Here is a 72,089-nt window from a genome sequence, read left to right on the forward strand (position 1 = left end):
GACAGTGCCCACTCCCTCAGCACTGACGCTCCGACAGAGCGGCTCTCCTTCAGCACTGACCCTCCGACGGTGCGGCGCTCCCTCAGCACTCACCCTCCAACAGTGCCCCACTCCCTCAGCACTGACCCTCCGATAGTGCGGCACTCCCTCAGCGCTGACCTTCCGACAGTGCAACACTCCCTCAGCACTGATCCTCCGACAGTGCGACTCTCACTCAGCACTGACCCTCCAACAGTGCAACACTCCCTCAACATTGACCCTCTGACAGTGCCCACTCCCTCAGCACTGACCCTCTGACAGTGCCCACTCCCTCAGCACTGACGCTCCGACAGAGCGGCTCTCCTTCAGCACTGACCGTCCGATGGTGCGGCGCTCCCTCAGCACTCACCCTCCAACAGTGCCCCACTCCCTCAGCACTGACCCTCCGATAGTGCGGCACTCCCTCAGCGCTGACCTTCCGACAGTGCAACACTCCCTCAGCACTGATCCTCCGACAGTGTGACTCTCCGTCAGCACTGACCCTCCGACAGTGCAACACTCCCTCAACATTGACCCTCTGACAGTGCAACACTCCCTCAGCACTGATCCTCCGACAGTGCGACTCTCACTCAGCACTGACCCTCCGACAGTGCAACACTCCCTCAACATTGACCCTCCGACAGTGCAACACTCCCTCAGCACTGATCCTCCGACAGTGCGACTCTCACTCAGCACTGACCCTCCGACAGTGCAACACTCCCTCAACATTGACCCTCCGACAGTGCAACACTCCCTCAGCACTGATCCTCCGACAGTGCGACTCTCACTCAGCACTGACCCTCCGACAGTGCAACACTCCCTCAACATTGACCCTCCGACAGTGCAACACTCCCTCAGCACTGACCCTCCGACAGTGCAACACTCCCTCAACATTGACCCTCCGACAGTGCAACACTCCCTCAACATTGACCCTCCGACAGTGCAACACTCCCTCAGCACTGATCCTCCGACAGTGCGACTCTCACTCAACATTGACCCTCCGACAGTGCAACACTCCCTCAGCACTGATCCTCCGACAGTGCGACTCTCACTCAACATTGACCCTCCGACAGTGCAACACTCCCTCAGCACTGATCCTCCGACAGTGCGACTCTCACTCAGCACTGACCCTCCGACAGTGCAACACTCCCTCAACATTGACCCTCCGACAGTGCAACACTCCCTCAGCACTGATCCTCCGACAGTGCGACTCTCACTCAGCACTGACCCTCCGACAGTGCAACACTCACTCAACATTGACCCTCCGACAGTGCAACACTCCCTCAGCACTGACCCTCCAACAGTGCGACTCTCACTCAGCACTGACCCTCCGACAGTGCAACACTCCCTCAACATTGACCCTCCGACAGTGCAACACTCCCTCAGCACTGATCCTCCGACAGTGCGGCAGTGTGGCACTCCCTCAGCACTGACCCTCCGACAGTGCGGCAGTGTGGCACTCCCTCAGCACTGACCCTCCGACAGTGCGACTTTCCCTCAGCACTGACCCTCCGACAGTGTGGCACTCCCTCAGCACTGACCCTCCGACAGTGCCTACTCCCTCAGCACTGACCCTCCGACAGTGCGGCACTCCCTCAGCACTGACCCTCCGACAGTGCAACGCTCCCTCAGCACTGACCCTCTGCCAGTGCAGTACTCCCTCAGCACCTACCCTCTGACAGTGAGGCGCTCCCTCAGCACTGACCTTCCGACAGTGCGGCACTCCCTCAGCACTGACCCTCCAACAGTGCAACGCTCCCTCAGCAATGACCCTCTGCCAGTGCAGTACTCCCTCAGCACCTACCCTCTGACAGTGAGGCGCTCCCTCAGCACTGACCTTCCGACAGTGCGGCACTCCCCCAGCACTGACCATCTGACATTGCAGAGTTCCTTCAGCACTGACCCTCTAACAGTGCGGCACTCCCTCAGCACTGAGCCTCCTACAGTGCTGCACTCCCTCAGCACTGGCCCTCCGACAGTGCGGCGCTCCCTCAGCACTGACCCTCTGACAGTGCGGCATTCCCTCAGCACTGACCCTCTGACATTGCCCACTCCCTCAGCACTGACCCTCTGACAGTGACCACTCCCTCAGCACTGACCGACAGTGTAGCACTCACTCAGCACTGACCCTCTGACAGTGCCCACTCCCTCAGCACTGACCCTCTGACAGTGCCCACTCCCTCAGCACTGACGCTCCGACAGAGCGGCTCTCCTTCAGCACTGACCCTCCGACGGTGCGGCGCTCCCTCAGCACTCACCCTGCGACAGTGCCCCACTCCCTCAGCACTGACCCTCCGATAGTGCGGCACTCCCTCAGCACTGATCCTCCGACAGTGCGACTCTCACTCAGCACTGACCCTCCGACAGTGCAACACTCCCTCAACATTGACCCTCCGACAGTGCAACACTCCCTCAGCACTGACCCTCCGACAGTGCGACTCTCCCTCAGCACAGACCCTCTAACAGTGCGGCGCTCCCTCAGCACTGACCCTCCGACAGTGCGCAACTCCCTCAGCACTGGCCCTCTGCCAGTGCAGTACTCCCTCAGCACCTACCCTCTGACAGCTCCCTCAGCCCTGACCTTCCGACAGTGCGGCGCCTCCTCAACACTGTCCCTCTGACAGCACAGCACTCCCTCAGCACTGACCCTCCAATAGTGCGGCACTCCTTCAGCACTGACCCTCCGACAGTACACCACTCCCTAAGTAGTGATCCTCTGACAGTGCGGCTCTCCCTCAGCACTGACCCTCTGGCAGTTCAACAGTCTCTCAGCACTGACCCTCCGACAGTGCGGCACTCCCTCAGCACTGACCCTCTGGCAGTTCAACAGTCCCTCAGCACTGACCCTCCGACAGTGCGGTACTGCCTCAGCACTGACCCCGCCCCCCCGCCCCCCGACAGTTAAATACTCCCTCAGCACTGACCCTCCGACAATATAGAGCTCCCTCAGCACTGACCCTCCGACAGTGCGGCACTCCCGCAGCACTGACCCTCCGACAGTGTGGCACTCCCTCAGCACTGACCCTCCGACAGTGCAACACTCCCTCAGCACTGACCCTCCGACAGTGCAACACTCCCTCAGCACTGATCCTCTGACAGTGCGGCTCTCCCTCAGCACTGACCCTCCCACAGTGCCCCACCTCCTCAGTACTGATCCACCGACAGTGCGGCACTCCCGCAGCACTGACCCTCCGACAGTGCGGCACTCCGTCAGCACTGACCCTCCGACAGAGCAACACTCCCTCAGCACTGACCCTCCGACAGTGTGACTCTCCCTCAGCACTGACCCTCCGACAGTGCCCACTCCCTCAGCACTGACCCTCCGACAGTGCGGCTCTCCCTCAGCACTGACCCTCCAACAGTGCAACGCTCCCTCAGCACTGACCCTCTGCCAGTGCAGTACTCCCTCAGCACCTACCCTCTGACAGTGAGGCGCTCCCTCAGCACTGACCTTCCGACAGTGCGGCACTCCCTCAGCACTGACCATCTGACATTGCAGAGTTCCTTCAGCACTGACCCTCTAACAGTGCGGCACTCCCTCAGCACTGAGCCTCCTACAGTGCTGCACTCCCTCAGCACTGGCCCTCCGACAGTGCGGCGCTCCCTCAGCACTGACCCTCCGACAGTGCAGCACTCACTCAGCACTGACCCTCTGACAGTGCCCACTCCCTCAGCACTGACCCTCTGACAGTGCCCACTCCCTCAGCACTGACGCTCCGACAGAGCGGCTCTCCTTCAGCACTGACCGTCCGACGGTGCGGCGCTCCCTCAGCACTCACCCTCCAACAGTGCCCCACTCCCTCAGCACTGACCCTCCGATAGTGCGGCACTCCCTCAGCGCTGACCTTCCGACAGTGCAACACTCCCTCAGCACTGATCCTCCGACAGTGCGACACTCACTCAGCACTGACCCTCCGACAGTGCAACACTCCCTCAACATTGACCCTCCGACAGTGCAACACTCCCTCAGTACTGATCCTCCGACAGTGCGACACTCCCTCAACATTGACCCTCCGACAGTGTGACTCTCCGTCAGCACTGACCCTCCGACAGTGCAACACTCCCTCAACATTGACCCTCCGACAGTGCAACACTCCCTCAACATTGACCCTCCGACAGTGCAACACTCCCTCAGCACTGATCCTCCGACAGTGTGACTCTCCGTCAGCACTGACCCTCCAACAGTGCAACACTCCCTCAACATTGACCCTCCGACAGTGCAACACTCCCTCAGCACTGATCCTCCGACAGTGCGACTCTCACTCAGCACTGACCCTCCGACAGTGCAACACTCCCTCAACATTGACCCTCCGACGGTGCGGCGCTCCCTCAGCACTCACCCTCCAACAGTGCCCCACTCCCTCAGCACTGACCCTCCGATAGTGCGGCACTCCCTCAGCGCTGACCTTCCGACAGTGCAACACTCCCTCAGCACTGATCCTCCGACAGTGCGACTCTCAGTCAGCACTGACCCTCCAACAGTGCAACACTCCCTCAACATTGACCCTCTGACAGTGCCCACTCCCTCAGCACTGACCCTCTGACAGTGCCCACTCCCTCAGCACTGACGCTCCGACAGAGCGGCTCTCCTTCAGCACTGACCGTCCGACGGTGCGGCGCTCCCTCAGCACTCACCCTCCAACAGTGCCCCACTCCCTCAGCACTGATCCTCCGACAGTGTGACTCTCCGTCAGCACTGACCCTCCGACAGTGCGCAACTCCCTCAGCACTGACCCTCCGACAGTGTGGCACTCCCTCAGCACTGGCCCTCTGCCAGTGCAGTACTCCCTCAGCACCTACCCTCTGACAGCTCCCTCAGCCCTGACCTTCCGACAGTGCGGCGCCTCCTCAACACTGTCCCTCTGACAGCACAGCATTCCCTCAGCACTGACCCTCCAATAGTGCGGCACTCCTTCAGCACTGACCCTCCGACAGTACACCACTCCCTAAGTAGTGATCCTCTGACAGTGCGGCTCTCCCTCAGCACTGACCCTCCCACAGTGCCCCACCTCCTCAGTACTGATCCACCGACAGTGCGGCACTCCCGCTGCACTGACCCTCCGACAGTGTGGCACTCCCTCAGCACTGACCCTCCGACAGTGCAACACTCCCTCAGCACTGATCCTCCGACAGTGCGACTCTCCCTCAGCACTGACCCTCCGACAGTGCCCACTCCCTCAGCACTGACCCTCCGACAGTGCGGCACTCCCTCAGCACTGACCCTCCAACAGTGCAACGCTCCCTCAGCACTGACCCTCTGCCAGTGCAGTACTCCCTCAGCACCTACCCTCTGACAGTGAGGCGCTCCCTCAGCCCTGACCTTCCGACAGTGCGGCACTCCCCCAGCACTGACCCTCTGACATTGCAGAGTTCCTTCAGCACTGACCCTCTGACAGTGCCGCACTCCCTCAGCACTGACCCTCCGACAGTGCGGCACACCCTCAGCACTGACCCTCCGACAGTGTGGCGCTGCCTCAGCACTGACCCTCCGGCAGTGCGGCGCTCCCTCAGCACTGACCCTCCGACAATGCGGCACTCCCTCAGCACTGACCCTCGGACAGTGCGGCACTCCCTCAGCACTGACCCTCCGACAGTGCGGCACTCCCTCAGCACTGACCCTCCAACAGTGCAACACTCCCTCAGCACTGACCCTCCAACAGTGCAACACGCCCTCAGCACTGACCCTCCGACAATGCGGCACTCCCTCAGCACTGACCCTCCGACAGTGCGGCGCTCCCTCAGCACTGACCCTCCGACAGTGTGGCGCTGCCTCAGCACTGAGCCTCTGCCAGTGCAGTACTCCCTCAGCACTGACCCTCCGACAGTGCAGTGCTCCCTCAGCACTGACCCTCCGACAATGCGGCACTCCCTCAGCAGTGACCCTCCGACAGTGCGGCACTCCCTCAGCAGTGACCCTCCGACAGTGCGGCTCTCCCTCAGCACTGACCCTCCGACAGTGCGGCGCTCCCTCAGCACTGACCTCCAACAGTGCAACACTCCCTCAGCACTGACCCTCCGACAGTGCAGTGCTCCCTCAGCACTGACCCTCCGACAATGCGGCACTCCCTCAGCACTGACCCTCCGACAGTGCGGCACTCCCTCAGCCCTGACCCTCCGACAGTGTGGCGCTGCCTCAGCACTGACCCTCCGACAGTGCGGCACTCCCTCAGCACTGACCCTCAGACAGTGCGGCACTCCCTCAGCACTGACCCTCAGACAGTGCGGCACTCCCTCAGCACTGAGCCTCTGCCAGTGCAGTACTCCCTCAGCACTGACCCTCCGACAGTGCGGCACTCCCTCAGCACTGACCCTCCGACAGTGCGGCGTTGCCTCAGCACTGACCCTCCGACAGTGTGGCGCTGCCTCAGCACTGACCCTCCGACAATGCGGCACTCCCTCAGCACTGACCCTCCGACAGTGCGGTATTCCCTCAGCACTGACCCTCTGACATTGCCCACTCCCTCAGCACTGACCCTCTGACAGTGACCACTCCCTCAGCACTGACCGACAGTGTAGCACTCACTCAGCACTGACCCTCTGACAGTGCCCACTCCCTCAGCACTGACCCTCTGACAGAGCGGCTCTCCATCAGCACTGACCCTCCGACGGTGCAGCGCTCCCTCAGCACTGACCCTCCGACGGTGCGGCGCTCCCTCAGCACTCACCCTCCGACAGTGCCCCACTCCCTCAGCACTCACCCTCCGACATTGCAGAGCTCCTTCAGCACTGACCCTCCGACAGTGCGCCACTCCCTCAGCACTGACCCTCCGACAGTGCCCACTCCCTCAGCACTGACCCTCCGACAGTGCGGCACTCCCTCAGCACTGACCCTCCGACAGTGCCCACTCCCTCAGCACTGACCCTCCGACAGTGCGGCACTCCCTCAGCTCTGACCCTCCGACAGTGCGGCGCTCCCTCAGCACTGACCCTCCGACAGTGCAACACTCCCTCTGACAGTGCGGCACTCCCTCAGCACTGACCCTCTGACAGTGCGGCACTCCCTCAGCACTGACCCCCCGACAGTGCAACACTCCCTCTGACAGTGCGGCACTCCCTCAGCACTGACCCTCTGACAGTGCGGCACTCCCTCAGCACTGACCCTCCGACAGTGCAACACTCCCTCAGCACTGACCCTTCGACAGTGCAACACTCCCTCAGCACTGACCCTCTGACAGTGCGGCGCTCCCTCAGCACTGACCCTCTGACAGTGCAACACTCCCTCAGCACTGACCCTCCGACAGTGCAACACTCCCTCAGCACTGACCCTCTGACAGTGCGGTGCTCCCTCAGCACTGACCCTCTGACAGTGCGGTACTCCTTGAATGTTCTGTTGCAGTGTTAGGCCTGCGGTTTATTCTCCAGTCCTTGTGTTAAGATTGGAAGCTGACAGCCTCAGTCTCTGGTCCTCAAGAGGGTCCACACTGAGAACAGCTGAACGTACCACCAGCAACATCTCGTCTGTCACAGAGCCTGAGCTGGCAGTGGGTTAAACGGCACAAAACTATCCCCTCACCCAAACAATGTGTGCACCCTTTCACCTCACAACTACAATGTACATTTGATATAGTGCCTGCCATATTGTAAAACATCTCATGGTTGAAACAGAATGGCAATTACCAGAAAACAATGTTGATACTGAGCCTTAGAAGAGAATAGGACAGATAACAAAACAACTGGTCAGAGATGGTCACCTTGAAATAGGGAGAGAAGTGAAAAATCCATGATGTTTCGGGGAGAAATCCAGAGTTTGAGTCAGCTGGAGATGTGGCTGGGAATCGTGAAGTGATGGGAATGGGGAATCCATCAGACCCTGGTATTGGGGAATTGTGGAGCTGGCTGAGAATACTGACTGGGAGCTCTCATAGTGATGGTGGGTATGAGTGGGGTGAGGGGAGGCTGCTGAGGGAAGGGTGGACATTTTGAAGTCAACACATTGCTTGATCAGGGACCAATGGTGAAGTTTGGGGATGTGAAGACTTGTGTTCAAATCCTTCCACAGCAGACGGTGCAGTTCAAATTCAATAAGAAAAAAAACCCAGCAATTAAGAGTCTAATGGTGACCACAAAAGCATTGTTGATCTGTAGGAAAAGAAACCCATCTGGTTCACTAAAGTCCTTTGTGGAAAGAAACTGCCATCCTTACGCAGTCTGTCCTGCCTGACAGACCCTCAGCGATGTACATTAATGTGTGTGTTGTCACCCCAGCACTGATCCCTATGGCACCTCATTAGTTACAGATTACCATCTTTGAAAATGCTGCCCTTATCTCAGCTCTCGGTTTTCCATTTGTTAGCCAATCTTACATCCATGCTATTAAACTACCTCCAATTTGTTTTACTTTATTCTCTCAGGGGATTGGATATTGTTGGAAAAGTGAACCTTTCTGGTTCATCTTCAACTGCCCTTGAACTGAGTGACCTGCCCGGGCATCTCAGAGGGTAGTTACGAGCCCACCACATTGCTGTGAGTCTGGAGTCACATGTAAGTCAGACCAGGTAAGGGGGGGCAGATTCCCTCCAATCTAAGTCAGGATCTTTGTGAATAAATGGTCTCCATGGTTTTGTTTGAAGCACTTTCTACAAATGGACATGGAGTGATTGGCCAAGCGGGGGATAATTACAGCTGTTACAGTGCAATCCCCAATCCCCATAACCGATAGGGTGGGGAGGGGGAGGGGGAGGGAACAAACCTCACAAAAACAAATGTTACCACAACAATAAACGTGAACTTCATCGAAAAAAGGTCAACAGCAGCAAATTGATCATTTAAATGACTAATGAACGGAATTGACCATTAAAAAGTCCAAAGCAGCTAAACTTAAAAATGAAGCCAATTTGTCCTGTTTTGTCTAAGAAACAGAGCTCAAGAGAGAGAGGAAAAAGGATCAGCCCCAATTCAACCTCAACAGAACAGGGAATGGCGGCTGGGCCTGAACTGAGGAGTTAGGTTTAGCTAACCCTGGTCTTGTGTTACCGCCTGGTACAGCACACTCCAAACTGGCCTGAGCAGAATTCACATGAAAATAGTACTCAGAGTGAGTCAACTTTCAGCCTGGAGTTCCCCTCTCTTACAGCCTGCTTTCCCACTCCTGCAATCGTATCCCTTTCCCTCTTTCTCTCTCTCTTATTCCTTCCTTTCCCTCTCATCCCAACAGGTCCCCGTCTAAACCATTTCCCTCACCTCTCCTACTCCACTCACCGTCAATGTCTTACTTTGTCCTCTTTAATGTTAAGGAAATAATCCATGGAACTTTACTCACGGCTCCAGCCCTCAGATTCCAGGCCTCAAGCTCTTAAGTGCTCCAGGCCTCAGGATCCTCACGGCTCCAGGCCACAGGATCTTCACGGCTCCAGGCCGCAAGGTCCTCATGACTCCAGGCCTCAGGCTCCTCACATCTCCAGGCCATAGGCTCCTCACACCTCCAGGCCTCAGGCTCCACACACCTCCAGGCCTCAGGCTCGTCACAGCTCCAGGCCTCAGGCTCGTCACAGCTCCAGGCCTCAGGCTCGTCACAGCTCCAGGCCTCAAGCTCCTCATGACTCCAGGCCTCAGGCTTCGCACGGCTCCAGCCCTCAGACTCCTCATGGTTCCAGTCAAAATCCACACGGCTCTAGGCCTCAGGCTCCTCACGGCTCTAGGCCTCAGGCTCCTCACGGCTCCAGGCCTCAAGCTCCTCATGGCTCTAGGCCTCAGACTCCTCACGGCAACAGGCCTCAGGCTCCTCACAGCAACAGGCCTCAGGCTCCTCACGGCTCCAGGCCTCAGGCTCCTCACGGCAACAGGCCTCAGGCTCCTCACGGCTCCAGGCCTCAGGCTCCTTGTGGCTCCTCCAATCACATACTTTTCTGCATTTGTTGCTGATAGGCTGACCAACAAGAGAGAGAAAGTATCTTTGATTGGAGGAGCAGCTCATTATTTTCCTGGACTATGATATTTCTTGTGCACGTTTCTGTAATTATCAGTTAAAATTAATTGTGGGACCGCTGTGAATGAGCTGTAAAGTCATGTATCCATAGAGCAGACCCTGTGAAATGCTGTGTGTATATTGCCTGTGGACAGGCAATAAATGATAAAGATATTCACCATCACACATAGGAATAAAAATACCTTTATCTCTTTTACCAAGTGAAGCCTACTCCATTTAAATTTAGATTTAAAGTGATGAGCAAAAGAAGCAAGGGCGATGTGAGTGAATTCGTTTTCAGTCGGTGAATAATTAGGGTGCCCGGAAATGTGGTGGAGACAGGTTCAACTGAGGGATTCAAGAGGGGCACTAGATGGTAACTTGGACAGAAATAGTGAGTAAGGAGATGGGGAAAAGGCAGGAGATTGGTGGTAGGGGATAGAACTAGCACAGGCATGATGGGCTGAATGGCCTCCTTCTGCACTGTAACAAATCTCTGTTACTGTCATTTCTATTTCTCACGCTGCTCTCTGTTCTGTTGAAACCAATTCTCATTCAATGTGGAACACTTATCAGCTGCTCCATCAGCATTAATCTCTTTTTCTTGTCTAGCACGTGAATCTTTCACCAATGAGATTTTGTTTAAAAATCCAGGGAAACTGCATTTCCTGAATTGCCCTGTACCCCATGCTAAGCTAAATCTGAAACCAATTCAAATAGCTTTTTTGAGACCTGTCCTATTACTTTGAAATCCATGCTGACTGCTCCCTATGACTCCTGTGCTTTCGATATGCCCTTTATCAGATGCTGCATGATGTCTTCAAGCATTTTCCCCACTGAGCATTAGGTTAACTGACCTGTAATTGCCAGATTTCTGCTTTATTCTTTACCAGGAAATGAAAATGCACTTGCTCAAGTCAATTCTTCGAAGTATAACTCCAATACGATTGGAAAATTTCGACCTAAGATTCTTGTAAGTCTCTACCACACATCCAGCTGACTCAGTAATCTAGTGAATGTTAATCTTTCTACTCTTACATAGCGTATCCTTAGTTGTTTAAAGAGCTAAGTGGGAGGTCTCAGGGTAATGCTGTTGCCTTTGAGTGAACTCATTCCAGGCTCGAAACCCACTTTAGGAAGGCACTTTCACTATTCAGTAGATTTGCACCTTACAAATACTTCTGATATTTCGGCAGTGAGAGCCAAAGAGTCTCCTAGTCAGTCAGAACCATGTGGAAGCTATAGTGTAATAGTCTCCCAGTTAAAAGACTGGTTCCAGCAATGAACTGTACCAAACTTTCACCTCAGTCAAAGGGTCCACAGGCTGCAGAAAATATAAGGTGTGAGAATCTTTTTCCAGATATGCAGATGCAGGAGTTAGCTCTATTCCTTAGCCTGTTCCAACTCTTCCCCAAAATCCTTTGCTCACTTTAGTCCCAAATACTGTAGGCTTCTTGAAATTAAACAACGTTTTGGCCTTCATTGCTTTCTGTGATAGTGAATTCCCCAAGCTCCTCACTCTCTGGTTTAATAGCAAGGCCACTGGACTATTAATCCACAGGCAAACACTGAGAATTCTGGAGAAACTCAGCAGGTCTAGCAGCATCTGTGGAGGCAGAAACAGATTTAACATTTCAAGTCTGGTATAAATTCATCAGAACTCCGTTATACAACATTCGGAAAATGGGCCATACAGGTATTTTATATTCTGTACAGAATAATCTTCGGTATTAGAGATGTTGCGAATGGTGCTGAGCATTGTGCAATCATCAGTGAACATCCTCACTTCTGACTTTATGATGAAGCAGCTGACGATGGTTGGGCCTAGGACACTACCCTGAGGAACTCCTGCAGAGATGTCCTGGAGCTGAGATGACTGACCTCCAACAACCACATACATCTTCCTCTGTACCAGGTATGACTCCAACCAGCAAAGAGTTTGCCCTGATGCCCTCTGATTCCAGTTTTACTCAGGCTCCTTGATGTGACACAGTGACTGTTGTTCAGAATGGGCTGTAAATCACTGATTCTTTACCCATTTCCATGATTCCTCCCATTAGTGATAGACATGTGCAACATTGCCTGTTCTAACTACGTTTAGAAAGCACTTAACTCTACACTTGAAATTCCATAAGTACAGGGCTACAGACAAATTGGGAATCAGCTAGATAGCCCTTGTTCTCCAGCTGCTGACACGATGGTCCACGAATCTTTCTACATTCCTGTGTGCTGTTAATTATTTAGATCCAGTTTCACAGAATCATTGAATTGTTACAGAACAGGAGGAGGCTGTTCAACCCGTCCTGTCTGAATGAGCATTCCACTCCGTGACACTCTCCTGCCTTGTCCCCATAAGCCTGCACCTTCAGCATTTTCAGATAATAACCCAGTTCCCTCTTGAAAGTCATGCTCTGAGGCAGTGAATTCCAGGTTGCAAACACTCACTGCGAGAAAACAATTCTCTTCTCATTTATCAGGACATCCTGTTCAGGCAAAACATTCTAGATTATAACAAAACCATTTGACATGGCTATATCTTGCTGTGATATTTGTATCATCGATAGTCACAGGTGAGGTGCCGGAAGACTAGAGGTTGGCAAACGTGGCGCCACTGTTTAGGAAGGGCAGTAAAGACAAGCCAGGGAATTATAGACCAGTGAGCCTGACATCGGTGGTGGGCAAGTTGTTGGAGGGAATCCTGAGGGACAGGATGTATATGTATTTGGAAAGGCAAGGACTGATTAGGGATTGTCAACATGGCTTTGTGCATGGGAAATCATGTCTCACAAACTTGATTGAGTTTTTTGAGGAAGTAACAAAGAAGATTGATGAGGGCAGAGCAGGAGATGTGATCTGTATGGACTTCAGTAAGGCGTTCGACAAGGTTCCCCATGGGAGACTGATTAGCAAGGTTAGATCTCATGGAATACAGGGAGAACTAGCTATTTGGATACAGAATTGGCTCAAAGGTAGAAGACAGAGGGTGGTGGTGGTGGGTCAACAAGTGGCAAACAAAGGTTAATGCAGAGGAATGTGATGTGATGTCCTTTGATGAATAGATTGGGACAGTAATACTGCAGGTTACTCATCTCGTCATTATCAGGCTGCCGTTTGGGATCTTCCTGTGCTCAAGTTGCCTGCTGGGTTCCCTACATTACAACAACGACCACTTTTCAAAACTACCTCATTGGATGTGAATCATCTCGGGTTGTTGTAAAAGGGGATAATTAAATACAGGTCTCTCTCATTCCGTGATCCCAGGGTTTTCCCATAGTAAAGAAGGCGGAGTTTGGAATGCTGTCCTTTATAGGTCAGAGGATCGAGTACAGGGGTTGGCAGGTCATGTTGCAGCTGTACAGGACATTGGTTAGGCCACTGTTGGAATATTGCGTGCAATTCTGGTCTCCTTCCTATCGGAAAGATGTTGTGAAACTTGAAAGGGTTCAGAAAAGGTTTACAAGGATGTTGCCAGGGTTGGAGGATCTGAGCTACAGGGAGAGGCTGAACAGGCTGGGGCTGTTTTCCCTGGAGTGTCGGAGGCTGAAGGGTGACCTTATAGAGGTTTACAAATTCATATAAAGTCTCTTCCCTGGGGTGGGCGAGTCCAGAACTAGAGGGCATAGGTTTAGGGTGAGAGGGGAAAGATTTAAAACAGACCTAAGGGGCAACTTTTTCACACAGAGGGTGGTACGTGTGTGGAATGAGCTGCCAGAGAATGTGGTGGAGGCTGGTACAAATGCAACATTTAAGAGGCATTTGGATGGGTATATGAATAGGAAGGGTTTGGAGGGATATGGGCCGGGTGCTGGCAGGTGGGACTAGATTAGGTTGGGATATCTAGTCGGCATGGACGGGTTGGACCGAAGGGTCTGTTTCCGTGCTGTACATCCCTATGACTCGATGACTCATGCAATCATTCCAACCTGTTTTCTTTTATTCATTCATGGAATGTAGGTCTCACTGGCAATTCTTCCCCATCTCTAAACACCCAAAACTGAGTGACTTACCAGGGCCATTTCACAGGGTAATTAAGAGCCACCCACATTGCTGTGGGTCTGGAGTCACATGGAGGTCAGACCAGGTAAGGATGGCAGGTTTCCCCTCCATAAAGGGTATTATTGAACTGGATGGTTTTTACAACAAGTGACAATCATCACAATTAGACTAGCTTTTCATTCTTGTTTTAAAGATTGTTTTAAAGATTGTTTTAAAGATTGTTTTAAAGATTGAATTCAAATTTCACCATTTGCCATGAGAGGGTTGTAACCCAGTTCCCAGAACATTAGCCTAGGGTTTTGGATTAGTAGCCCAGCGACATGACCACTGGGCTACTAATAATCCAGAGGGCAGGCAGCAGGAAAGAACCAGATTAGCTTTGAATATTTCATCTTAATAAAAACCCTTTATCCAATCTTTGGATCTTGCTTATACAACTTTTTGAACTTGAAATGCTGGACAAACATGCCTGGATAGTTCTCTTACTGTGATCCGTGTTAAATTGGAGTCAGCCTGGAGCCGTGATTTCCAACACAGACGGTGCACAGGTTACCAACTGCTGTTCAATGACCCTTTCCATCGGATGGTCCCTCTGCTAACCCACTGAGTAACCTGGTTTAGAAGGTATACACTAACCATTCTGCTGTTAACCAAGACTGGATGTAGACAGTGAGCAGTTCGCTTGGTTGGCTAGTCTACATTTTGAGGTAACACCACTAACACAGGTCCAATTCCCAAATTCTGGCTCAGGTTAGCTGACAGTTAAATGTTATTAAAATGTAGAAAGACTGCAGAAAGCTACAGAACCAAAAGATTTGGGAATCCCAGAACATGAACCGAGAAAAAGCAGCATCCAGGTTAACTGGATAATCGGAAAAGCAGATAAAATGTTGATCTTTAGTTTAAAGGGAATGGAGTATAAAAGTGGGGAAGCTTTACTAAACTGTACAAGGTACTAGCTAGATCACAGTTTGGAATACTGTCAACAGGTTTTGGGGCCCCGGATCCAAGCACAGATAAACTGGCATTCGAGACAGTCCAGAGCGGGTTCACTCGGCTGATCGCGGGGATGGAGGAGAGGGTGAGTAGGTTGGGCCTGTACTCACTGGGGTTTAGAAGAATGAGAGGGGACCTCATTGAAACAAAAGATTGTTGTGGTTCTGTTCGCCGAGCTGGAAGTTTTTGTTGCAAACGTTTCGTCCCCTGGCTAGGCGACATCATCAGTGCTTGGGAGCCTCCTGCGAAGCGCTTCTTTGATGTTTCCTCCAGTGTTTATAGTGGTCTGTCCCTGCCGCTTCCGGTTGTCAGTTTCAGCTGTCCGCTGTAGTGGTTGGTATATTGGGTCCAGGTCGATGTGTTTGTTAATGGAGTTTGTGGATGAATGCCATGCCTCTAGGAATTCCCTGGCTGTTCTCTGTCTGGCTTGCCCTATGATAGTAGTGTTGTCCCAGTCGAATTCATGTTGCTTGTTGTCTGCGTGTGTGGCTACTAAGGATAGCTGGTCGTGTCGTTTCGTGGCTAGTTGATGTTCATGTATGCGGATTGTTAGCTGTCTTCCTGTTTGTCCTATATAGTGTTTAGTGCAGTCCTTGCATGGGATTTTGTACACTACATTAGTTTTGCTCATGTTGGGTATCGGGTCCTTCGTTCTGGTGAGTTGTTGTCCGAGCGTGGCTGTTGGTTTGTGTGCTGTTATGAGTCCTAGTGGTCGCAGTAGTCTGGCTGTCAGTTCTGAGATGCTCCTGATGTATGGTAGTGTGGCTAGTCCTTTTGGTTGTGGCATGTCCTCGTTCCATGGTCTTTCCCTTAGGCATCTGTTGATGAAGTTGAGTGGGTATCCGTTTTTGGCGAATACCTTGTATAGGTGTTCCTCTTCTTCTTTTTGCAGTCCTGGTGTACTGCAGTGTGTTGTGGCCCTTTTGAATAGTGTCCTGATGCAGCTTCGTTTGTGTGTGTTGGGGTGGTTACTTTCATAGTTTAGGACTTGGTCTGTGTGTGTGGCTTTCCTGTATACTCTTGTAGTGAATTCTCCATCTGGTGTTCTCTGTACCATCACGTCTAGGAATGGGAGTTGGTTGTCCTTTTCTTCTTCTCTCATGAATCGGATTCCTGTGAGTGTGGAGTTGATGATCTGGTGTGTTCAAGTCCTAGGGGACTTGACAGGGGAGATGTGGAGAGGTTGTTTCTCCTTGTGGGGGATCACAGCAGGTCAGGCAGCATCCAAGGAGCAGGAAAATCAACGTTTCGGGCAAAAGCCCTTCATCAGGAATAGAGGCAGAGTGCCTGCAGGGTGGAGAGATATCTCCTCGGATGCTGCCTGACCTGCTGTGCTTTTCCAGCACCACTCTAATCTAGAATCTGGTTTCCAGCATCTGCAGCCCTTGTTTTTACCCACCTCCTTGTGGGGGAGTCTAGGACCAGAGGGCGTAATTTCAGAATATGGGGCCGACCATTTAAGACGGAGATGAGGAGGAATTTCTTCTCTCCGAGGGGAGTGAATCTGTGGAATTCTTTCCCACAGAGGGCTGTTGAGGCTGGGGCATTGAGTATATTCAAGGCTGAGACAGACAGGGTTTTGATCAGGAAGGGGAATCGAGGGTGATGGGGAAAAGTAGAGTTGAGGATCATCAGATTAATCATGACATCTTTGAACGATGAAGCAGATTTGATGGGCTGAATGGCCTACTTCTGTTATACGTCTTATTGTCCTATGGCTTCCTTGCCCTCAAAGAGTTTTGGACAATGGCAGAACACCACTGAGAAGTGTGGAAGAGGCAAGAGATTCTCATTAATAACTGTACAGGAGGCTGTGCACCCACAGGGCAATGGGCTGAGAGCTGGGAGGTGAGACTGCTCAGTTATCTCTTTATCAAAGAGCATGGCTCCGATGGGGCATTGTACAGTCTCTATTAAACTGCTCCTTTCAGGTTTAACACAAAACTGAAGTGCAACATTGATGGAATTTTCCCACTGGAAATTCCTTCAGATCTCAAATGTAAACTCCGACAACTCGGGGTCTCAGCTGGCTGCCTCTCCCTCTGGGCTTTTCCACTGTGTTTCATTTATATTTCAGGATCATTCCACGCGGTGGAGGAGAGGCAGGCGACTTGATTATTCATCCAGCAGCTTTCGCTGCGTGAAACAAAGACGGACAATTCTCACCGGGTCACCCAGCACCTGCCGAGAGAGAGAGGTAAGGTTAACATTTCAGGTCGATGACCTCGCTTTCTGTCCCAATCACGTTATCAGAGGGTCCCAAACCACCTCACTGCCAATGGACCATCTTTTATTAGGACACCCAAGATCATTCAAAACCATTGTCCAAGAAAGGAACGCTTGAAGACACAGCTTAACGAATAAGTGTAGAAGGATGATATGAGCAGATGTAATACGGTAAAAAGGGTGTCTTTTTATTCATTCAAGGGATGTAGGTGTCACTGGCTGGGCCAGCATAGATTGCCCTTCCCTAATTGCCCAGTGGGTATGCAACAGTCAACCACATTAGCTGTGGGCGTAAAGTATAACATTTCTATTCCTGGGAAATGTGATTGCATTGGAGAGAATGCAGATCCGAAGTGCAGAACTGGAAGGTTTCCAGGGTAGAGGAGCTGTAACGATGAGGACCAATTGGAGAAGTTAGGAATATTCTCCTTGGAGAGAAGGAAGCTGAGAGGAGATCTGATAGAGGTTTCCAAAATTGTGAGTGGTCTGGACAGATGGGGAGAAGCCGTTCCCACTTGTAAAAAAAAACGAGAGGGGCATCAATTTAAAGTGAGGTGCAAATGAAGTGTGGGTGATGTGAGACAAAACAGTGAGTAGTTGACCTGGAAATCCTCAACTCTACTGTCCTGCCTATTCCCCATAACCCATAATTCCCCATCCTGACTAAAAATCTTCTCAGTCTTGACTATACTCAATGCCCCAGCCTCGACAGCCCTCTGAGGTAAAGAATTCCACAGATTCACTCCCGCCTGAGAGAAGAAATTCCTCCTCATCTTCATCTTAAATGGACAGCCCCATGTTCTGGGATTATTCCCTCTGGTCCTAGACTCTCCCACAAGGAGAAACAACCACTTCACATCTCCCCTGTCAAGTCTCTTAAGAATCTTCAAAGAAAGTCAAAAATGCAGATGCTGGAAATTTGAGACAAACACAGTGAACACTGGAGAAACACACCAGGTCTAGCAGCACAGAAAAAGAATTAACATTTCAAATCCAATATGATTCTTATTTGGAACTGAAGGGGGCTGAAAAATGTGGGGTTTTTTGTCCTGTTGACGGAGAGGGAGCAGGAGCAAGTAGAACAAATGATGAGGGGGCCCAGAGCAAAAGGCAGAGGGAGTGATGGTAAAGGAGTGGTAGAGATGTTCTTTTGGAGTCAATGAAGGCGTGGAAAGGCAGAAATGGGTCCAGTTTGAGACCGAAGCCTACAATACATAGTCTGGGGAGAGTAGGGGATGTAAGTAGGCTCGAAGTCAGAGGTCATACTTGCAGTTTATTGAATTCAGTATTGAGATCACGAGGCTGTCGAGTGCTTGAATGGAAAATGAAGGGTTGGTCCTTGAGCTTGCATTGTGCTTCATCGGAACATTGCAGCAGGCCCAGGAGAGGACGGTGCGTGAGTCTTGGGTCATACAGTCATAGGGCGTATAGTCATAAAGTCGTCGAGTCATAGAGTCATACAGTCATAAAGTCATAGAGCCGTAGTCATAGAGCCGTACAGTCATAGAATCATAGAGCCATACAGTCATAGAGCCGTACAGTCATAGAGCCATACAGTCATAGAGTCATAGAGCCATACAGTCATAGAGTCATACAGTCATAGAGCCGTACAGTCATAGAGCCAAACAGTCATAGAGTCATAGAGCCATACAGTCATAGAGTCATACAGTCATAGAGCCGTACAGTCATAGAGCCATACAGTCATAGAGTCATACAGTCATAGAGCCGTACAGTCATAGAGCCATACAGTCATAGAGTCGTACAGTCATAGAGTCATACAGTCATAGAGCCGTACAGTTATAGAGTCGTACAGTCATAGAGCCATACAGTCATAGAGTCATACAGTCATAGAGTCATAGAGAGCCATAGTCATAGAACCGTACAGTCATAGAATCATAGAGCCATACAGTCATAGAGTCATACAGTCATAGAGCCGTACAGTCATAGGGTCGTACAGTCATAGAGTCATACAGTTATAGAGCCGTACAGTCATACAGTTATAGAGCCGTACAGTCATACAGTCATAGAGCTGTACAGACATAGAGTCATAGAGTCATATAGTCATAGAGTCATAGGGCTTTAGAGTCATAGAGTCATAAAATCAGATAATCATAGAGTTGTACAGTCATAGAATCGTACAGTCAGACAGTCACAGTCATAGAGTTGTATAGTCATTGAGTTGTATTGCCATAGAGTTGTACAGTCATATAGTCATAGAATCATGTAGTCATAGAGTCAAACATGCCCTATATCCCTCCAAACCTTTCCTACTCATGAACTTATCCAAATGTCTTTTAAACTTACAAATGTGCCACTAGTCTTGATATCCCCCACTCTCGGGAAAAGACATGTGTTAATCACCTTATCTATGATGGTTTTATAAACCTCCTACGCTCCAGGGAAAGAGGTCCCAGTCTATCCAGCCTATCTTTATAACTCAATTCCCTTTATTCCCAGCAATGTCGTGGTAAGTCTTTTCTGAACCCTCTCCAGCTTAATAATATCCTTGCTATAACTGGGTTGAGCAGAACTGTGCACAGCCCTCCAGAAAACGGCTCACTAATATACTGTACAACCTCAACATAATGTCTCAACTCCTAGACTCAAGGTTCTGAACAATGAAGGCAAGCTTACAGATTTGGTCGTTCAAAGAAATCACAGTTTATAATTTGCATGTTTTGTTTTAATACTGAGGGAGTGTCACACTGTCGGAGGGTCAGTGCTGAGGGAGTGCCGCACTGTGCAGAGGGTCAGTGCTGATGGAGTGTCGCACTGAAGCAGGGTCAGTGCTGAGGGGGTGCCTCAGTGTTGGAGGGTCAGTGCTGAGGGAGCGCCGCACTGTCGGAGGGTCAGTGCTGAGGGAGCGCCGCACTGTCGGTGGGTCAGTGCTGAGGGAGCGCTGCACTGTCGGAGGGTCAGTGCTGAGGGAGTGCCGCACTGTCGGAGGGTCAGTGCTGAGGGAGTGCCGCAGTGTCGGAGGGTCAGTGCTGAGGGAGTGCCGTACTGTCGGAGGGTCCGCGCTGCGGGAGTGCTGCACTGTCAGAGGGTCAATGGTGAGGGAGTGCCGCACTGTCAGAGGGTCAGTGCTGAGGGAGTGCCGGACTGTCGGAGGGTCCGCGCTGCGGGAGTGCTGCACTGTCAGAGGGTCAATGGTGAGGGAGTGCCGCACTGTCGGAGGGTCAGTGCTGTGGGAGTGCCGCACAGTCGGAGGGTCAGTGCTGAGGGAGCGCTGCACTGTCGGAGGGTCAGTGCTGAGGGAGTGGGCACTGTCGGAGGGTCAGTGCTGAGGGAGCGCCGCACTGTCAGAGGGTTAGTGCTGAGGGAGCGTCGCACTGTCGGAGGGTCAGTGCTGAGGGAGTGCTGCACTGTCGGAGGGTCAGTGCTGAGGGAGTGCCGCACTGTCGGAGGGTCAGTGCTGAGGGAGCGCTGCACTGTCGGAGGGTCGGTGCTGAGGGAGTGCTGCACTGTCAGAGGGTCAGTGCTGAGGGAGCGCCGCACTGTCGGAGGGTCAGTGCTGAGGGAGTGCCGCACTGTCGGAGGGTCGGTGCTGAGGGAGCGCCGCACTGTCGGAGGAACAGTGCTGAGGGAGTGGGCACTGTCGGAGGGTCAGTGCTGAGGGAGCGCCGCAGTGTCAAAGGGTCAGTGCTGAGGGAGTGCCGCACTGTCGGAGGGTCAGTGCTGAGGGAGTGGGCACTGTCGGATGGTCAGTGCTGAAGGAGTGCCGCACTGTCGGAGGGTCAATACTGAGGGAGTGTCACACTGTCGGAGGGTCAGTGCTGAGGGAGCGCCGCACTGTGCAGAGGGTCAGTGCTGATGGAGTGTCGCACTGAAGCAGGGTCAGTGCTGAGGGAGTGCCTCAGTGTCGGAGGGTCAGTGCTGAGGGAGCGCCGCACTGTCGGAGGGTCAGTGCTGAGGGAGCGCCGCACTGTCGGTGGGTCAGTGCTGAGGGAGCGCTGCACTGTCGGAGGGTCAGTGCTGAGGGAGTGCCGCACTGTCGGAGGGTCAGTGCTGAGGGAGTGCCGCAGTGTCGGAGGGTCAGTGCTGAGGGAGTGCCGTACTGTCGGAGGGTCAGTGCTGAGGGAGCGCCGCAGTGTCAGAGGGTCAGTGCTGAGGGAGTGCCGCACTGTCGGAGGGTCAGTGCTGAGGGAGTGCCGTACTGTCGGAGGGTCAGTGCTGAGGGAGCGCCGCAGTGTCAGAGGGTCAGTGCTGAGGGTGTGCCGCACTGTCGGAGGGTCAGTGCTGAGGGAGTGCCGCACTGTCGGAGGGTCCGCGCTGCGGGAGTGCTGCACTGTCAGAGGGTCAATGGTGAGGGAGTGCCGCACTGTCAGAGGGTCAGTGCTGAGGGAGTGCCGCACTGTCGGAGGGTCCGCGCTGAGGGAGTGCTGTACTATCGGAGGGTCAGTGCTGAGGGAGCGCCGCAGTGTCGGAGGGTCAGTGCTGTGGGAGTGCCGCACTGTCGGAGGGTCAGTGCTGAGGGAGCGCCGCACTGTCGGAGGGTCAGTGCTGAGGGAGTGGGCACTGTCGGAGGGTCAGTGCTGAGGTAGCGCCGCACTGTCGGAGGGTCAGTGCTGAGGGAGTGCCGCACTGTCGGAGGGTCAGTGCTGAGGGAGTGCCGCAGTGTCGGAGGGTCAGTGCTGAGGGAGTGCCGTACTGTCGGAGGGTCAGTGCTGAGGGAGCGCCGCAGTGTCAGAGGGTCAGTGCTGAGGGTGTGCCGCACTGTCGGAGGGTCAGTGCTGTGGGTTTGCCGCACTGTCGGAGGGTCAGTGCTGAGGGAGTGCTGCACTGTCGGAGGGTCAGTGCTGAGGGAGTGCCGCACTGTCGGAGGGTCAGTGCTGAGGGAGTGCCGCACTGTCGGAGGGTCAGTGCTGAGGGAGCGCCGCACTGTCGGAGGGTCAGTGCTGAGGGAGCGCCGCACTGTCGGAGGGTCAGTGCTGAGGGAGCGCCGCACTGTCGGAGGGTCAGTGCTGAGGGAGCGCCGCACTGTCGGAGGGTCCGCGCTGAGGGAGTGCCGCACTGTCGGAGGGTCAGTGCTGAGGGAGTGCCACACTGTCGGAGGGTCAGTGCTGAAGTAACAAATATTTCATCCACTGATACTCATAGCCGTAGTGCATTCTCCTTTTTTCCCCAATTGCATTTTGTGAAGTGTTCAATCATTTTATGTAGTGCGGTTGTTAATACTTTTATCCAGCTGAAATGACCTGGCTTGATGTTCCTGGTGTCTTTGTTAAAAATCAGTTTTGGATGATTTAAAATTGTAAACATCTGACGAAAGATCCTCAGACAGCGCCTTCCTAACCAAACCCGTCTCAAAGGACAAGAGCAGCAGATACATGGGATTGCCACCACCTGCAAGGTCCTCTGGGATGGTTGCCAATGATTGCACGATGCTCAGAACCATACGCAACTCCTTCGATACTGAAGCAGCCCCTGTTCAATTGCAACAATCTGGACAGTATCCAAGTTTGGGCTGACAAATGATGAGTGACATTGGTGCTACACAAATGCCAGGCAAAGACCATCTCCAATAAGGTACAATCCAACCACCTTCACTTGATGTTCAATGGTGTTACCATCACTGAATCCCCCACTATCATCACCCTGGGGTGCATACCCATTAACACATCCTGAACCTGACTAGTCAGAAAAATATTGTGGCTACATGAACAGCTCAGAGGTTGGGGGGGGGGGGGGGGTCAATGGCAACTTCCTGTTGAACTGAAACATTTAATATAAACCAATTATTTTGTAATATCTAATAGGCCAAACCGCTACGGCCCCAAGAGGACCATAGGACTGCGAGAGATGACTGGTGATGGATTAAGCTGGGGGTCACCGTGGCCCAGATGAGGGGTGAGGTTGTGAAGGAGGGTCCTTCACGGTCCCCTCTGCTGCTGTGGGAAATGATTTATAATATCCATGAATTCAACACAAGGATTTGACACTCCATTCAAATTTGCCAACTGAAGGGAATAGCTTTTGTTTGGAGCAGAATAAAATCAAAGAATAGTTACACTGAAAGCAAAGGTCATTTTGAGCAATTTGGTCCATTGGTTCAATGCTGGCCCTGCTGAAGAATAACTGACATCCTGTCCGTCCCTCCCCTCTCTGCACATCGTTTTTTTTATTCATTCATGGGACGTGGTCATTTATTGCCCGTTGCTAGTTGCCCCCTGAGAAGGTGGGGGTGAACTGCCTTCTTGAACCGCTGCAGTCCATGTGCTGTAGGTAGACCCACAATGCCCTTAGGGGGGGGGAGTTCCAGGATTCTGATACACCAACACTGAAGGAACGACAATATATTCCCAACTCAGGATGGTGAGGGGCTTGGAGGGGAACTTGCAGGGGGTGGGGTTCCCATGTATCTGCCGCCCTTGTCCTTCTAGATGGAAGTGGTCGTGGGTTTGGAAAGTGCTGACTGAGGATCTTTAGTCAAATGTTTGCAAATTTAACTCATCTAAAGTCTATTTCTGACAAAGACTGCAGGAAAACCAAGCCAGGTCATTTCAGCTGGGTAAACATATTAACAATGCTCCACATGAAATGATTAAACACTTCCTGAAATACAGTTTAGAAAATGAGGAATATAAATCGCTGCAGCTACAAGTATCAGTGGGCGAAATATTTGTTGCTTGAAGGGCTGTATGTTAAAATAATATTATTTCTTTTGAGGCACAGTCATTTGTAAGTGTATGAACAGAGTATGAGACACTGGCTCAATATTCAGCTCAGACAGCTCTGAGATCTGATATTGAGAGTGACCTGTCTGACAGGATGTTAGTTTTCCTTCACTCATTCAGTTTTAGGTATTGATATTTTAAATACATAACGATAGGCATTTCGGTACCATCTTTCACGACATCTGGGTGTCTCAAAGCCCTCGACAGTTGATGAGGTACTTCTCATAGAGTGCTCAGTGTTAGATTGTGATAAAGACAGTAACTAATTTCTGCATTGTGAGATCCCACACACAACAGTATGTTAATCATTAGATCAACTGCTTACTCACAGTGATGTTAGTTCAGAGATATATGTTGGTCGGGACATTGAGGAAAAGCTTTACAATCACTTCTAAGAGTGATGGCAGGAAAGTTTGCAGCCACTGAGATTCTGTTTAGGGCCTGCGGTTTATTACAGAAACTGAAAGGCTGCTGTCAGAGTGCGGCGCTCCCTCAGCACTGACCCTCCTACAGTGCGGCGCTCCCTCAGCACTGACCCTCTGACAGTGCGGCGCTCCCTCAGCACTGACCCTCCGACAGTGCCCACTCCCTCAGCACTGACCCTCCGACACTGCGGCGCTCCCTCAGCACTGACCCTCCGACAGTGCGGCGCTCCCTCAGCACTGACCCTCCGACAGTGCGGCACTCGCTCATCACTGACCCTCCGCACTGACCCTTCGACAGTGCCACGCTCCCTCAGCACTGACCCTCCGACAGTGCGGCACTCCCTCAGCACTGACCCTCCGACAGTGCGGCACTCCTTCAGCACTGACCCTCTGACAGCACGGCCCTCCCTCAGCACTGACCCTCCAACAGTGTGGCAGTCCCTCAGACCTTCCTGGAGCTGGGGTGTCTGATTTTCTGGCACCTCACAGTTTATTGGCCCTTGTGACGTTTTGTTCGTTATTTCCAATATCATCCTATCATCAGCTGCTCCTCGGACTGGGGTCCTCCAAGACAGAGTTACAGGAAGAAACTGTGCAAAGGTAATAGTGGGTCCAGGGTACACCTGTCCAAACTCAGAATGGGGAACACCGTCTAACAGAAAAACTCGAATGACCTCTCACAAGGCCTTTCTGTAACACTTTCCAACACCACGAGCTGTCTGTCCAAGAGCAGCGTCCCACATTGTGACATTTTCCTGATTTTAGCAGCTGATGGTGTAAAACATGTTCTTGTCTCACATCTGGCTCCTCTGGCAATCATATAAATTCTGTGTGACCTGTCCATGTTTACTCAATGCAAGCATCAGATTTAGGAATAGCAAAAGGCCATTCAGCCCCTCAAGCCTGCCCTACCATTCAATAAGTTAATGGCTAGTCGGATCACATCATACATCCCTCATTTCAATCTACCCTTGATCATATCTGGCTCCCACGTCCATCAAGAATCTCTCTGTGTTAGAACCAATTCATCGAACTTTGACCCGACTGATTCGTGGGGTGAAGAAGTCATCTTATGAGGAATGGTTGAGCAGGTTTGGCCTGTACCTACTGGCGTTGAGCCAAATGAGAGGTGATTTTATTGAAACAGATGAGATCCTGACAGAGAGGTACCAAAACATTCAGTGACCCCACCTCTGCCACTTTCTGGAGAAGCAAGTTCCACAGATTCACAGCTCTTAGAGAAAAAAAGAACAGCCTCCTCAGTTCTGTTTTAAATGGCAGACTATCTGTTTTTAAATAGTGTTGCCTTCCAATCTCTCTTACACGTGGGAACTTATTTTCAACATCCAGACTGTCTGGTCAATATTTTATGAATTGCTTCCAACACTTTATCTCCATTTCATAAATAAGGTTGTCCAAATTGTACTCAGTGCTTGAGATGTGGTCTCACCAGCAACATGTACAACTCTTGCACGGTGTCAAATTATATCAAAACCCTCGATGAATTTGAACTCACTCTTCATATCTCCCCTGAGCCTTCTCTGATGAGGAGACAGTTAGCCTGGTTTCTCCTGTCTCTCTACAACACTGATGGAATACTTCCCAGTTGCCTGGATGGGGGCAGCTCCAACAACACTCAAGAAGCTGGACACCATCCTGGACAAAGCAGCCCGCTTGATTGGCATCACATCCACCAGCATCCACTCTCTCCACCACCGACACTCAGTAGCAGCAGTGTGTACTATCCACAAGAAATTCACTGCAGAAATTCACCAAAAATCCTCAGACAGCACCTTTCAAACCCCCAAAACCACTTCCACCTAGACAGACAATGGCAGCAGGTAAGGGGAACACTAGGCAAACGTGAGGACTGCAGATGCTAGAAATCATGGGACATAGGAACACCACTCCCTGCAAGTTCCCCTCCAAGCTCCTCACCATCCTGACTCAGAAATATGTCGCTGTTCTTTCACTGTCACTGGGTCAAAATCCTGGAATTCCCTCCCTCAGGGCATTGTGGGTCTACCTACAGCACATGGAGTGCAGCATGTCAAGAAGGCAGCTCACCCCCACCTTCTCAAGAGGACTAAATGCTGGCCCAGTCCACACCTTAGGAACAAATGAAAAGTGATATTTGATCCATTCTAAATTGAGTTGGATTGCTTGTTATTAAATCTTTAAAGTCAATCAAAAATAGAACAGCGTTTTGTGCTTCCAAAACACTGAATGCAAAAATTTACCAAAATTGACTGCAGAAAAATAAGATAATTAAATTGAAATAAAACCCACTGTTTTGCAACAACAGAAATGAAGTGCTGTAGAACAACCTAACCAGTATTATGATGAAAACTGTTTTGTAAGTAAGGTACATGACTTTTATAGACTAACCCTATTTTAATGGGATCTAATTAAACAAAAAACTGCTTCATCCACAGATCGATGATTGTGAAACAATTATGAGAGGCTTTTCCGTCTCTTTCCAGCAATTAATTCTTTGATTGAATGTTTTATTTTCCTTGTGCAGTCACACATGGGATGGCATTTGTTTGGCATGTGGGATCTGTGACGTGGAATGAAGTGCTGCGTTGGAAAAAAAAACAGTGTTCAATCAAAAAATAAATTCTGAAAAGAGACTTTAACACTCCTGCGATTGTCCCTTGGTCATTGTTCAGCGGATAGAATTGTTCATTTATTTTATTAATCATGCTTAAATCTGAGGAGCAAGCGGAAAAGGACGCAGGTGGCAAGAGAGTTTTCAAATCGAGATCCATTGTAGTATCGTCTTGTCTGATTCATATCGTCCCTGGACTTAAAAATGGGGGTGTTACATCCTACTCATGTCATCCTCCCATCCCAGTCCAAACCGACAAGTTAACCACCACACTCGCTTGAGTCTGTAGCCGGACACTCCCAGTGCCAGGATGGGGGCAGAAGGGAGTCCCTGCAATGCTGGTGGGTGAGACTTTAGACCAAAGTCCTCATCTGCTCTTTCAAATTGATGTGGACAATCCCAATGCCACTGTTTTGGGAAGAGCGGGAAGCAGTGGAGTGGGGTGCGGGTGGGGGGGCGGAGATGGCGATAGTAACAGGGTGGTGAGTGGTGAAGTAGAGAGTTCTCCTTAGTCTCCATACTCATCCATCCACCAACATCAGCTGGACGTGGATGATGCAGCCATATTGCTGGTTCTGAGAACTTAACCATCAGCAAATCTGTTTCCAGCCATACATCAGAGAAAAGGAAATTGTAAAATAATGTGTACAGAAAGCATTCTGAGACTTCCTGAGGGCACTGGAGGGATGACTGTCAATGATTTGTCAAAATAGAGGATGGTGTTGAGCTAGGACTTGGAAATATTTCATGTCACTGGGTTGAAATCCTGGACTAGCCATACAGATACAATACCTACAAGAGCAGGTCAGAGACTGGGATTACTGCAGCTGCTGAGCTGCCCTCTTGAATCGCTGCAGTCTGTGTGCTGTAGGTAGACCCACAATGCCCTTAGGGAGGGAAGTCTAGGATTTTGACTCAACGACACTGAAGAAACAGCAATGTATTTTCAAGTCAGGATGGTGAGAGGCTCAGAGGGGAACTTGTAGGGGGTGGTGGTCCCGGTATCTGATGCCCTTGTCCTTCTCGATGGAAGTGGTCATGGGATTGGAAGGTGCTGTCTGAGGATCTTTGGTGAATTTCTACAGTGCGTCTTGTAGATGGTACACACTGCTGCTACTGAGTGTCCGTGGTGGAGGGAGTGAGTGTTTGTGGATGTGATGCCAATCAAGCGGGGACTGCTTTGTCGAGGATGGTGTCAAGCTTCCTGAGTGTTGTTGGTGCTGTTCCCATCCAGGCAAGTGGGGAGAATTCCATCGCCCTCCTGACTTGTGCCTTGTAGGTAGTGGACAGGCTTTGGGGAGTCAGGAGGTGAGTTACCCGCTGCAGTATTCTTAGCCTCTGACCTGCTCTTGTAGCCAGTGTGTTTGTGTGGTGAGTCCAGTTCAGTTGTTAATCAATGTTAACCCCAGTATATTATAGCTGAAGCAAATTTTCTTTGTCTACCTTCTCTAATCCTGTTCTAATCTCATAACAAATGTCCCTTCAATCTCCATTTCACAAGAAAGACAGCCCCACATGTCAGGACGGAGAAAGAGAGAGAAAGTCTGTTGACATTTTTCCTTCCATATTGAAAAGCTGATGATTGGTGATTGAGCACAATGAATCGAGGAACTCTGCCAGATCTGGATGTGGTGTTCAGTTGTGGTTCCTGTCTTTGGTTTCCGTGTAAAAAGAGTTTGCAAATGACATCACTGTCAACGCAGGATCGAAATTCAGGAGGGACAAGCAGTTGATGGATGGGGAAATGGAGGTGGAAATGGGCCAGAGGTTTTGAAACATCAGGCCTTTGGGAGAGCTGAAAGAATGAAAGACAGGAAAGCTCAAAGTGGGTGTGTCTTGGTGAGTCAGGTTTCAATTCTTTTGGGAGCACTGGACCATCAGCATTGGCCTGACAGATAGAGCTCCTTTTCCCCAATTCTCTCCTTCCTGTATATACACGCCATCCCGTATAAATTATAACTGGTTCCCCATCCTCGGAAAGCACACAGGAACAAGAGGAGACCTTCCAGCTCCTTGCCTAACCTGATTTCAATTAAATCATGAATTATCTATATTTGAGCATTGCCAAAGACTTGTGTTGTCAAAGATTTTTGTCATGAATTCATCAGTTCATTTAACATGAATTCCAATTTAAGGGGAAAAAAAACACTATTTATTCTGCATAAGAGGAGAGTGCTGACTGGTAGAAGCATTGTCTTGGAGAATTAACACAGATTGACAGTTAACTGCCAATTTTAAACCAGGCAGGCTGACTCTGATTGGTCAGTGAATTGCCCAAAGAAAGGAACCAGCCAATGGCAGTTACCTATTTTGTTGAAACAGGCACAGTGTGTATATACTCTTTCTGCTGGCAAAGAACATGGCACGTGTATTTACACATGTAGATTCCAATACATGTGAGTGCACCACATAGTGAGCCCAGCTGACAATCCAAAATTTGTTCTCAGTGCAATTCCTCACACATTTAGGATAATCCAGCAAACATTGTCCAATAGAGAATCACTTATGATGTTCAACATGATGCTGTGATTTTTGCAAGTATGGCTGTTTGGGTAGAGACAATACCCTGCTTATTATGAAGGGATACTGTTACAAAACAGAGATAGCAAACTAAACCAAACCAATCTCACTATCACTAGATGAGCAACACTCTGAAATTCAATCATTCAACGATCTTCAAACTTGCTCAGTTGTTCCTAATCAGCCATTATGAACCACGGATTTTGCACCCCAAGTTTATACCTTAAACAAAAATTAACCATTTATTGTTAGTAATGCAACTTTAGCAGAACACAGCTAAACTACAAAGCAATCTAATTAATATTGGCAACCTAAGTCCAATCTTCTTTGATCACAAAGCCCCATTCACATACTGACTTACAGAGTTAAGGGATAAGTTAAAAAAGAAAATAAAATAATTATAATTTGCCAGTTTGCTAACTGTTTCAATAATGAATACCGGGTCTTCATGAAATCCTTAGACAATGAATAGTTACAGACATGAAGGACTGTGTATCCTGCTTGAATTCCAAAGTCAATGCAAACAGCTTCCACAGAACTCTGGAGACTTCTACTTATTTCTCAGAGACTGGGGTGCTTTTCTCAGGACTTTCAACAAGTCATTAACTGGAAAATAACCAGAGTCAGCAAAAAATCAAAAACAGTCCCAGTCCAGAAGCTTCGAAAACAAAACTGCCTTCTGCCCAGAATCTACTTCACACCAGTACACACTTTCTTTTCTCTTTTATTTTTAACATTCACTGGTCCTCCCTTGAATGACAAATTCAACATTCAAGCCACTGTCAGTCCCTGAGCAGATGGTTTTCTGCTGCAACAAGTTACAACATCTCTGCAAGGGCCAGGGGCTGAGTGTCACACCATTGAAGACACATTTTCCATGGGGTTTGCAAACCTACCTTCCTTGGCCAGTATTACCAAATTCTCCTTATTAGCAACCTCATAAAGTCATTGCGTCCCACAGCACAGAGATAGGCCCTTTGACCCAAACTGGTCCATGCCGACCAAAATGTCCACCCATGCTAACCCCATTTCCCTGCACTTGGCCCATATCCTTCTAACCATTTCCTATCCATGTATTTGTCCAAATGCCTTTTAAATGTTGTTAATGTACCCGCCTCAACCATTTTCACTGGCAGCTCATTCCATATGCGTAGCACCCTCTGTGTAAAAAGGTTCACCCTCAGGTTCCCTTTTATTCTTTCCCCTCTAACCTTAAACTGATGTCCTCTCATCCTCAATTCCTTCATAAATAGGATCCAAGTCGTTTCTTCACCACACAAACCTAATGCTGTAGTAGGGAGCACCACAGCCACCCTGACTGACTACCCCAATCATATCATTTCTCTCAGTATTTCACACTAACTGAGGAAGAGTCTGAGGCTGTTTCTCTTGGTCCTGGGAAGTGTCCAGTTGCTCTCAGATTATCCTGGGAAGGGAAGATATCTCCGAGGTTTGAGTAACAGGTGAGACTAGATGTTCCATGTTGCAGATTTTAGTGATGGGATGAATGGTGTTCACACTAACTAGATGCTGCCATCAAGCCTGTTCTGCCTATCACAGCAATGAGTCATTTGTTATATGAGTTTCAGTGCCAGTGTGATGCCAGGTATATAAGCCTTACACCTCAAAGACTAATGGATAACATCAAACAGTATATTGGTGATATCATCACCACTTTTGTTTTAGTTTTCTCATCTTTTTGGTTTGGAGCTGTGAGGTACATTTGTGAGTTGAACTTTGAACAGCAGCTTGTTTCTTTTTAAACAAAGAGAGATTTGCTGCCAGGACTGACCTGGAAGATAAAGCAGTTTAAGTACTGCTATAAGGATATTGTCATATTCAGTGGTGTTACTGGAGGGTCCTAAGGGATGTTTTGACAATAATTGATGATAGGTTCAGGGTCACCACGATCGAGACAAGCTTTTGATTCCAGATTTATCCGTAGGATTTAAATTCCTCCAGGTATTGCGGTGGGGACTTGAATGCCCTGATGCCAGACTATTAGCCTAATCCTGTGGACTATTGTTTCTCCTGTCTCCTCTCCAAGTGAAGAGGGTTAAAATCAAAGTCTTGCTGGGTTTGGAAGCAGGATCGGTCTGTGGGAACAGGCAGGGCAGCCCATAAACTGTGATACACAGAGTGGGCATAGGGATGTCGGGACATGCCAAGAGATTGCAGGATTGCTGGTGTTGGCAGGTAGCAAGGGGATAGACGAGGGATTCAGGAGCAAATGAACTGAGGCAGGGACAGAAACTCAGAATTGCTGAAGCTAAGTACCCAGTGCAGTCTGACTAAAGTGAGAACAACAACAGATACAACTCACTGAACAAGCCAATAGGTGTTTGTCCAGCTCAGGAACAGTGAGGAGATGCGTCAGTGAGGAACGGTCACAATACTTATCCTTCACAGCAGTGGGAGCAGCTGTTTGGGGGTCGGGGGAGTGAGTACAGAAGAGGCTTCACAGAAAAGGTTCGTCCGTATTGAGCTGCTCGTTAAAAGATTGTTAGATTAAGATATGATTCTTGCATCCCCAAGAACTGGTTTTGCAAATACTGAGATTGGATAGCATCTAAAAATTAAATCCCAAAGAAAGCAGTTTCCAATGTAATATTGAAATACATCAAAAGAGACCTATGATCTTGTGGTTGGTTCATTTGGAGGAGGCTGCCTGTTGGTTCCTGCTTTGACAGATTTGCTATCTATCTGACAGAGTTCATGAGGCAGGCTGACAATCCCCAAACAAAACCACATGATAAACCTTTCACCTTTACAAGGCCTCCTCTCGATATGGAAAACTTTCTGTGATTCTCGTAATTTTTAATATTCTGTCTGTTAATTTTTAAAACAGATCTAATTCTTTCTTATTTACTCATGGGATGTTGGCATCATTGGCTGCGCCATAATTTATTGCCCGACCCTGGTTGCCCCTTGAGAAGGTGGGGGTGAGCTGCCCTCTGGAACTGCTGCAGTCCATGTGCTGTAGGTAGACCCACAATGCCCTTAGGGAGGGAATTCCAGGATTTTGACCCAGCGACACTGAAGGAACAGTGATATATTTCCAAGTCAGAATGGCGAGGGGCTTGGAGGGAAACCTGCAGGGGTGGTGTTCCCATGTATCTGCTGTCCTTGTCTTTCTAGATGGAAGTGGTCATGGGTTTGGAAGGTGCTGTCTGAGGACCTTTGACGAATATCTGCAGTGCTTCTTGTAGATTGTACACACTGCTGCTACTGAGTGTCGGTGGTGGAGGAAATTGATGTTAAAGGTTGTGGATGGTATGCTAATAAAAGCAGACTGCTTTGTCCTGGGTGATGTAAAGCTTTTTGAATGGTGGGTGGAGCTGCGTCGAAAAGTGTGGTGCTAGAAAAGCACAGCCAGTCAGGCAGCATCTGAGGAACAGGAGGGTCGACCTTTCGGGCATAAGCCCTTCATCAGAAGCTGCCCCACCCAGGCAAGTGGGGAGTATTCCATCACACTCCTGACCTGTGCCTTGTAGATGGTGGACAGGCTTTGGGGAGTCAGGAAAGAGTTACTCTCTGCAGTATTTCTAGCCTCTGACCTGCTCTTGTAGTCACTCTATTTATCCCCAGTTGAGTTTCTGGTCAATGGTAATCCCAAGAGTGTTGATGGTGTGGTGGATACATGACTGAATATCAAAGGGATATTGCTCTGTAAATTGGAGTTGCCTAAGTGTTGTCTATGCCTATGGAGACACACCACTGAGAAATTGTAAATAGTGCTCAAGATTGTGTAGTTATTGGTGAACATCCCCATCTCTGACCTTATGATGGAGGGAAGGTCATTGATGAAGCAGCTGAAGATGGTTGGGCCTAGGACACTACCCTGAGGAACTCCTGCAGAGATGTCCTGGAGCTGACAGGACTGACCTCTAATAACCGCATCCATCTTCCTACCATTATTCCTACCAGGAATGATTCCAATCACTGTAAGGTTTTACGTAACTCCATTAACAAAAATGGAGGAGACACTAAACGAGTATTTTGCATCAGTATTTACTGTGGAAAAGGATATGGAAGATATAGACTGTAGGGAAATAGATGGTGACATCTTGCAAAATGTCCAAATTACAGAGGAGGAAGTGCTGGATGTCTTGAAATGCATAAAAATGGATAAATCCCCAGGACCTGATCAGGTGTTCCCTAGAACTCTGTGGGAAGCTAGAGAAGTGATTGCTGGGCCTCTTGCTGAGATATTTAGAACATAGAACATAGAAGAATACAGCGCAGTACAGGCCCTTTGGCCCTCGATGTTGCGCCGATCCAAGCCCACCTAACCTATACTAACCCACTATCCTCCATATACCTATCCAATGCCCGCTTAAATGCCCATAAAGAGGGAGAGTCCACCACTGCTACTGGCAGGGCATTCCATGAACTTACGACTCGCTGAGTGAAGAACCTACCCCTAACTTCAGTCCTATATCTATCCCCCCTTAATTTAAAGCTATGCCCCCTTGTAATACCCGACTCCATACGCGGGAAAAGGTTCACACTGTCAACCCTATCTAACCCCCTAATCATCTTGTACACCTCAATCAAGTCACCCCTAAACCTTCTTTTCTCTAATGAAAACAGCCCCAAGTGTCTCAGTCTTTCCTCATACGATCTTCCTTCCATACCAGGCAACATCCTGGTAAACCTCCTCTGCACCCGTTCCAGTGCCTCCACATCCTTCCTATAGTATGGCGACCAAAACTGCACACAATATTCCAGATGCGGCCGCACCAGAGTCTTATACAACTGCATCATGACCTCAGGACTCCGGAACTCAATTCCTCTACCAATAAAAGCCAATACGCCATATGCCTTCCTCACCGCACTATTTACCTGGGTGGCAACTTTCAGAGATCTGTGTACATGGACACCAAGATCCCTCTGCTCATCCACACTACCAAGTATCCGACCATTAGCCCAGTACCCCATCTTTTTGTTATTCTTCCCAAAGTGAATCACCTCACACTTAGCTACATTGAATTCCATTTGCCACCTTTCTGCCCAGCTCTGCAGCTTCTCTATATCCTGCTGTAACCTGCCACATCCTTCCTCACTGTCAACAACTCCTCCGACTTTCGTATCATCCGCAAACTTGCTCACCCAACCTTCTAACCCCTCTTCCAGGTCATTTATAAAAATGACAAACAGCAATGGTCCCAAAACAGATCCTTGCGGAACACCGCTAGTGACGGCACTCCATGAAGAAACTTTGCCATCAACTACTACCCTCTGTCTTCTTCCATCCAGCCAATTCCTAATCCAAACCTCCAACTCACCCTCAATGCCATATCTCCGTAATTTCTGCAGTAGCCTATCATCGATAGTCACAGGTGAGGTGCCGGAAGACTGGAGGTTGGCAAACGTGGTGCCACTGTTTAAGAAGGGCAGTAAGGACAAGCCAGGGAATTATAGACCAGTGAGCCTGACGTTGGTGGGAGGCAAGTTGATGGAGGGAATCCTGAGGGACAGGATGTACATGTATTTAGAAAGGCAAGGACTGATTAGGGATAGTCAACATGGCTTTGTGCATGGGAAATCATGTCTCACAACCTTGATTGAGTTTTTTGAGGAAGTAACAAAGAGGATTGATGAGATCTGTATGGACTTCAGTAAGGCGATCGACAAGGTTCCCCATGGGAGACTGATTAGCAAGGTTAGATCTCATGGAATACAGGGAGAACTAGCCATTTGGATACAGAACTGGCTCAAAGAAGGCAGAGGGTAGTGGTTGTTTTTCAGACTGGAGGCCTGTGACCAGTGGAGTGTCACAAGGATCTGTGCTGGGTCCTCTACTTTTTGTCATTTACATAAATGATTTGGATGCGAGCATAAGAGGTACAATTAGTAAGTTTGCAGATGACACCAAAATTGGAGGTGTAGTGGACAGTGAAGAGGGTTACCTCAGATTACAACAGGATCTGGACCAGATGGGCCAATGGGCTGAGAAGTGGCAGATGGAGTTTAATTCAGATAAATGCAAGGTGCTGCATTTTCGGAAAGCAAATTTTAGCAGGACTTATACACTTAATGGTAAGGTCCTAGGGAGTGTTGCTGAACAAAGAGACCTTGGAGTACAGGATCATAGCTCCTTGAAAGTGGAGTTGCAGGTAAATAGGATAGTGAAGAAGACGTTTGGTATGCTTTCCTTTATTGGTCAGAGTATTGAGTACTGGAGTTGGGAGGTCATGTTGTGGCTGTACAGGACATTGGTTAGGCCACTGTTGGAATATTGCATGCAATTCTGGTCTCCTTCCTATCAGAAAATTGTTGTGAAACTTGAAAGGGTTCAGAAAAGATTTACAAGGATGTTGCCAGGGTTGGAAGATTTGAGCTATAGGGAGGGGCTGAACAGGCTGGGGCTGTTTTCCCTGGAGCGTCGGAGGCTGAGGGGTGACCTTATAGAGGTTTACAAAATCATGAGGGGCATAGATAGGGTAAATAGGCAAAGTCTTTTCCCTGGGGTTGGGGAGTCCAGAACTAGAGGGCATAGGTTTAGGGTGAGAGGGGAACCTAAGGGACAACTTTTTCACACAGAGGGTGGTACGTGTATGGAATGAGCTGCCAGAGGATGTGGTGGAGGCTGGTACAATTGCAACATTTAAGAGGCATTTGGATGGGTATATGAATAGGAAGGGTTTGGAGGGATATGGGCCAGGTGCTGGCAGGTGGGACTAGATTGGGTTGGGATATCTGGTCGGCATGGACGGGTTGGACCGAAGGGTCTGTTTCCATGCTGTACGTCTCGATAACGCTATGACTCCAGTTTTGCCAGAGTTGTTTGATGTCACACAGCCAAAACCCTCTCGATATTGAGTGCCTGTAAACTCTTCTGTCACCTTGTTTTGTCCATGTTTGACCCAAGGCATGAGGTCAGGAGCTGCGTGGCCCTGGTGGAACCCAAACTGGGTGTCACTGAGCAGGTTATTGCTGAGCAGGTGCTGCTTGGTAGCACTGTTGATGACCCCTTCCATCACTTTACTGAGGATCGAGAGTAGACTGATGGGGCAATAATTGGCTGGGTTGGATTGTCCTGTTTTTTATGTACAGGGCATATCTGGGCAATTTTCCACATTGTTGGGTAGATCATATAATTGGAGGATGGGCAGCAGGAGGTGGCAATTTAGTCCATAGCTTGTGTGCTATCCCTCTGAAAGAGCAATTCACCTAGTGCCATTCCACCACTATCTCTCCATATTCTAATCTTTTAGGCAATAATCCTATTTCCTCTTAAGCATCTCACTTTAGATTAGATTAGATTATATTACAGTGTGGAAACAGGCCCTTCGGCCCAACAAGTCCACACCGACCCACCGAAGCGCATCCCATCCAGACCCATTCCCCTACATTTACCTCTTCACCTTGCACTACGGGTAATTTAGCGTGGCCAATTCACCTGACCTGCACATCTTTGGACTGTGGGAAGAAACCGGAGCACCCGGAGGAAACCCACACAGACACGGGGAGAATGTGCAAACTCCACACAGTCAGTCGCCTGAGGCGGGAATTGAACCCGGTTCTCTGGTGCTGTGCTAACCACTGTGCCACCGTGCCGCCCTAATCTTTGAATCTTTTCCATCACACTTGTGGTAATGGAAGACAAGGCTGAACCACTTGGTGGGTAAAGTAAGTTCCTCTTTGTGTTCCTGTTGCTTCTTTTATCAATGGTGAGTTGGACAAGTCAATATGGACGAGTGGGACTGAAGGGTCTGCTTCTGTGCTGTACATCTCTATAGGTGGCACGGTAGCACAGTGGTTCTCATAGCGCCAGAGACCCGGGTTCAGTTCCCGCCTCAGGTGACTGTCTGTGTGGAGTTTGCACCTTGTCCTTGTGTCTGTGTGGGTCTCCACCAGGTCCTCCAGTTTCCTCCCACAGTCCAAAAATGTGCAGGTTAGGTGAATTGGCCATGCTAAATTGCCCGTAGTGTTAGGTGCAGGGGTAAATGTAAGGGAATGGGTCTGGGTGGGTTGCGCTTCGGTGGGTCGGTGTGGACTTGTTGGGCCGAAGGGCCTGTTTCCACACTATAAGTAATCTAATCTTAAGTCTGTTCCCTCTATTCCAACAATGGGAATATTTTCTCTCTATCTACTCCTGTTCAGACACCTAATAATTTGAAAATTTTTTATCAAATCTCCCTCAGCTGACTCCTCTCCAAAAGAGGTAGACCCACATTCTCCAATCTATCTCCATAACTGGGATACCTCTTCCATGGAACCAATTGAGTACATCACTTCTGCAGTCTCTCACATACGTACACATCCTCCCTAAACTACAACCATCCAGAACTGAATTTAATACAAGAGCTGAGAATGTGCTGTTGGAGGGTCAGTGCTACACTGTTGGAGGATCAGAATAAGGTAGTACCAAACTATCAGGGGGTCAGTACTGAGGGAGTGCCACACTGTCAGAGGGTCAGTACTGAGGTGGGCAGTACTGAGAGACGTTAGTGCTGAGGGAGCACCACACTGACAGAAGGTCAGTACTAAGGGAGCTTTGCACTGATGGAGGGTCAGTACTGAGGGTGTGCCACACTGTCAGAGGGTCTGTATTAAGGCAGCTCTGCACTGTTGGAGGGTAAGTATTGAGGGTGTGGTGCATTGTCAGAGGGTCAGTGCTGAGGGAGTGCCACACTGTCAGTGGGTCAGTGCTGGGGGAGCACTGCACTGTTGGAGGATTGGTACTGAGAGTGTGCCACATTGTCAGTGGGTCAGTAATAATGGAGCTCTGCACTGTCGGAGGGTCAGTACTGAGGGTGTGGTCTACTGTAAGAGGGTCAGTAATAATGGAGCTCTGCACTGTCGGAGGGTCAGTACTGAGGGTGTGGTCTACTGTAAGAGGGTCAGTATTGAGGGAGCTCTGCACTGTCGGAGGGTCAGTACTGAGGGTGTGGTCTACTGTAAGAGGGTCAGTATTGAGGGAGCTCTGCACTGTCGGAGGGTCAGTACTGAGGGTGTGGTCTACTGTAAGAGGGTCAGTACTGAGGGAGCTCCGCACTGTCGGAGGGTCAGTGCTGAGGGAACACCACATGGCAGAAGGTCAGTACTAAGGGAACTCTGCACTGTCGGAGAGTCAGTGCTGAGGGAGCAGCAAACTGGCAGAGGGCCAGTACTGAGGGAGCTCTACACTGTTAGAGGGTCAGTGCTGAGGGAGCACTACACTGTCAGAGAGTCAGTACTGAGGGAGTGCTGTATTGTCGGAGGGTCAGTGCTGAAGGAAAGCTGCACAGTTAGAGGTGACATGCTTTTTCTGTAGAATAAATGTGATTTTCATTTGAAATTTATCCTTCTTATATTCATCTCAATGAGTGCAAGATTAAAATTTTCAGCAACAAATCTCCCTTTTCATCAGTGATCAAGGTTTAAACATTTAATTCAGAAAGTGGACGTGTATTATTACAGCTTGTAATGTTCGCAAGATGTTTAAGGTCTTATTTGCATATTGTAATTCAGTTATACATGCTATATAAGTACAAATTGTTATATGATTGAATTGAATTAAAAATATTAATAGTATTTAAGTAATAATATTACAGCTATTTCTCTGGGATCTTTCCTGGAATAAAATACTATCAACATTTGCTTAATGGATTGAAATTGTCAATAAATGATAAACCCAGTGTAAAGTGGGGATACCCACGGGGAATAAATGGCATTTGCTACCAGACTGTTTGGTCCGGTTAATAAACCAGGGTGTCTGGCCAAATTACAGCCAATAGCAACCAATTAGTATCTGTTCTCTCCAGGCTAATGTAGGTGACAGCCAAGAATAGTGTTTCCAATAGTTTAAGGTGTTGCAAACATTGGGACCAAGACTATAAGATGAAACGTCAGTTGATATAGAATAGCAACAATTTGTACTCTTAACATCATAAAAACCTATCATATTACTATGTCACAAAACCAAAGAACTGAGGGTGCTGGAAATCTGAATCAAAAACAGAAATTGCTGGAGAAACTCAGCAGGTCTGGCAGCATCTGTGGAGAGAAAAACCAAGTTAATGTTTCGGGTCCAGAGGCCCTGCTTTCAGGGAACATTTTATTCCTCTTTATTCTTTCCTGGGCTGAGGGTGTCATTGATAGGACCAGCATTTGTTGCCCATCCCTAATTGCCCCTTGAGCTGAGTGGCTCCCTGGGGCTATTTCAGAGGACAGTTAAGAGTCACTCGTGTTGTCGTGGATCTGGAGTCACATGTAGGCCAGACCAGGTAAGGATGGCAGATTTTCCCTCCCTCATCTAGGTAATGAGGATGGGTTGAAGAAGCTGAAGAGAGGAAGGCTGAGAGGAGACCTGAGAAAGGTTTTCAAAATCGTGAGCAGGCTGTTCAGAGTAGGCAGAGAGAAGCTGTTCCCACTTGAAAAAGAAACCAGAACAAGAGGGCACAGATTTAAAATACAAACGCAGCCAAGGTAATGTGAGAAACAACTTGTTCACCCAGCAAGTAGTTAGCATCAGAAATGTACTGCCTGGAGATGTTGGGGAGGCAGGTTCACCTGAAATATTCAGGAGGAGCACTATCACATCATCATAGAATTGCTACGGAGCAGAAAGAGGACATTCAGCCCATCACATCTACACCTGTTCTATACCCACTGCCAATCTTCTGCCTTTCTCCCATATTCCTGCCCACCATTTCCATCCCAACAGCCATCCAATGCCCCTCTTAAACACCTCAATTGAACTTACCTCCACCATATTTCCAGGCAGTGCATTCAAAATCTTCCTGAATGACAGAGCAAGCTCCAAGGGTTGAATCGCCTCATCCAGTGTTATTCACTGAGGCAAGAAACAGCATAACCAGTTAAGATTAGGTTATAAGTAGGTGAAGTGGTTGATGAAGTAAATGACCAGAACAGTAAATGTGGTTCGAGTGATTGGCTTGCCCGAAATTGTTAAGATAAACCTAATATTTTGTCTGAAATATCAGGCCCTTCTGCCATCTCAACTGAGTTGTGATATCTCTGACAGGGACAAAATAGATGATGGAATCCAAAGCAGACAATCAGGAGGCTGGAAGAACACAGCAAGCCAGGTTCCATCGGGAGGTGGAGAAATCAACATTTCGGGTGTAACCCTTCTCTGGCCACTTTTTCAAAGCAGATGATTCTGATTTCACTGACAGCCTAGGACAATATGTATCCCTCAGTGAATATCACTAAGCCAAGTATCATCTGGCCATGATCACACTCGGGGAAACTTCCTGACAGCAAATTGGCTTCAACGTTTCTAACATTGACTCAGTACTTCTTCCTCGGTGCTTTCTTCCTCAACAAAACTCCTAACCACCCTCCAAGGACCCCTTCCCCCATCTACAAACTTTCTCTTCCTCTCCGGCCTGGTACCTGTCTTAGATTTGATGCTCAGTACTTCATTGGCTATAAAGATTTGAAGTTATGAGAGAGGATGCAGGAGAATAAGTCCTTTCATTGGGATGGGCAGGCTTGGCCTAATGCTGTGTTTCTAGTTTGGACCTCCCACTTATTTTTATGTATTTTGACAAAAAATAAATGAACAACATAAGGTAAAAAAAAATTGAGAATTAAACGACAGCATCAAAGGGGAATGAGCACAATTCTCTGCTACACTCTACTAAGTACTTTTTCACCCTGATTCCAATGCATCACTGATTGGTTGCCAACTCATGAAAATCTCCTACGGTTTCAGGAGCTGTAACTTGGACATTTCCAGCCTGAACGAAAAGGAAAAAAATGAAGAACTGTGGATACCGGAAATCAGAAACAAAAACAGAAATTGCTGGGAAAATTCAGCAGGTGTGGCAGCACCGGTGGAGAGAAAGCAGCATTGACATTTCAGATCCACTAAGGATCACCAGATACAAAATTTTAACTCCGTTTTTCTCTCTACCAGACCTGCTGGGTTTCTGCAGCAATTTTTGTTGATAGAAATAAGATAGTTTACATTGAGGAGTGATGTTAGATTTCATGATGACTAAGAGATGTTCCTCTCTAGCAACACCATGGTAGAGGTGAGGCATGACCTGTAAAGAGTATTTGTTTGGATGTTTGCTGACATCAAGTGACTCCTGCAATATTGACCCATTTCTCTCCTGGATCAAGCCATTTTCGACAGGACTGGGGACTTAATCTCTGCTCAAAGATCACAGGTTATTAAAAAAAATGTTGATTTCATTCATTCTCTTGGAAAACACACAGTTATGGTTTCTGAGTGAACCACAGCTAATTTGGGGGGAGTAAGGATGTCTGACTGGCAGAAGGGATTGGAGGCGAGATACCAAGCCAACCTTCTCTCAGCCAAATCCTACCCTCTTCTTGATCTCACATCTATTGAGGCGCCTAGTCCTGACAGTTGCAATTCCAGAAATGGCTATCATGAGCAGCTTTGGTCTCCTTAATTAAGGAAGAAGGTCATTGTGTTGGCAGTGGTTCAGAGAGATTTCCTAGATTCATCCCTGGAATGCAAATGGACTGAAACCCTCCTCTGTGTTGTACAAATCTATGACTCTTTCAGAGTTATGTCTTAGGAGGAAAGGTTTGATGGGGCTGGGATTGATTCTACTGCAGTTTAGAAGAGTAAGGAGTGATTTGTTTGAAGTGTATAAGATCCTGAACTGACTTGACAAGGTAGATTATGGAAAGGATGTTTCCTCTTGTGGGTCTGTCGGAACTAATAGACAACTGTTTTAAAATTAGCGGTCTCTCTTTTAGGAGAAAGATGAAGAGTTTTGTTTTCTTTCAGTAGATTGTGTGACTTTGGGCCTATCTGCCCCAATGCAGGAGTCGCTAAATGTTTTTAAAACAGAGATGGTTAGATTCTTCTTGGGCAAGGGTTCTCAGGGATTGATGAGAATGTGGAACTCAAAACATAAGCAGATTGGTCATAACCTTAATGAATGGCAGAGCTTACGTGAGGAGCTAGATGGTCAACTTCTGCTGCTGTTACATAAATTCATCTGCTGCAGGTCAAGAAGGCAGCTCACCACCACCTTCTCCAGGGTGATCAGGGATGGCCAATTAATACAAGCACAGCCAACAACGTTCAAACCCCAGGCTTGGACACACGGGGATGTACTCAGTTACTGTCCCAGTCATGGAAGCACCAAGTGTTGGGGAGAGGGCAATTCTGGGCTCGGTGTAAATCACAGTCTTCATTGTGCGTGATTTATCCCTGTTGTATTACGACAACGCAAAGAAGTTGTTCAGGTTTCCTCAAAATGTTTCCAAATAACTAAAGCAAACCTTCATTCTAATTTTGGACGGTAAGAGGTTAAGAAACTTCAGGACGTGGTAAATAAACAGGATTTAACTGGATAGGATTGTCAGTCCCCAGTCTCTGCCAACTTCTTTGCCCTTTAATGACTGTACCTGGACTTCTCGGACAGAAAACCTCCCAATCGTGCCATAAATCCCATTCGCAAAACAGGCACAAGTAATAAAAGTTGAACCAGACACTTGTCATAAAAGTTCAGACTTTTTCTGATTAAAGGAAAATTGTCTTAACTATTCACCTTCCAAAACTAAATTACAATTTTTGTGCCCTTCTGGGAAACGTGTGCTGGATATTAATAACTGACTGTGATTCTGTAATTGCTATTTCTTTATTAGTAACAGTCATTAAACTCAGATGGTTAGAAAAACGTGTTACTTCATGGGAGCATGGGGAGTTGAGGCATTGAAGCATGATGCACAAGCTTGTGGGCTCACATCTCAGTCCTGAGGACTAAGTGTAAATGTCCAGGCCGAGCCTTGCAAGTGTCCCGCTGAGGAAGTGCTATACTGTCTGATGTGCTGTCTTTCAAGTGAGCTCTTCAGCCAAAGCACCATCTGCTCTCTGGATAAGAGCGGTCCTGTTATTTGAACTTTGAAAGACAGCTCTTCCAGTTGCCTATGTATATTCTCCAAGCACACCTCCATCTTGGATTTGATTTATTATTGTCACATGGACCTAGGTACAATGAAAGGTTCTGTTTTGGGTGCAGTACAGACAGATCATAACAAACAAAGTGTGTTAGCGTAATAGAACAGAGCAAGAAGTACAAGGTTACAGAGACAGAGAAGGTGCACAAAGAGTGAGATCAACATTAAATGTAAAATTTGAGACGTCCTTTCAGAAATCTAATAACAGCGGGGAAGAAGCTGTTCCTGAACCTGTTGGTACGTGTGTTTAAGCTTTATATCTTCTGCCCAATGGAAGAGGTTGGAAGAGAATATAATGGGGGTGGGAGGGGTCCTGAGTCCTGAGTCAGCAAAAACTATAGATGGAGTCAATGGGTAGATCAACCCCACCCCCAACCACCCTACTGCCACATACAGAAGCCATGCTAAAGGTTTGAGTAGACATTCTCCCACTCAAGAGCTGTGAATCCTAATTGGAAGGCTGTCTGACTATCAATTAGCTTTCCCAAGAAAAGCAGATTATTAAGTCATTATCACAGTACCGTTTCTGGGATCCTATTATGTTCAAATGTTCCTACATAGCTACACTGACTTTGCTTCAACATGTTCGTCATTGGTTTTAGAACATCTTCAACAGCACCACCCCCAGGAAGTTTCCCTCCAAGCCCCTCACCATCCTGACTTGGAAATTTATCGCCGTTCCTTCAGTGTCGCTGGGTCAGAATCCTGGAATTCCCTCCCTAAGGGCATTGTGGGTCTACCTACAGCACATGGACTGCAGCGGTTCAAGAAGGCAGCTCACCCCCACCTTCTCAAGGGGCAACTAGGGACGGGCAATAAATGCTGGGCCTAGCCAGCGAAGCCCATATCCCACGAGTGAATAAAACAACTTGGTGAATGCTGCTATAAAAATGATTTAGTTTTCATCAGTGAATGCACAAAATTAATTTACCTTTGAATGTCAATTTTCAGTTCTGTCTCACCCGAGAGCATTAGAACATTTTTAAAAATATTTTTATGGGGTGTAGACATTGCAATCAAGTTTGGTATTTGTCACCCATCCAAACAAGCCTTGAACTGATTGGCTATCTTGGCCACTTCAGTGGAGATTCAACTATGGGCCTGGAGTCACGTGCAGACTGAGTAAAGATGGCAAATTTGCTTCCCTAAAGGCTATTAGTGAAGCAGATGGATTTTTATACTAGTTGATGATGGTTACATGGCTATGATCAAGCCAGCTTTTTAAAAATAAATCAGGTATTACTGAACTTAAGCTAAATCTGCAGCCATGGTGGGACTTGAAGCCATTCCTCAGAGTATAGTGTTCCAGATTACTAAGCCAGTATCATTGATACAACCTCCTCTTCCATATTGATAACTTTTGGGTCTGGTTAAATATCCAAGAGATCAATGCTGAACAACCTGACATCAGTGTGAACTCTGATTCTTTCCTATCCTCGATACAGTTACTGAAGGTATGTCTCAACATTGGCTGGAATTTTTCACAAAGAAATCCTGCTGGGAATTAGGTTGTCACATCTATAATTGTAAGGATACACACACGTGTGACTTTCTTTTCTCAGTTACGGTCATCCACAATCAGCTAACCCTCAACAAGATGGTTGTTCAAAAACTAGTAAGAGTTTTAAAGATGTCATGGACCAGATCGAAGGGCTTATGCCCGAAACGTCAACTCTCCTGCTCCTTGGATGCTGCTTGACTTGCTGCGCCTTTTCCAGCAACACATTTTCCAGCTCTGATCTCCAGCATCTGCAGTCCTCACTTTCTCCATGGACCAGATCAGTGCCCCCAATATATTTTAGGAACGTAGTCTAGACCCTAACATTTTCTTAATTTTAAGGGAACTATAAAGTGCCATATTCCGAGGCAATACAACTGGTCAAATTACTCCAAGTCAAGCAAAAACAATTTATTTATACATTATAGTTAAAATGCGAACAAAAGAAAGAAGAACTTGGAACTACCTAACGCTACTGGAAAAGTTAACCCAATAATACATACAGTAATTATTATTAACTAATGTTTCCAGTATAGCAACATTCCATAACCACACCCATTGACAAAAAGGCAACTTCAGAAAAATAGATTTGTTTCACAGGGAACCCAGCAGCTGAAAGAAATCCAGCTTCTAGCTGTAACCGAGAGAGAGAAAGGATAACTTCTACTTCTTCAAGCAACTGCTTAAAGCTAAACCCAAAAACTAAACAAAAGGTCTCTAAGCCTGATCAATGAGAGCTGGTCACATCCGTCAAAGTCAGAAGTCACACGACACCAGGTTAGTCCAACAGGTTTGTTTGAAATCACAAGCTTTCAGAGCACTGCTCCATCATGGTGTGACTTCTGACTTTGTCCACCCCACTGCAACACTGGTACCTCCACATCATCACACCCACTCAGGCTGCTTCTATTGTTCCATCTTTTAAAAAAAACCCAAGGCCTCACAAGCTGTTTGCTCTAGTGGTTTTGGTAGACTGCACAACACCTCTGCTGTAAAACCTCTCTTCAAAAATAACCAGGACAAACTAACCTCTTCAAGCCACAGCATTGTCACAAGGTGACAGTTTGACTAGGTGTTAAGGTTCACTTACCACCTGAAATGTATGATACTTTTTACTGTCGTGCAGTCTAACTTTATGAAGTCTTGGCCTTGTACAATGTCTGTTATCGATGCCTGCATTTTCCATATTCCTTCATGTCCTGTCTTAGCAATTTCTTTTGCTCTTCACAATATCCCCTGATGATGTCTGGTCAGTACAACTACTTGTTAAACAACTGTCCATTCTTCACCTGCAGATCTGTGAGGATGTCTCATCAGGACTGTTTTTAACCTACCAATACTCCTCCTGCCTCAGCTTCAGTGTGAGGGTGTGTGTGTGGGTGTAAGTGTTTGTGTGTATGTGTGTGTGTGTGACTGAGTGTGTATGCTTGTATGTGAGTGAGAAAGTGAATATGTGAGAGAGTGAGAGTGTGTGTGTGAGAGAAAATGAGTATGTGTGAGAGAGCGTGTGTGTGTGAGAGAAAATGAGTATGTGTGAGAGAGTGAGTGTGTGTGTATGTTTATGTGTATGTGTGTGTGACTGTGTGTGTGTGGGGGGGGGGAATAGAGTGAGAGTATGTGTGTGTTTGTGAAAGTGAGTATGTGTGACAGTGTGTGTGGGAGACAGTGGGAGAGAGAGTGTGTGTGTGAGGGAGAGAGAGAGAGAGAGACTGAGCAAACCTACTCTCCATCCATAGATAATTCCTTAACAACTTTCACTATCACCGCTGTCCTCTGACCTGCTCATTGACCGATTCCGAAGATGTCAGAGAAGGACAAAAGGGGGTGTGACTCTCTGACAGGGATCTGGAGTTCCTCATGGATGAAGTTGTCAAGAGGAGAGTCTTCATGTTCCTATAGCACCAACTCACAGAGGGCTACACTACCTGATTCTCTGCACATACACGATGGACTGACTGTGACCCAGTCCCTGAGTGATCTAATCTGACAGGTGCTGATCAAAAAGAGGCCAGAACCCTATCTCCTCAATTCTGTTCAACCAACTCCCGCACCAGACTGGTCAGTATGGAGCAATGGGATTGACCGTTACTCACTTCCTGTACTGCAGAGGCACAGATGTAGAGAATAGAACACAAAAGAGACCCTTCGGCCTACAATGATGCCAATCTCAACTAATCCCATCTGCTTACACATGGTCCGTATCCCTCTTTCCCCTGTCTGTCATGTGTTTGTCTAAATGCCTCTGGTCCTCACCTACCACCCCTCCAACCTCCATATACATGGTATCATCCGTCAACATTTCCGCCACCTCCAAACGGACCCACCACCAGGGATATATTTCCCTCCCCTCCCCTATCAGCGTTCCGAAAAGACCACTCTCTCCGTGACTTCTTCGTCAGGCCCACACCCCCCACCAACCCAACCTCCACTCCCGGCACCTTCCCCTGCAACCGCAGGAGGTGCAAGACTTGCGCACACCTCCCCCCTCACCTCCCTCCAAGGCCCCAAAGGAAACTTCCATATCCGCCACAAATTCACCTGCACCTCCATACATATCATCTATTGCATCCTCTGCACCCGATGTGGCCTCCTCTATATTGGGGAGACAGGCCAGCTACTTGCGGAACGTTTCAGAGAACACCTCTGGGACACCCGGACCAACCAACCCAACCACCCCGTGGCTCAACACTTCAACCCCCCCTCCCACTCCACCAAGGATATGCAGGTCTTTGGACTCCTCCATCGCCAGACCACAACAAAACGACGGTTGGAGGAAGAGCGCCTCATCTTCCGGCTAGGAACCCTCCAACCACAAGGGATGAACTCAGATTTCTCCAGTTTCCTCATTTCCCCTCCCCCCACCTTGTCTCAGTCAAATCCATCAAATTCAGCACCGCCTTCCTAACCTGCAATCTTCTTCCTGACCTCTCCGCCCCCACCCCGACTCCAGCCTATCACCCTCACCTTGACCTCCTTCCACCTATCGCATTTCCAACGCCCCTCCCCCAAGTCCCTCCTCCCTACCTTTTATGTTAGCCTGCTGGACACACTTTCCTCATTCCTGAAGAAGGGCTCATGCCCGAAACGTCAATTCTCCTGCTCCTTGGATGCTGCCTGACCCGTTGCGCTTTTCCAGCAACACATTTTTAGCAGTAAATGCCTCTTAAACATTGCTATCGTATCTGTTTCTACCACCTCCTCTGGTGCTGGATATAGGTTTGCTCGCTGAGCTGGCAGGTTCATTTTCAGACGTTTCATCCCCGTACTGGGTAACATCTTCAGTGAGCCTCTGGACGAAGCACTGCTGATGTTTCCTGCTTTCTATTTATATGTTTGAGTTTCTTTGGGTAGATGATGTCATTTCCTGTCATGATGTTGTTTCCTATGGTGATGTCATTTCCTGTTCTTTTTCTCAGGGGGTGGTAAATGGGTCTAAGTCAATGTGCTTGTTGATAGAGTTCCAGTTGGTCTAGATGCCTTCTAAAGATTGCTATCGTATTCACTTCCGCCACCTTCCCTGGTAGTGTGTTCCAGGCACTTACCGCCCTCTGCGAAAAAACCTGCCTTGTACATCTCTTTAAACATTCCCCCCCCGCCCCCATTCACCTTAAACCTATGTCCCATTTCCACCCTGGAAAAAAAAGCTCCGACTATCCACCCCATCCCCAATTCTTACAATGTTACAAACTTTGATATTTCCCCGATACTCTAGTGAGAGCAATCCAGGTTTGCCCAACCTCTCCTTCCAGCCAAAACAGTGAGAGCTCCAAGTGAGATCACGCTGACTGGAATCCTGACCCTGTACAAGTACCTGGGACTGGTTTGGGAGGTTGCCCTGGACTTATAGCCAGGACCTCCTGACTGACAGTGGTCTGCATGGACACAATGAGGATGATTCTCTTGAGACTTTGAGCTCTGGTTTCCTGTGTGTCACACACACAGTGTGTTTACTGTCAGCGTGGGATTGGTATTAGATTAGGGGCGGCACAGTGGTTAGCACTGCAGCCTCACAGCATCAGGGACCCAGGTTCGATTCCAGCCTCAGGCGACTGACTGTGTGGAGTTTGCACATTCTCCCCGTGTCTGCGTGGGTTTCCTCCTGGTGCTCCGGTTTCCTTCCACAGTCCAAAGATGTGCAGGTTAGGGTGAATTGGCCTGAGGGAAATGGGTCTGGGTGGGTTACTCTTCAGAGGGTCGGTGTGGACTGGTTGGGCCGAAGGGCCTGTTTCCACACTGTAGGGAATCTAAATCAAATTAGATTTAGACTAATGCAGCTAACACTAAGGGCAATTTAGCATGGCCAATTCACCTTACCTGCACATCTTTGAACTATGGGAGGAAACCAGAGCACCCGGAGGAAACCCACACAGACACAGGGAGAATGTGCAAACTCCACACAGTCAGTCGCCTGAGGCTGGAATCGAACCTGGGTCCCTGATGCTGTGAGGCTGCAGTGCTAACCACTGACCCACCGTGCCACTCAGTGCTGTACGGCAAGATTTACATCGTCGTGACCGAGGTCTGCTGAGCAGTATGGCCAGACTGTGTGACTGTATGAACTGGCATAGTGAGGCAAGGCAAAGAGGCTGTGACCTTGCAGGTAGGTGCTAAGTGAGCAGGTGCTAAGACAGCAAGGGAGCAGTCCTGAGTTGCAGCCTGGTACAGGTCAGGAACTAGGTGCCTATCCCCACTCACAGCGTCCCTGCCACAGCCTTTCAATGCCAATTACCAGTGTACCCTGCAATGCAAGTTTGCACTTTGTAAGTGTATCAGAGAGTTACCATGCAGGTGCTGGGGGATGATAATTGTTGGATGCCAATATCTGTAGGCAGGGAGGGGTATGCAGTTGGTGTCCATGGCTCATGTTGTGAGATGTTGCTCTGTGGTGAGGAACATGGAGGCTGTTCACAGACAGTGCTGAGCTGGAGCCTCCAGGTGCTCACTCTGGCTTCCATTTGAAGAATTCTCGCTGTCTGGTTTGCTTTCAGCAGGTGGTACAGCAGAAAGCTGCATCTTAATGAGGTGAGATGTTCAGCGAAGAAGTTGGTTAATGAGTAGTCGAGCTTAATAGGTAACTCCCTGCTCCCCAGTGACAACCTTGACTCGACACATGGAACATAATTGACAGTTGCAGGGACTTGATCTCAGCATTAAGACAGGCCTCAGTGGACCCCTTACATGATTTTACCTCAGGTCTCACCCATAGCTATGTGTATTGCATTTTGGTAAAACAAACAAGGACAGGATGTATACACTTAACGGCAGGGCCCTGGGTAGTGTTGTCAAACAGAAAGACCTAGGGGTTCAGGCACATAGTTCCTTGAAAGTCGCATCAAAGGTAGACAGGTGGTTCAGATGGCATTTAGCACAATCACCTTCATTGCTCAGACCTTTGAGTATCGGAGTTCAGGCATCATGTTGTACAAGACGTTGGTGAGGCCACTTTTGGAGTACAGTGTGCAATTCTGGTCGCCCTGCTACAGCAAGGATTTATCAAATTGGAAAGGTTTCAAAAAAGATTTACCAGCATGTTTCCGGGAATAGAGGGTTTGAGTCATAGGGAGAGGCTGGATAGGTGGGGACATTTTACACTGGAGTGTAGGAAGTTGAGGGGTGACCTTGTAGAGGTTTATAAAATCATGAGGGGCCTTGAATAATGTCAATAGCAAAGGTCTTTTCCCTAGGGTGGGTGGGTTCAAAACTGGGGGCATAGGTTTAAGATGAGAGGAGAAAGATTTAAAAAGTATCTGAGGGGCAAATCTTATTTTCTCTTTCCGTTTGGGCAGTTATATAGAGCTCTTGGCAGAAGTTGTGTTTATTTATAAATAGTTTAGAATTGTTTAAAAAAAGTTAACTCAATGTAAGGAGTTCCATACAAGTTCTAGAACAGAAGTGTTTAGTTAAAACCATGATGTGATTATTTGAAGCTGAGAAGATTTAAGCACCAATAAAAATAGAAATTGCTGGAAAAGCTCACCATCTTTGGAGAGAAATCTGAGTTAACATTTCAGGTTGAGCCATCCTTCCTTAGAACTGATGGTAGCTCAGAAAATGATGGGGGGTTTTATGCAGAAGATAGGGTGGGGAAGGGGTAAGTAGTAAACAATAGGTGGGGATATAGCCCGTAGAGAGAGAAGAATGGTTGGACAGTCAACAATGTGGATAACAATCTGGCTAGGAGAGTGAAAAGCTATGAATGGAGATTATTAGTGGCTAATAATGGGTGGTGGACAATGGCAGACTGTGTGATAAGAAGGCCTGGTATGAGGGAATAGAGGCTAGGACATGGGGGAGCTCAGGTCCTAAAATTATTGAACTTGATATTGAGTTTGGAGGGCTACAGGGTCTCATGTGGAAAAATAAGGTGCTGTTCTTCCAGCTTGCAGTGAGCTCGAGGAAGAGGCTATCAGATTCTCAAGACTAGGAGCTGAAGTTCTAAATTAAGCCCTACCGAGGTGTACAGGAAAGAAATTCTCTCTGGTGTCACAACTGAAAAGGAGTCCTTTTGGAATTCATATATTTTTATGATATATTTTGAAAAGATTTAAGCACCAATAAAAATAGAAATTGCTGGAAAAGCTCAGCATCTGTGGCGAGAAATGGGCTTTCCATCAAAGCTTTCCATCTGTGCTGTATATACATAGTTTGATTTATTGTATTTTTTTCTTCATTTCTTTCATGTAATAAATTTCTATTTTATTGTTAAACCATAAGCTGCAACATTGAATGTTCGTGTTTCAATGAAAGACCATCTCATTGAAACCAAACAAAAAATCCAATATTTCAAGCTGGAATTCAGGCTGGGATCTGACTTTTCCGGTAATAACATCGAATGGGATTGTAACGTGAAGGAGAATCAGGGTAACACCAGCCATCTTCCTTTTTAACTGAAATCCGCTGTCACTGGAAGCATTAGCAGAAACCTCTTCTGCACTCTCCCTGATGCGGTCACATCCTGTGAAAAATGCTGCTCCCAGAACTGGACGCAACGCTCCAGCTGAGGCCAAACTAATGCATATTTGACATAACTCACCTGCTCTTGTACTCCATTCCCCCTATTAATAAGGTCAGAGGTCACGTGACACCAGGTTATAGTCCAGCAGGTTTATTTGAAATCACGAACTTTCAGAGCGCTGTCCCTTTGTCAGGTGAAGTCTGACTTCATTTCACCAGATGAACGAGCAGCGCTCAAAAAGCTTGTGATTTCAAATAAACCTGTTGGACTATAACCTGGTGTCACGTGACCTCTGACCCCAGCCTAACTTCGGCACTTCCACATCATGCCCATTAATAAAGCCCAGGACACTATGCTTGATTAGCTGCTCTCCCCACCTGACCTGCTGCTTTCAATAGATTGAGCATATAAATACCCAGGACTCTCTGCTACTGCAGCCCCTTTGAGTTGTACCTTTTATTTTGATTTCTCCCTCCGTGTTTTTCCCTCCAGAATGAATCATTTCCCATTTATTTTAAGAGCCACATACTTGAAGAGAACACATTCACAGGGCTATGCAGAGTAAACAAGGGCATTGAATAAAATTGAAGAGTGAAATGATCTCCCTTCATCCCTTGAGTTTCAACAACCGAATGCTTCTGATACAGCCCAGAGCCAGCGTAAGATCTAGAATCTTCCTGTTCTTACTCTGCTCCAGTGTTGAGAACCATCTAAGCTGCTCAATTAAATTTAATGTTTGACAATAAAGTCAAACCATTAACTGCAGTCCAAGAAATAACCTTCTTGCTCTCTAATCAACATTAGGTGAGACATATTAATGTTTATTGTGAGAAACTGTGGGGCTGGAGCAAGAAAGCATCAGCTAAAACTTTCGGCAGCTGATGTGGGTTTCTTTTGGTGGGAATGTTGTTGTGAGTCTAAATGAGAACCACAAACCTGAGAGAAAGCTAAGAAAACTTCCCCCCCATCCCTTACTTTTGCCTGAAGTCCATGTCCTCTGGATCTCAATCCTTTTGCGAGTGAATCTTCTTATTCACTTGATAAAACTCCTTACTATTTTGAAACCTTCTATTAACTCCCTCCTCAATTATTTCTGCTCTAAGGGGAACTTACCGACATTCTCCAGTTTCTCCAGGTTAACTCCGGAGAAGTCCTATTTCCTACATGACCTATAGGAAAGTCTTATTTTAGTCAATCTCTTCCACAGTGTGGAACCCAGAATCAGAAATAATACTCTAGCTGGCACCAAACAAGAGATTTACACAAGTTTTGAGAAACCTTGTTGCTTTTTTCATTCATTGCTGGGATGTGAGCACTGCTGGCTAGGCTTGTATTTATTGTCCATCCCTAGTTACCCCTTGAGAAGGTGGGGGTGAGCTGCCTTCTTGAACCACTGCAGTCCATGTGCTGTAGGTAGACCCACAATGCCCTTAGGGAGGGAATTCCAGGATTTTGACCCAGCGACACTGAAGGAACGGCGATATATTTCCAAGTCAGGACGGTGAGGGGTTTGGAGGGAAACTTGCTGTGCGTGGTGTTCCCATGTACCTGCTGGCCTTGTCCTTCTAGATGGAAGTGGGTCGTGGGTTTAGAAGATGCTGTATAAGGATCTTTGGTGAATTTCTGCAGTGCATACGAGTGTCAGTGGTGGAGGAAATGGATGTGGTGCTAATCAAGTGGGCTGCTTTGTCCTGAATGGTGTCAAGTTTATCAAGTGGTGTTGGAGCTACACCCATTCAGGCAAGTAGGGAGTATTCCATCACACTCCTACTTGTGCCTTATCGATGGTAATAATCTAAAACAGTTAATAGATAACCTCCCATTCGCCAGTGTCAATCTTGGCTCAACACCCAGAACATAATTGAAAGTTGCACTGAGTTGTTCTCAATGTCAAGACAGGTTTTGCTAAACTTCTTACATGATTTTACCTCAGGTCTCACCAAAACCATGGGTATTGCATTTTGGTAAAACAAACAAGGGCAGGACTTATATTGTTAAAAGTTGGGCCCAGGATAGTGTCATCAAACAGAAAGACCTGAGGATTCAGGTATATAGTTCCTTGAAAGTTACAAATAGACATGATTTGGAGATGCCGGTGTTGGACTGGGGTGTACAAAGTTAAAAATCACACAACACCAGGTTATAGTCCAACAGGTTTAATTGGAAACACTAGCTTTCGGAACGCTGCAATCACCTGATGAAGGAGCGTCGCTCCGAAAGCTAGTGCTTCCAATTAAACCTGTTGGACTATAACCTGGTGTTGTGTGATTTTTAACTTTGTACATGTAGACAAGCTGATTAAGAAGCTTGCCTTCACAGCCCAGATGATTGAGTCTAGGAGTTGGGATGTCATTTTGAGGTTATACAGATTATTGGTGAGGCCACTTTTGGGATACTGTGTACAATTCAGGTCGACAGTACAGGTTTGGGGAGTGAGGAGGTGAGTTACTTGCTGCAGTATACCTAGCCTCGGACCTGCTATTCTGGCCACTAAATTTATATGAAGATTCCAGTTTAGTTTCTGGTCAATGGTATTCCGCAGGATGATGTTAGTGAAGGAATCAATGATTGTAATGTCGTTGAATGTCAAGACCTGATGGTTCCGTTCTCTTGTTGGAGATGGGCATTTGCGTGGCGTGAATGTTTCTTGCTCTTTTCAGCCTAAGCCTGGATATTGTCCAGATCTTGTTGCATTTGAACATGGACTGCTTCAGTAGCTGAGGAGGCGTGATGGTGCTGGACATTTCTTCTGCTATTAAAGGCAAGGATCCCAAATGTAGTTTTTAACTGCTCTACTAACAGACCTATGGGTCACCTCTGACCTTCCTATACTACAGAATGGGCTCAAGGAGCAGGATGGCCTTTTCCTAATTTCTTCATTTGAGATATTGCAAATGTGTCATTTACATATCGGAAGCATGAAAGGGGTAAATTTTCTGTAGTGCCACCCGCTTTAAGATCAATTATATGGACACCCTCATTGGACCCTCCATCCCTTCCTGTCATGGCCTGGTTATCATTTCCAATTTATGTGCCTTCTTCCTAGAAGGACAAGGGCAGCAGATCCATGGGATCACCACTGCCTGAAAAATCACCTTCCAAACCACTCACCATCCTGACTTGGACATATAGGTAAGGGTAACATCACCATAGTCCCAGAGGTCCATAGGATTGCTCTCTCACTAAAGCGAGAAAGAGAGAGAGAGAGAGAGACGATTCATGGTGGTTTGACCTGAGGGTCCCCATGTCTCAGGTGAGGGGAGAGGTTGAGCAGGATAGTCCTTCATGGTTATCTCAGCTGGTGCGGGAATCGAACCCACATTTTGGCATCACTCTGCAGCACAAACCAGTGGAGTTGGTTCGTTGTCTGGACGCCTGAAAATATATCGCCGTTCCTTCAGTGTCGCTGGGTCAGAATCCTGGAATTCCCTCCCTAAGGGCATCAAGGGTCTGCACATGGACTGCAGCGGTTCAAAAAGGCAGCTCACCTCCCACCTTCTCCAGCGACGGGCAGTAAATGCTGGGCCCAGACAGCGACACTCACATCCCATAATCAGAGGGCATGTGACTTCCTTGGATTTTTGCAAGCGTTTGTGGAGAAAATGAAGAGACATTAACGGATCCAGCCTTCCATGTGGAATGTGCTACCCTCTGCTTTGCAGAAGGATATATTGTGGTGCACGATCTTCAATATGCAATCACAGGCTTAGCCTAAGGCAGGGGTTTCAGGTTTGGTCGATCTGGTTCGATACTCCACATGCTGCTGTTAGTGGAAGGAAGCTGAGTGAGCATGAGGGTTAAATCGGTTTGCCATCCCATCGAGTTACACACGCTGTGAAACCACAAATACCTTCTATTTTTTTTTGAAAACCCTTTCATATCATTTGATGCGATTCATATTCATTTTCTAATACAATTGCTTAAAGAAAACCATTTTTCATGTGGAATTACACAGTGCAGAAGGCAGTCATTTGGGCTATTATATCCGTGTCAGCTGTTTGAGCCAGCAATCCAATTAGTCCCACTCCGCCCTGCTCTTTCCCTAGAGCCCTGCAGTTTTTTTCAAGTACTTATCCAATTCCTGGTTGATTCTGCTTCCCTCAGTCTTTCAGGCAGTGTGTTCCAGTCACAGAAACTCCCTGTGTCAATTTCTCCTCATCCCCCCTTCTCTGGACCCTTTCCATTTGGTTATTTACCCTTCTGCCACCAGTTACAGTTCCTCCTTATTAATAGACAAGAGACAATAGGTGCAGGAGTAGGCCATTCGGCCCTTCAAGCCTGCACCACCATTCATTAAGATCATGGCTGATCATCCACAATCAATATCCTTTTCCTACCTTATCCCCATAACCCTTGATTCCACTATCCTTAAGAGCTTTATCCAACTCTTTCTTGAAAGTATCCAGAGACTTTGCCCCCACTGCCTTCTGGGGCAGAGCATTCCATACACACACCACTCTCTGGGTGAAGAAGTTTCTCCTCATCTCTGTCCTAAATGGCCTACCTCTTATTTTTAAACTGTGTCCTCTGGTTCGGGACTCAGCCATCAGCGGAAACATACTTCCTGCCTCCAGAGTGTCCAATCCTTTAATAATTTTATACATCTCAATCAGATCCCCTCTAATCCTTTCAAACACAAGTGTATACAAGCCCAGTCGCTCCAATCTTTCAACATATGATAGTCCCGCCATTCCGGGAATTGACCTCGTGAACCTACGCTGCACTCCCTCAATAGCCAGAATGGCCTTCCTCAAATTGGGAGACCAAAACTGCACACAATACTCCAGGTGTGGTCTCACCAGGGCCCTGTACAGCTACAGAAGGACCTCTTTGCTTCTATACTCAATTCCTCTTGTTATGAAGGCCAGCATGCTATTAGCTTTCTTCACTACCTGCTGTACCTGCATGCTTGCCTTCATTGACTGGTGTACAAGAACACCCAGATCTCTCTGTACTGCCCCTTTACCTAACTTGACTCCATTTAGGTAGTAATCTGCCTTCCTGTTCTTGCCAAAGTGGATAACCACACATTTATCCACATTAAACTGCATCTGCCATGCATCGTCCACTAACTCAGCTTGTCCAGGTCACCCTGTAATCTCCTAACATCCTCCTCACATTTCACCCTGCCACCCAGCTTTGCGTCATCAGCAAATTTGCTAATATTACTTTTAATACCTTCATCTATATCATTAACGTATATTGTAAACAGCTGTGGTCCTAGCACTGAACCTTGTGGTACCCCACTGGTCACCGCCTGCCATTCCGAAAGGGACCCGTCTATCACTACTCTTTGCTTCCTGTCAATCAGCCAATCTTCAATCCAAGTCAGTATTTTGCCCCCAATACCATGTGCCCTAACTTTGCTCACTAACCTCCTATGTGGGACTTTATCAAAGGCTTTCTGAAAGTCCAGGTACACTACATCCACTGGCTCTCCCTTGTCCATCTTCATAGTTACATCCTCAAAATATTCCAGAAGATTTCCCCTTCGTAAATCCATGCTGACTCTGACCTATCCTGTTACAGTTATCCAAATGAGTCTTAATTCCATCTTTTGTAATTGACTCCAGTATCTTTCCCACCACTGACGTCAGGCTAACTGGTCTGTAATTCTGTTATCTCTCTCCCTCTCTTCTTGAAAGGTGAGACATTAGCCAAACTCCAATCCGCAAGAACTGATCCTGAATCTATAGAACATTAGAAAATGATCACCAATGCGTCCACGATTTCTAGAGCCACCTCCTTCAGTTCCCTGGGATACAGACCATCAGGTCCCAGGGATCTATCAGCCTTCAGACCTAACAGTTTCTCCAACACCATTTCCTGCCTAATATAAATTCCCTTCAGTTTATCCATTACCCTAGATCCTTCAGCCACTATTACATCTGAAAGATTGCTTGTGTCTTCCCCAGTGATCTAAAGTACCTATTCATCTCTTCTGCCATTTCCTTGTTCCACATAATAAATTCACCTGTTTCTGTCTTCAAGGGCCCAATTTTAGTCTTAACCATTTTTTTCCTTTTCACAAACCTAAAAAGGTTTTACTATCCTCCTTTATATTTTTGGCCAGTTTGCCTTCGTACCTCATTTTTTCTCTGCCTATTGCCTTTTTAGTTATCCTCTGTTGCTCTTTAAAAGTTTCCCAGTCCTCCGGCTTCCTGCCCATCTTTGCTATGTTATGCTTCTTCTCTTCGATCTTTATACAGTCCTTAACTTCCCTCGTCATCCACGGCCTCCCCTGCCTCCCCTTAGGATCTTTCTTCCTTTTTGGAATGAACTGATCCTGTACCTTCTGCATTATACCCAGAAATACCTGCCATGGTTGTTTCACTGCCATCCCTGCTCGGGTATTGAACCATTGAACATTGGCCAGCTCCTCCCTCAGAGCTCCATAGTTCCCTTTGTTCAACTGCAATACTGACACTTCTGATTCTCCCTTCTCCCTCTCAAATTGCAGATTAAAACTTACCATATTATGGTCACTACCTCCTAATGGCTCCTTCACTTCGAGATCCCTGATCAAATCAGGTTCATTGCACAACACCAGATCCAGAATTGCCTTCTCCCTGGTCGGCTGCAGCACAAGCTTTTCTAAGAATCCATCTCAGAGGCACTCCACAAACTCTCTTTCTTGGGGTCCAGTACCATCCTGATTCTCCCAGTCTACCTGCATGTTGAAATCCCCCATATCAACTGTAGTAACACTTCTGCGACAGGCCAATTTCAGCTCCTTATTCAACTTACACCCTACATCCAGACCACTGTTTGGGGGCCTGTAGATAACTCCCATTAGGGTCGTTCTACCCTTAGAATTTCTCAGCTCTAACCATACCGTCTCTACGTCTCCTGATTCTATGTCCCCCTCGCAACGGACTGAATATCATTCCTCACCAACAGGGCCACCCCACCCCCTCTGCCCGTCAGTCTCTCCTTTCGATAGCACGTACAGCCTTGAATATTCATTTCCCCAGGCCCTGTCCACTTGAAGCCACGTCTCAGTTATCCCCGCCACATCGTGCCTGCCAATTTCCAACTGAGTCTCAAACTCATCCACCTTATTTCTTATGCATCTTGGTTGGTTGGATGGCTGGTCCATAATGCAACAGCATGAGTTCAATTCCCACACTAGCTGAGATCACTATGAGGGATTCTCTCCCTCAATCTCTGCCTCGCCTGAGGCATGGTGATCCCCACATTAAACCACCACCAGTTATCTCGCTCTCGAATGAGAAAGTGGGACTGTGGTGACCGTACCTTACTCATTTCATGAAAATTTTGTAATTTTGAATGGCTTGATCAAATCCATCACACAAACCAACCTCCCATCTATTGACTCCATCAACACCTCTCAGTGCCTCAGGAAGGCAGCCAGCATCATCAAAGAGCCCTCCCGGTTATAATCTCTTCCAACCTCTTCTGCCAGGCAGAAGATATAGAGGCTTAAACACATATACTAACAGATTCAAGAACAACTTCTTCCCCGCTTTTGAATGAACCTGATGACCACATTACTGATGAAGAGCTTATGCTCAAAATGTTGACTCTGGTGCTCCTCGGATGCTGCCTGACCTACTGTGCTTTTCCAGCACCACACTTTTTGACTCTGATATGCAGCATCTACAGAACTCACTTTCTCCTTTTGAACGGACCTCTCAAATTTTAAATTTACTGTTGATCTCACTCTTTGTGCACCTTCTCTGCAGCCATAACATTGCACTCCTCGCTCTGTCGAGCACTCTAATGCACTTTGTATGGTATGACTGCCTATACTGCATCCAAAACAAAACCTTTCACTGTACCTAGGTACATGTGACAATAAAATCAAATCAAATCAAAAATCTTATACTTAATCTTATTAAATGGTGGAGCAGGTTCAAAGGGCCGAATGGCCCACTGCTACTCCTTGCCCATTGGTCAGAAGGTGATGGTTTAGTCATGACACTGGATGGGTAACCCAGAATCCCACGTTAATGCTCTGGGACAAGGATTCAAATCTGATCATGGGAGATGGTGACCTTTCAAACCATTACAATTCTGGAATTTCATAATAAAAGAAGCCCAATGGTAACCTGTAGATTGTTATTAGAATCCTTCTTAGAATCTAATGCCCATTAAGGAGGGAAATCTGCCATCCTTACCTCGTCTGGTCTACATGTGAGTCCAGGCCATAGTGATGGACTTGACTCTCAACTGCCCTCTGGGCCATTAGGGATGGGCAATAAATACGAGAGCAGCTGGTGACGCCCACATTCAGAAAATGATGGAAGAAAAATTTGTTCATATGTTAACCCTTCAAGTTCCTATGAAAATAATCACGGGAATGTATATACCCTGGATATATTTATAGAAAGAGTTTCTATTTATGTATCACTCACACAATCTTGAAATGTAGCACACTGCATATTGGCATCAAAGTGTCATTATGGTGAAGGAATAATAGGAACCAATGTTTACAAAGCAAGCAGTCACAATGACAGTGAGGTGCACATCTGTGTTTGTATCCTCGCAACATCAGCAACTCTCCATTGCAGCCAGCTGATGGATCATGTTGGAAGTGAAACAGGGAAAGCTCACATGGCTCTTTTAAGAGAGTGCTGCGCTCCCTCAGCACTGACCCTCTGACAGCACAGCACTCTCTCAGCGCTGACTCTCCAACAGTGCGGCACTCCCTCAGCACTGACCCTCTGACAGTGCTGCACTCCCTCAGCACTGACCCTCTGACAACACAGCACTCCCTCAGTGCTGACTCTCCAACAGTGTGGCACTCCCTCAGCACTGACCTTCCAACAGCACAGCACTCCCACAGCACTGACCCTCTGACAGCGTGACACTCCCTCAGCACTGACTGACAGACAGTGCGGAGCTCCCTTAGCACTGACCCTCTGACAATGTAGCACTCCCTCAGTGCTGACCCTCAGACAGTGCAACACTCCCTCAGCACTGACCCTCCAACAGTGCAGCACTCCCTCTGCACTGACCCTCCGATAGTGCCCGCTCACTCAGCACTGACCCTCCAACAGTGCGGCACTCACTCAGCGCTGACCCTCCGATAGTGTGACACTCCCTCAGCACTGACCCTCTGACAGTGCGGAGATGGGATTGTCAGTGTGGTGGTGTGGGTGATAGGGTGTGGTTCAGAGACAATTGCAGAAAGGTAACTTTCATTGAACAGGAGGGACCTGACTGTCGTCTCGATGACAGAACCCTTCAGCTGCCCTTCTCTGTGACTGTCAAACACAAACTGGCTTAAAAATCTCCCCTGATGCACCGACACCTGTGAAATGCCTGTCTGCTGTGAGCATCCTCTCGACTTTGCACATTCTCTGTGTATCCCTTGCCTGAGGCAGCTGCAATAAAGCTGCTCTTTTCTTTTCATATCTGTGGTAATAACTGTTTTCCTAAGCCCTTTCCTCTCAATAGAAAGGTAATTACCTTTCTGAAGAATTGATCACAATATATCACAGTGTTCTGCAGCCCCTCTCAAGCATTCCTCTGGGTTGTTTATCCGGTTTTTTTTATCTGCTTTCTCTCCACAGTGACTTTCATCCCAAAAGACACAGACTTCAATCAATATTCTATTCAAAATGAGATGGATTTTTTGTTAATTTGCTTTTGACATTTGCCAGAGAGGCTGCGTTTGAAAAAAAAAGAACAAAGCTGGATATTTGCTTTATTAGAATTCCTGAAATTCCCCATACAAGGTCTGTAATGTATTGGTATTTTAACAAACTTCGAAAATATATAATTGTCCAATATTTAATAAGAGAAATTGTAATTTCAGAAACGAATTCTCTTTGCGATTGCTGTGGCTGTCAGCCTCCATCACCATCCCTGCTCCTTATCTCAAGTATTATCACAATCTGACACATGAAATCTACGGCTTTGTCCTTGAGGCGCAATATTATTGAACAGATGCAGAGAAACAGGTCATTCGGCCCATCTGTTCCATGCTAGTGCTTCTGCGCAGGCTGAGGAAAGCCCACCTCTCACCCCCCCCCCCCCCCCCCCCCCCATCCCCCATCCTCACCACATTGTACAGAGGGTTCATTGGGAGTACCCTGAGCTGCTGCATCACTCCCTGGTTTGGGAATTGCACCATCTTGGAATGTAAGGCCCCACAACGGATAGTGAGTTCGGCTGAGAGGATCATCAGGATCTCTCTTCCCTCCATCGCAGACATTTACACCACACACTGCAGCAGAAAGGCTAAGAGCATTGTGGAAGACCCTACACACCCCTCACCCAAACTCTTCTCCCTCCTGCCACCTGGCAGAAGATACCAGAGCATTCGGTTTCTCACAGCCAGACTGGGAAATAGGTTCTCCTCACAAGCCATCAGGCACCTTAACATAATATGGTCAGACTCTGAAATTCTTTGCACGAGTTTGAATTGCTGCTAGAAAACTGTCTATTATTCATCATTCCTCCATTACACTGTAACATGGGTGAGCTGCACTTTTTATGCACTTTATGCCGTGTACAAGTGTGTTGCTTGTGCTGTCCATGTAGCACCCTCGGTAATGGAGTGACGCTGTCTCAATTTTACTGGATCAGTTGTATATGCTAGAAATGACAACAAAACTACTCTACTGTGTTTCACACCAGCCTCATCCTGCTCCTATTTCATCTACCCCCTCCCCCCATCTGCCTATCCTTCTTTCTTCATCGTGTGTTTATTGGGTATAGTTCTGGTCACCACACTACCAGAAGGATGTGGATGCTTTGCAGAGGGTTTATCAGGATGTTCCCTGGGATGGGGGATTTTAGTGATGAAGAAAGGTTGGATAGACTGGGTTTGTTTTCACTGGGACACAGGAGGCTGAGGGGCGACCGATAGAAGTTTGTAAGATTGTGAACGGCATGGGATAGGGTGGGAAGTATGAGGTATTTTCCCAGGGTGGAGGGGCCAATTACTAGGGGATACAGGTTCAAGGTGCGAGGGGGAAGTTTAAAAGAGATGTGTGAGGCACATTGTTCACACAGAGGGAACACGCCGTCAGAGGAGGTGGTGGAAGTGAACACAATAGCAGCATTGAAGGAGCATCTGGATGAATACATGGACAGAAAAGGATACGGATCCTGTAAGGGAAGACAGTTTTAGTATGGAAAGGCAAAATGTACCAGCACAGGCTTGGAGGGCTGAAGGGCCTGCTCCTGTGCTGTATTGTTCTTTGTTCTTTGTTTCTATCCAACTTCCCCTGAAATAAATCTGTTCCTTCTGTGGGAGCAAGTTCCACATTCCCATTGCTCTCTGGACAAAGGTATTTCTCCGGAATTCCCAATCAGATTTATGAGCGACTGTCTTCCATCTCCAGTTCTGGTGACACCTACAAGTGGAAAGGCATTCTCCTTGTTAGTTCTCAAAAATTCCCACATAACTTTAAAGATATCCCCTCCTCACCATTCAATTTCCGGAGTAAAGGACCTGCCTGGATGAGTGCAGCTCTGACAATTCACCTCCTGAATCCTCAAAGCCCGTCCATCATCTACAAGGCACAAGTCACAATTTGTGATGGAATACTCCCCACTTGCCTGGAGGGGGGCAGCTCCAACTACACTCAGGAAGCTTGACACCATCCAGGACAAAGTCGCCCACTTGACTGGCACCACATCCACCAACGTCGAATCCCTTCAATTCCAATGCTCAGTAGCAGCAGTGTGTACCATCTACAAGATGCGCTGCAGATATTCACCAAAGATCCTCAGACAGCACCTTCCAAACCCACAACCACTTCCATCTAGAAGGACAAGGGCAATAGTTACATGGGAACACCACCCCCTACAAGTTCCCCTCCAAGCCACTCACCATCCTGACTTGGAAATATATCGCCGTTCCTTCAGTGTTGGTGTATCAGAATCCTGGAATTCCCTCTCTAAGGGCATTGTGGGTCTACCTACAGCAGCGGTTCAAAAGGGCAGCTCACCCCTACCTTCTCAAAGGGCAACTAGGGACAGGCAGTAAGTGCTGGGCCCAGCCAGCAAATCCCACCTCCCATCGCATGCATGAATAAAAAAAAGCTTCCTGACCGATAGTTATTAGATTTGAGAGTTATTTTAGATGAATTGGCATTTTGGTTCTGACTCTGCCTCACTGATGAGTATTTTATTGAGTACAATTAGTCACGGATAAAATTCACAGCATGTACATTTATTCGCAAGCTTCACATAGACGAGATGGAGGATTTCTCCCATGGCTGGAGGGCAGTGACCATGATATGGATAGAGCTGCCTTGCGTAATGGACCAAGAGACACTGTTGGGGGGGGAGATGTAGTTGGGAAGTGGGGGGGATGTTGGTGAAGGAGGTAACACAGCAATTAATGGGCTCCTGGATTTCTCACACAAGCCCAGAAAGAAAATTGGCATCAGGAATGGAGTCTGTTCCACAGTCCATTCCGATTCTGGCCCTCTCTGGGGGAGGGGGGAAGCGATCCCACACTCTAGAGCTCAATAGTGGGCATGGACAGCCTGCAAGTTCAGGGGTCCAGTTGGGGGAGGGGGTTGTCAGTTAGTTCAGTTGGCTAGATGGCTGTTTGTGATATAGAATTACACTAATAGCAGAGCATTTTATGAAGGACTTTCCTTGGAACCACCCCTTTCGCCTGAGGTGTGGTGACCATCAGGTTGAACTCACCACCAGTTATCTCTCTCTAATGACAGGGCAACCTACTGGAACTATGGGACCTTTTATCTCTGTATATCACAATCACTTGTCTGCCTGGGTTCAAGCTCAACAATTCAGCTGTAATGCAACACACTACCCTCAGCATGTCATGCTGCAAAGGGGCAGAGCTCAGTAAGATGGAGACTGAGAGCTTTATACCAATAGGTCACATGTCATGATAGGATAATGATATCATGAGATTGTCTCCTAAAGACCTATCATATATCTGCTGAGAGGTATTACATAACATCCTCCTTTTTCCAAAGAAAAGAAAATCCCAAACAGATAAACATCGTTTAACAGAAACACGTGTTGCCGACTCAACACACACATCAAAACAGAGTTAATCAGATTAATAATTATTCATTCAAACTTTGAAATAATGTTTTGGTGGGTCAGCAACCCATTCCCATCGAGAGCACCTGCCTGGAGAAGTACATGTTATTCTCAGTTGCTCGAGGCTGACACCTGCTGGTTGGTGTCACGCAGCCTCATTACACAGTCATTGTGAGAGTTTTCTTACTCACTGTGTGGATGATCAGTGTGTGTGAGATCAGTGTGTGTAAGATCAACGTGTGATCAGTGAGTGTGTGATCAGTGTGTGTATGTGATCAATATGCGTGACAGGTCAGTGTGTGTGTAATCAGTGTGCAGTATGATCAGTGTGCGTGTGTGATCAGTGTGAGTGTGATCAGTGTGTGTGTGTGTGATCAGAGTGTGTGTGTGATCAGTGTGTGTGGGTGATCAGTGTGCGTGTGCGTGATCAGTGTGCGTGTGTGAGAGATCAGTGTGTGTGAGATCAGTGTGTGTGAGATCAGTGCGTGTGAGATCAGTGTGAGTGTGTGATCTGTGTGTGAGACATCAGTGTGTGTGAGATCAGTGTGTGATCAGTGTGAGAGTGATCAGTGTGCGTGAGAGATCAGTGTGCGTGAGACATCAGTGTGAGCGTGATCAGTGTGTGTGAGATCAGTGTGTGTGTGAGATCTGTGTGTGAGACATCAGTGTGTGTGAGATCAGTGTGTGATCAGTGTGAGAGTGATCAGTGTGCGTGAGAGATCAGTGTGCGTGAGACATCAGTGTGAGCGTGATCAGTGTGTGTGAGATCAGTGTGTGTGTGAGATCAGTGTGTGTGAGAGATCAGTGTGCGTGACAGATCAGTGTGTGTGAGAGATCAGTGTGCGTGACAGAGCAGTGTGTGTGTAATCAGTGTGCGGTGTGATCAGTGTGCGTGTGAGATCAGTGTGAGTGCGATCAATGTGAGTGAGATCAGTGTGTGTGTGATCAGTGTGTGTGGGTGATCAGTGTGCGTGTGTGAGAGATCAGTGTGTGTGAGATCAGTGCGTGTGAGATCAGTGCGTGTGAGATCAGTGTGTGTGGGTGATCAGTGCGTGTGAGATCAGTGTGTGTGTGTGATCAGTGTGTGCGTATAATCAGTGTGTGTGAGAGATCAGTGTGCGTGACAGATCAGTGTGCGTGACAGATCAGTGTGCGTGTTTGATCAGTGTGCGGTGTGCTCAGTGTGCGTGTGTGATCAGTGTGTGTGACAGATCAGTGTGTGTGTAAGATCAGTGTGAGTGTGATCAGTGTGTTTGTGATCAGTGTGTGTGGGTGGTGCGTGTGTGTGATCAGTGTGCGTGTGTGAGAGATCAGTATGTGTGAGATCAGTGTGTGTGAGATCAGTGCGTGTGAGATCAGTGTGAGTGCGTGATCTGTGTGTGTGTGATCAGTGTGTCTGTGATCAGTGTGTGAGACATCAGCGTGTGTGAGATCAGTGTGTGATCAGTGTGTGAGTGATCAGTGTGCGTGAGAGATCAGTGTGCGTGAGACATCAGTGTGAGTGTGATCAGTGTGTGTGTGATCAGTGTGTGTGTGAGACCAGTGTGCATGAGAGATCAGTGTGCATGACAGATCAGTGTGTGTGTAATCAGTGTGTGTGATAGATCAGTGTGCGTGACAGATCAGTGTGTGTGTAATCAGTGTGCGGTGTGATCAGTGTGCGTGTGTGATCAGTGTGAGTGAGATCAATATGAGTGAGATCAGTGTGTGTGTGATCAGTGTGTGTGGGTGAGAGATCAGTGTGTGTGAGATCAGTGCGTGTGAGATCAGTGCGTGTGAAATCAGTGCGTGTGAGATTAGTGTGTGTGGGTGATCAGTGTGTGAGTGAGATCAGTGTGTGAGAGATCAGTGTGTGTGTGAGATCAGCGTGAGCGTGTAATCAGTGTGTGAGAGATCAGTGTGCGTGACAGATCAGTGTGCGTGACAGATCAGTGTGCGTGACAGATCAGTGTGCGGTGTGATCAGTGTGCGTGTGTGATCAGTGAGCGTGTGTGATCGGTGTGCGTGACAGATCAGTGTGTGTGTGAGATCAGTGTGAGTGTGATCAGTGTGTGTGTGATCAGTGTGTGTGGGTGATCAGTGTGCGTGTGCGTGATCAGTGTGCGTGTGTGAGAGATCAGTATGTGTGAGATCAGTGTGTGTGTGATCAGTGCATGTGAGATCAGTGTGAGTGCGTGATCTGTGTGTGTGTGATCAGTGTGTCTGTGATCAGTGTGTGAGACATCAGCGTGTGTGAGATCAGTGTGTGATCAGTGTGTGAGTGATCAGTGTGCGTGAGAGATCAGTGTGCGTGAGACATCAGTGTGAGTGTGATCAGTGTGTGTGAGATCAGTGTGTGAGATCAATGTGTGTGTGAGATCAGTGTGTGTGAGATCAGTGTGTGATCAGTGTGTGTGTGATCAGTGTGTGCGTGTAATCAGTGTGAATGAGAGATCAGTGTGCATGACAGATCAGTGTGTGTGTAATCAGTGTGCGGTGTGATCAGTGTGTGCGTGTGTGATCAGTGTGAGTGTGATCTGTGTGTGTGTGATCTGTGTGTGTGTGATCAGTGTGTGTGGGCGATCAGTGTGCGTGTGCATGATCAGTGTGCGTGTGTGAGAGATCAGTGTGTGTGAGATCAGTGTGTGTGAGATCAGTGCGTGTGAGATCAGTGTGAGTGTGTGATCTTTGTGTGAGAGATCAGTGTGTGTGAGATCAGTGTGTGTGTGATCAGTGTGTCTGTGATCAGTGTGTGAGACATCAGTGTGTGAGATCAGTGTGTGATCAGTGTGTGAGTGATCAGTGTGCGTGAGAGATCAGAGTGCGTGAGACATCAGTGTGAGTGTGATCAGTGTGTGTGAGATCAGTGTGTGAGAGATCAATGTGTGTGTGAGATCAGTTTGTGTGTGAGATCAGTGTGAGATCAGTGTGTGTGTGATCAGTGTGTGCGTGTAATCAGTGTGAGTGAGAGATCAGTGTGCATGACAGATCAGTGTGTGTGTAATCAGTGTGCGGTGTGATCAGTGTGCGTGTGTGATCAGTGTGAGTGTGATCAGTGTGTGTGTGTGATCAGTGTGTGTGTGTGATCAGTGTGTGTGGGTGAACAGTGTGCGTGTGCGTGATCAGTGTGCATGTGTGAGAGATCAGTGTGTGTGAGATCAGTGTGTGTGAGATCAGTGCGTGTGAGATCAGTGTGAGTGTGTGATCTTTGTGTGAGACATCAGTGTGTGTGAGATCAGTGTGTGATCAGTGTGTGAATGATCAGTGTGCGTGAGACATCAGTGTGAGTGTGATCAGTGTGTGTGTGATCAGTGTGTGTGTGAGATCAGTGTGCATGAGAGATCAGTGTGCGTGACAGATCAGTGTGTGTGTAATCAGTGTGTGTGAGAGATCAGTGTGCGTGACAGATCAGTGTGTGTGTAATCAGTGTGCGGTGTGACCAGTGTGCGGTGTGATCAGTGTGCGTGTGTGATCAGTGTGTATGTGAGATCAGTGTGAGTGAGATCAATGTGAGTGAGATCAGTGTGTGTGTGATCAGTGTGTGTGGGTGAGAGATCAGTGTGTGTGAGATCAGTGCGTGTGAGATCAGTGCGTGTGAGATCAGTGTGTGTGGGTGATCAGTGTGTGAGTGAGATCAGTGTGTGAGAGATCAGTGTGTGTGTGAGATCAGTGTGTGTGTGAGATCAGCGTGAGCGTGTAATCAGTGTGTGTGAGAGATCAGTGTGCGTGACAGATCAGTGTGCGTGACAGATCAGTGTGCGGTGTGATCAGTGTGCGTGTGTGATCAGTGTGTGTGCGTGACAGATCAGTGTGTGTTTGAGATCAGTGTGAGTGTGTGATCTGTGTGTGTGTGATCAGTGTGTGAGACATCAGTGTGTGTGTGAGATCAGAGTGTGTGTGTGTAAAATCAGCGTGTGCGTGTAATCAGTATGTGTGAGAGATCAGTGTGCGTGACAGATCAGTGTGCGTGACAGATCAGTGTGCATGTTTGATCAGTGTGCATGTTTGATCAGTGTGCGGTGTGATCAGTTTGCGTGTGTGATCAGTGTGTGTGACAGATCAGTGTGTGTGTGAGATCAGTGTGAGTGTGATCAGTGTGTTTGTGATCAGTGTGTGTGGGTGATCAGTGTGCGTGTGCGTGATCAGTGTGCGTGTGTGAGAGATCAGTGTGTGTGAGATCAGTGTGTGTGAGATCAGTGCGTGTGAGATCAGTGTGCGTGTGTGATCTGTGTGTGTGTGATCAGTGTGTGAGACATCAGCGTGTGTGAGATCAGTGTGTGATCAGTGTGTGAGTGATCAGTGTGCGTGAGAGATCAGTGTGCGTGAGACATCAGTGTGAGTGTGATCAGTGTGTGTGAGATCAGTGTGTGAGATCAGTGTGTGTGAGATCAGTGTGTGATCAGTGTGTGTGTGATCAGTGTGTGCGTGTAATCAGTGTGAATGAGAGATCAGTGTGCATGACAGATCAGTGTGTGTGTAATCAGTGTGCGGTGTGATCAGTGTGAGTGTGTGATCAGTGTGAGTGTGATCTGTGTGTGTGTGATCAGTGTGTGTGGGTGATCAGTGTGCGTGTGCATGATCAGTGTGCGTGTGTGAGAGATCAGTGTGTGTGAGATCAGTGTGTGTGAGATCAGTGCGTGTGAGATCAGTGTGAGTGTGTGATCTTTGTGTGAGACATCAGTGTGTGTGAGATCAGTGTGTGATCAGTGTGTGAGTGATCAGTGTGCGTGAGAGATCAGTGTGCGTGAGACATCAGTGTGAGCGTGATCAGTGTGTGTGTGATCAGTGTGTGTATGAGATCAGTGTGCATGAGAGATCAGTGTGTGTGACAGATCAGTGTGTGTGTAATCAGTGTGTGTGAGAGATCAGTGTGCGTGACAGATCAGTGTGTGTGTAATCAGTGTGCGGTGTGATCAATGTGCGGTGTGATCAGTGTGCGTGTGTGATCAGTGTGCGTGACAGATCAGTGTGTGTGAGATCAGTGTGTGTGAGATCAATGCGTGTGAGATCAGTGTGAGAGTGTGATCTGTGTGTGTGTGATCAGTGTGTGAGACATCAGTGTGTGTGTGAGATCAGTGTGTGTGCAAGATCAGCGTGTGCGTGTAATCAGTGTGTGTGAGAGATCAGTGTGCATGACAGATCAGTGTGCGTGACAGATCAGTGTGCGTGTTTGATCAGTGTGCGGTGTGATCAGTGTCCGTGTGTGATCAGTGTGCGTGACAGATCAATGTGTGTGTGAGATCAGTGTGAGTGTGATCAGTGTGTGTGTGATCAGTGTGTGTGGGTGATCAGTGTGCGTGATCAGTGTGCGTGTGTGAGAGATCAGTGTGTGTGAGCTCAGTGTGAGTGAGATCAGTACGTGTGAGATCAGTGTGAGTGTGTGGTCAGTGTGTGTGTGTGGGTGATCAGTGTGCGTGTGCGTGATCAGTGTGCGTGTGTGAGAGATCAGTGTGTGTGAGATCAGTGCGTGTGAGATCAGTGTGTGTGGGTGATCAGTGTGTGTGTGAGATCAGTGTGTGAGTGTAATCAATGTGTGTAAGAGATCAGTGTACGTGACAGATCAGTGTGCGTGACAGATCAGTGTGCGTGTTTGATCAGTGTGCGGTGTGATCAGTGTGCGTGACAGATCAGTGGGCGTGACAGATCAGTGTGTGTGTGAGATCAAAGTGAGTGTGATCAGTGTGTGTGGGTGATCAGTGTGCGTGTGTGTGAGATCAGTGTGAGTGTGATCAGTGTGTGTGGGTGATCAGTGTGCGTGTGCGTGATCAGTGTGCGTGTGTGAGAGATCAGTGTGTGTGAGATCAGTGTGTGTGAGATCAGTGCGTGTGAGATCAGTGTGTGTGTGATCAGTGTGTGAGACATCAGTGTGTGTGAGATCAGTGTGTGATCAGTGTGTGAGTGATCAGTGTGCATGAGAGATCAGTGTGTGTGAGACATCAGTGTGAGTGTGATCAGTGTGTGTGAGATCAGTGTGTGTGTGAGATCAGTGTGTGTGTGAGATCAGTGTGTGATCAGTGTGTGCATGTAATCAGTGTGTGCGTGTAATCAGTGTGAGTGAGAGATCAGTGTGCGTGACAGATCAGTGTGTGTGTAATCAGTGTGCGGTGTGATCAGTGTGCGTGTGTGATCAGTGTGCGTGAGAGATCAGTGTGTGTGTGAGATCAGTGTGTGTGTGATCAATGTGAGTGTGATCAGTGTGTGTGTGTGAACAGTCTGTGTGGGTGATCAGTGTGCGTGTGCGTGACCAGTGTGTGTGTGTGTGAGATCAGTGTGTGTGTGAGATCAGTGTGTGTGTGTGGGTAATCAGTGTATGTGTGAGATCAGTGTGTGTGATCAGTGTGTGTGTGATCAGTGTGTGTGAGAGATCAGTGTGCGTGACAGATGAGTGTGCGTGACAGATCAGTGTGCGTGTTTGATCAGTGTGCGGTGTGATCAGTGTGCGTGACAGATCAGTGTGTGTGTGAGATCAGTGTGAGTGTGATCAATGTGAGTGTGATCAGTGTGTGTGGGTGATCAGTGTGCGTGTGCGTGATCAGTGTGCGTGTGTGAGAGATCAGTGTGTGTGAGATCAGTGCATGTGAGATCAGTGTGAGTGTGTGATCTGCGTGTCTGTGACCAGTGTGTGAGTCATCAGTGTGTGTGAGATCAGTGTGTGAGCAGTGTGTGAGTGATTGGTGTGCGTGAGAAATCAGTGTGCGTGAGGGATCAGTGTCAGCGTGATCAGTGTGTGTGTGAGATCAGTGTGTGATCAGTGTGTGTGTGATCAGTGTGCGCATGTAATCAGAGTGCGTGAGAGATCAGTGTGCTGACAGATCAGTGTGTGTGTAATCAGTGTGTGGTGTGATCAGTGTGTGTGTGTGAGATCAGTGTGCGTGAGACATCAGTGTGTGTGTGAGATCAGTGTGAGTGTGATCAGTGTGTGTGAGATCAGTGTGTGATCAGTGTGTGTGTGATCAGTGTGTGCATGTAATCAGTGTGTGTGACAGATCAGTGTGTGTGTGATCAGTGTGTGTGGTTGATCAGCGTGTATGTGATCAGTGTGTGAGAGATCTGTGTGTGTGATCAATGTGTGTGTGAGATCAGTGTGTGGGTGATCAGTGTGTGTGTGATCAGTGTGTGTGTGAGATCAGTGTGTGTGAGATCAGTGTGTGTGTGATCAGTGTGTGTGTGATCAGTGTGTGTGGGTGATCAGTGTGTGGGTGATCAGTGTGCGTGTGTGAGAGATCAGTGTGTGTGAGATCAGTGCATGTGAGATCAGTGCGTGTGAGATTAGTGTGTGTGGGTGATCAGTGTGTGTGAGATCAGTGTGTGTGAGATCAGTGCATGTGAGATCAGTGCGTGTGAGATCAGTGTGTGTGTGAGATCAGTGTGTGTGTAAGA

At 47.9% G+C, this 72,089-nt stretch overlaps 1 long non-coding RNA gene across 1 annotated transcript; it reads left to right on the forward strand.

Annotated features, from left to right (window-relative positions):
• Positions 1–11,798: 11,798 nt before the first annotated feature.
• LOC148150497 (uncharacterized) lies at positions 11,799–40,377 on the forward strand. Its single transcript, XR_015756872.1, has 3 exons — positions 11,799–11,837; positions 16,992–17,111; positions 40,349–40,377. It is a non-coding gene; the product is annotated as an uncharacterized LOC148150497 (long non-coding RNA).
• The last annotated feature ends 31,712 nt before the right edge of the window (positions 40,378–72,089 follow it).

This window comes from Chiloscyllium plagiosum, unplaced genomic scaffold, assembly GCF_037043375.1.
Source record: "Chiloscyllium plagiosum isolate Xiang-an unplaced genomic scaffold, Cpla_swu_hap1 HiC_scaffold_4, whole genome shotgun sequence".
Classification (NCBI taxonomy): domain Eukaryota; kingdom Metazoa; phylum Chordata; class Chondrichthyes; order Orectolobiformes; family Hemiscylliidae; genus Chiloscyllium; species Chiloscyllium plagiosum.